Raw genomic sequence first — 72,089 nt, forward strand, 5'->3', positions numbered from 1 at the left:
TTTACCTAAACTTGATTATTTAAATATATTCTAAATATTCTTAAGAGTCTTAGTTGAGAAAAACTGTCCTGGACATTTTACCATTATTCCCATTATTTAGGAAAAAATGTATGGGATGAAGAAACTTCTATTGGCATTTATTTCAACATATAAAGCAAAAATTACAGAAGTTAAAAAAAGCAGGAAGCCATACAGTGAACTTCAGAAAAATATAAATTTGAATAAAATATTATTTTATTCTCACTCTGATCAATTTTTATCAAACTATATGTTAATGGTATATCATCATAATGTCAGTTTTTTAATTCAATATGCCTCATTATTTGAACTATCTTGTTTTTCCTATTGACATTTACACTATTTTTATTGACTTTTCTATTGATTCTCTAACTAGTTTAATGTCTTCTCAACAATGTATTAATAGAGAATCACAACTTATCTCATTCCTTTTTAATATGTATAAAACATTTTCTTTTAACTATCATACCATACCCAGCATAATTGTAGAAATGACCATGTTAGTTTGGTAGAATCTATTTTGTATAAGACTGTCCATGCCCTCTACTATTTTTGAGAAATGTATGTTATTTTTTCATCTATGGGACAAAGTGGGTGGGTTTTTTGTTTTGTTTTGTTGTTTTTTGTCTTGTTTTGTTTTTGTATTCTCATTCATATTATCTTTTAGTACTTTCTGGACCTACATACCAATCAAAAACAAAAGAATTCACATGTGTTTTGGGGTGTTGTTTTTTTTTTTTTTACTTCCCCTGCTTGATGCTCCCTATTTTCAAAACAGTCATGTAGCAGAGATCCGAGGCTGCAGAACAAGATGAATTGAGCAGAAGACGATCATTAGGAGGAACAATGTGGCACTCATCATTCTGTGCTGTCACAGCACCATCTGTGTTGCACCCGACCAGAGCAACTTTGACATGACAAATAAACCTCTTAGGGAAAATGGGGATTCTATTAATTGTCCCACTGTCTGGCCAAGCAATACTGATATACCCTCCCCTAAGGCAGCCCCATACACTATTGAATTAACAACAGCAATAAATTACAATTTTTAAAATAACATTTACTTTCTCTGGATAAAAAATAAGATTTAAAGTATTGCAGTCTCAACAGGATGGTATAAATATATTTATGTGGCTCAGCAATTATGTTTATGCCTCAGCTGGGGGACTGACTCCAATAAGATTATTTTTTCCATCCACTAATAAATACTGTTCAGTGAAACTACATCATGTGTCCTCACGGCCATCATTTCCCTCCACTGCAAAAAGTATTGTAGTGATTGGTTCAAATAACTTTTTTTAATACTCACCCAAGGATATGTTTTTAATGATTTTTTTTTTGAGAGAGAGAAACATCATAGTGAGATAAATATATATAAATTGCCTCCCGCCTATGCCCTGACCAGGGATTGAACCCACAACCTTTTGTTGTATAGGATGATATCCCGACCAACTGAGCCACCCAGGCAGGACAGTTTAAATGATTTTTGATCTGCCAGGACTGACCTTTTCCTGAACATTACTATTATTAACAACAATAATGACAGCTAACATCTGTTGAAGGATATGTGTCAGGTACCCTGCTAATTCTCTATGTGGATTATCTTATTTAGAGCTCCTAACAATATTATGAGCTACAGGCTTAATAAACCATATAATTTTCTAGATCTAAAGTTAGCCAACATTTTTGGTAAAAGGCCAGATATTAAATATTTCCAACTTTGCCAGCGTCATAATCTGCCATAGCTACTCAACTGCTATCGTGGTGCAAAATCTACATAGACAATACATAACTAAGTAAGAGTAACTGTATTCAATAACACTTTATTTACATAAAAATAAAATATCTTAAAAGAAGAAGAAGGAAAGGGCCAGTGCTGGAAGTGGGCCACTCTTTGCCTATTCTGTTCCAGATGATGAAATTGAGGTTTAGCAAGGTTAAATAACTCACCCAAGGTCACTAAGTAGTGAGGCCAACATTTGAAAATAGAAAAACTCCAGACCTGAGCTCCTAAGCACTATGTTACAGTGCCTCTGTTATTCTGTCATCTCTTATATTCTCAGTGACGAATAGAAATATTAAGAAAATGTGAAAATTGTAAGGTCTTAACGACTGGTGCTGGAATTTCTCTGAGAGAGAAATTATTTGTTCTAACGGATCAGGCAAATGGGGAAAGTTGAGAACTAAAGACAATTGTCAGCAGGCCTCAAGGTAAGAGAAAATATATGAACAGAAATTTTGAAGCACAGTACAATAAGTAGAGAGAACGATAATTACTGAATGTGTTCTTGGTAATTATATCCTGAATTACAGAACAAAAAGTTAACAGATATAAAAGATTTTTTTAAAGAGGGAATTAGGAATTTCTAACATTCTGTTACCTAGGTTACAAGTAATAGAAATGACCTCAACAGGCTTAAAAATTACAGAAAGACATTTTCTCACATAATCTAATTCAAAAAGTGGGATAGGCTACAGGAGTGGCAGATCCGAGGATCCAGCTCTGTTCCTCTGCTTCTACCTCAGCCCTCACCTCTTCTATGTGTCAATTCTTACTAAAAGGGATTTCTCCATTGGAACAAGAAGACTGTCTACAGCGACTGTGGCTGAGTGCTTCCTTGTTCATCTATTGTGAGAAAATTAGAAGAAGAAAAAATCCCCAACAATGAGGGAAATGTCCTTCCTTCCTATCTGATTAGGTTAAATCCCCTGAATTAAAAATTAGCACCCCAATGTCCCGAGTACTTCGGGTTTAATTTTGAACTCCCACACCATTCTCTGGAAAGGAGGATGGATTTCCTGACATTAGCCTACTAACCATCACATGACATGCAACTATAAATGTGACCATTTCACTCTGCAACAGATTAATTTATAACAACAAAAAATAAGCACACACACAAAAAAATCTTGGCTTTCCATTAACGTGAAGCTGATCTCTGTTTTAGATACTATCACTGTGCATTCTGAGTCAGCAAGCCCTGACGTCCACTTTATGCCAGGCAATGTGACAGACCTGGAGTTAGAGAAAAATTGACAGTCACGTGTTTGAGAGAGTACATGAATAAATATTTTGAAGCAATCTGCTAAGAGGTTTAACAGTGACACATCTGGATTGTGAGGACTGTGTACTCCAGACTGAGAGCACAAGAAAGGGCTTATAAAAGAGACAGTTTTGTCAGGGATTGAGCCTCAACTTCTGAACCAGGAGGTCACAGTTTGATTCCTGGTCAGGGCACATACCTGGGGTTCAGGGATGGATCCCCAGTGTGAGGCATGCAGGAGGCAGCCAATCAATGATTCTCTCTCATCAATGATGTTTCTATCTCTCCCTCTCCCTTCCTGTCTGAAATGAATAAAAAAAAATATTTTAAAAAATAAAAGTAAAACAGATGGTTCACTCTATTTCATTAATTTTATAAACAGAAATTAAGGCTATAGGACACATTATCATAATACATGTATATGGACACATCCAACAAAAAAATTGTTTTCCTTATGCGAGCATAGATATTGCTAGGTACTTCTCACAATATCACAACGTTCTTGAAAGGCACTATGTTAGGTACCAGTAAAGGTTAGAAGTGATATGTGCATACACTATGCTCAAATATACAAAAGTATGCCTATGGGTAACTAATATATTTATCATGCCAAGAGCATAAGTATTCACATTCACTTACATCCCCTTAAAAATCTAAAAATCAAGCCTAGGTATTCAGGATGAAACTATAGGGTTGACAGAGATATATAATTTTATTTTACAGAAGAAACATACTTGGAAAATTGCTCCAGCACCCTTTAATTGTGTAATTTATTTTTAAATGGGACCATATTTCATCAGGAGGGTATTCATTTCCTTAATAACTGATTCTGACATAGACAGCCTGCTCTTTCACTTAAGGGAAGCACTCATGGTAATAGGTAGTTGAACATTTTAGAAGGGAAATCACTTAATCTATCTAATTTAGAGCTTTAGAAGGAATACATTAATGTGTAAAGGAAAGAATCACCCAAAGTATACATGATTTTAAATTATCTTTTTCCTAGACAAAAATGTGTAGTACCATGGATTTCAAGGATACATTAAAAAATTCAATCATAGAGTATTTTTCTAAGAATTATTTTAAGACAGACTTCCTAAGCCACAGCACTATTGGTACTTTGGGCTGAGTAATCCTTCATCTTTGCAACTGTCCTGTGCACTGGGTGATGTGTAGTCTCTGACCTCTACCCATTTAATGCCAACAGCACTGCCTACTTGTGAAAATTTCAAAATATGTCTCCAGACATTGTGAAATATCTCCTGGGGGGCAAAATTGCCCCTGGTTGAGAACCACACCATCTTACAAAATAATTTATTGTCGATCTATAGTGTTATAATATTATATAACAGTTAAATTTTTATCTGGTATTAGTTTTAATACTATATAATAAAAGCCTAATATGCTAAGTGTCTGGTCATCTAGCTGGCCATTCAACCAATCAAAGCAATCGGGCCTAGCTGGCAGTCGAACACCCCCCAAGGGGTTCTGGACTGTGAGAGGGTACAGACCAAGCTGAGGGACACTTCCTCCCTCAAAGGAACCCCCCCAAGTGTATGAATTTCATGCACCAGGCCTCTAGTATATAAATAATCATTTGTGGAAAAATAATACGCAAGCTGTTTCCCAAGTTAAATTAGGAAATATCTTCAAGACCCGCATAAATTACTGAAACAGTTTAAGGGTCATGAGAATCATAAGGTCAAGAGAGATACAATCAATTTGCAGTGATTTCAAAATTCATTATCACATAGGAAAATATCATTTCTGATCTTGGACTTATGGTCGGCACAGAAAGTGGCCTACATTATCCAAGAAATTTGGTAAATCAATGATAAGGGAGACACACTCAACCAGGATAAGCAAGACAAAGTTTAGGTTTTCAGAGCAATTAGAAAGTGGTGGTAAGTAGAAGATTCAAATAAAGACTTAACACACAGAGGTTGGGAGAACCAGTGATTCTCAGGGAGTTGGGTGGTAAGTAGGAGCCAGAGCCATCCTCTCCTAATCCATGTTCTATGCATCACCTTAGGCACACAGACAACATCAAAAAGGTAGAAACTTGCCTCCTTGAAAAATCCTAGGAGACATAACCATCTTAAAAAGGAATATTAAGTAAATACGATTGAAATATTTTGATGTATTAATTAATGTATACATGTTTCTATACTTACTATATCATCTCCTTCAATATGACTCCCCATTTAAAATCTCTAACGTATTGCCTGACACATATTTTAATGAAGAATTGGGTATTTGATAAATGGCTTCTATTCTATAAAACCAACATTCCATAAAGAACACTTTTAGCAAGAAGACTTTCTTTGAGGAATCTTTATCTTTTTAATTTTTCACACTCCACTATGTGGAATACTCTCTGGAAGTAATTCAGATTCTAAAACCTTCAACTCTTCATGATGTCATAGTATCTACAATAGCACTTTTAATACACTGACACTCTCAAGTAACCTATGTTATATGTTATATAAGGAAAAATTAATTTTTATCTGGAGAGCTAAAATCAATGTGGTAGATAGGGAAAAATCAGAAGATATGATACAAAGCATTTACCCACAACATAAAAGAAAGGTTATACATTAATAAAATGTATTCAATAATTAAATAATTGTCGACCTATAGTGTTATAATATTATATAACAGTTAAATTTTTATCTGGTATTAGTTTTAATACTAATAATTAAGTCTTGAATAATTAGGTATCCATATACTCTTCTGGCAAGGTTACAAAAAAGTCCAAAACAGACTTTATATTTTAAATGCTGCACTGGAGTAAAATTTTGTTAAATCCTATTCATATTTTAAGACTTCATATGTTTGCATGGATACTGGATACTGCAGGAAGTCGAAGCTAGATACACCATCAAAAGGGCAAAAATATTCATTTTCCTGTTCCTTCAGTACATAAAGAGAGGTCAATAGTTTTCAACTCTGCCTGCATTTTAAAACCACCTGTAGAGCTTAGTATAGTACTTCTGTCTAGATACATCCTCAGAAATTCAGATTTAATTGGTCTGGGTTGGGAACAAAGCCTCAATATTTTTAAGACCTCCACAGGTAATTCTAATATGAAAAAACACTAATATTTATTTATTTTAGCTAAATAAAATTAAATTAATAATAAGCTTAATTTACTTAAAAGCCAAGTAAACAATATTAGGAAGAGAAACAGCAAATATTTCTAAAAAAATTGTCAACTAATATTTTATCATTTGTTAATACAGTTCATTAGATACATCATAGTCAAAAACTATAAGGCAACCTTTGTCACTATATATCAGTGTTTGCAACAGTAAAAATTCAGATGAGAACTTTGATTTCTGTATAGCAACTTGAATTACAAATATCTTGTCTTTCCTCTCACTAAACCTTTGTTAGCATTGTGAAAATTTTAAAGACATACTTTAATATTAAAAATACATTTTTATTGTAAAAACCAATATAGATTTTTTTTTTCCCATGAAAAAATTGCCCTTCACCAAAATTATTGGCACAAAAAATGTAAAGGGCCTGGCTAATGTCATTATAAATCAATAGTCAATGTAGACATCATATAAAATAAAAGGCTAATATGCAAATCGACCGAACGGTGGAATAGCCAGTCAGTATGACACACATTGACCACCAGGGGGAAGACACTCAACGCAGGAGCTTCTCTCTGGTGGTCAGTGCACTCCCACAGGGGGAGCGCAGATCAGCCAGAAGCCAGGTTCACAACTGGTGAGCACAGCAACAATGGTGGGAGCCTCTCCTGCCTCTGGACAATGCTAAGGATGACTGACTGCAGGCTTAGGCTAACTCCCGAGACTGTGCGAGGATGCAGGCCAGGCTTAGGGACACTCCAAAGGCACAAATTTTGTGCACTGGGCCTCTAGTCCTATATAATAATACCCCTGAGGATATTTGTTGTTTTTGCTACCAATAATCATTCTCCATCCCTTAGTGACTAGAACTTTGTGTTTCTAATTGAACTATAAATTATAGTGGTCAACCGTTCTAGCTAAAAAAGAGAATGTAGGATCCACAAATAACTACTTCATTCTCCTGGACAGGAGATTACCTACACTAGTCCAATAAGAGCCTTTCCTTAGTATTTTTCTAATAAATATGTTGGAGAAATTTCCCCTCTGTTCTCTGATCTTTGATCTGGAGGGTTTTTTTTTTTCTTCTTAAATATATAAAAGAATCTAGCAAACTGGAACTATTCTCAGAGACAGGTAGAAATAGGATTCTAAGAGAAAGAACCATGGCAATATTGAATCTCAGTTTCAGTGTCTGTGATCTGAATAATAGCTCTTCTTTGTTTTGTGAATTAGATCATTTAACTTTTCTAATCAGTCTTTTCTTTCCTTAATTTATATTCCTGCCCATTATTACTCAAAGAATATTGATGATTATAACATTCTATGGGCATAGTTTTTCATATCACACTAATTTGAGCATCATCAAGAAGAATCATCAGAGCACTTAAAAGAAGCCTAGGCTATGTTCCAGATACTGCCATCCGCAAATCCTTCAGTCTTTCTGGAAACTCTAATACTACATTCTGAGGCCTCCTATCACTGTAACTGAAATCACAGAACAAATTTCACAGAGATAAAAGCAACATTATGGTACCAACTGACCGCCACTCTCTTACTGGCCCAATTAATTAAAATAAAATACAGAATATCCTCTAAAGCCACATGCTCTTAAGTTTTCATTCCATTTCCTGAAAACCTCCATCAAGTTTTAACTCTGCATCAAGATCTGAAGTGTACATATTTCCCTGAATCTTTCCCAAATCATTTACTTTGAAAGGTGTTCCCTTTTGTCCCTTTCTCTTGCACACTAATACAAATGAAGATTTAGAAATATCTTCTTACTTCTATGCCACTTCCAAGCAAACTTTAAATAGTAGCAGAAAGTTGATATTTAATACAAAACATGTACATTGATTTTCTACTACCTTTTTGAATAGGGGGATGATGTTTGCTGAACATGAAATCTTATACTTTCCAGACACGCACAAATCCTTTCATCCATAGTTTGTGTAATGTCCTTCCCCAATCCTGCCTGTTGGTTAACCATTAAGCTATGGTCTCTTTCCAAGGCTCTGAATTATAGTTTTTGAAACAGAAGTGCTAGGTGGGAATTATATAGTAATGTAATTTTTTGAAACCAGAGAAGAGTTTCTACTACTTTTCTTCTCATTGTGGTTTGATGATTTTTCATGAGATTAAGTGAAAACATGGGAGGATGTGGTTTTAGAGGAGATACTGCATTTTATTTTAATTGCTTCAAATATCATCTCTATAACTCATCCTTAAATACTAATTTTAGTATTCTTGTTATAACTCTGGAGAGCATCTTTATCAGATATGGCTTTAACAGATAATGTAACCTGAATTATTCAAAATATATTTAATTTTCCTTTCATTTTAAACTAATGACAAATGTTTGTTTGTTTAGTAATAATAAACCCAGGTGGTCCAGTAAATCTGCTAGAATACAGAGTTTAAACTGAAGCCATACTTTTTAATTTAAAAATAAAAATAGTAAGTGATCAACCAGAGATCTTGTATGCATGCATATAAGCATAACCAATGGACACAGACACTATGGGGGTGTGGGCATGTGCCAGGGGCTGGGGGAGGCCAGGAGGAGGTCAATGGGGGGAAAAGGAGACATATATACTACTACTTGTAAAACTTTAAACAATAAAAAAAATAGAGTTACCATGGGAATTATAAATACTATACCAAAGACACTGTGTAATGCCTACTAATTTTGCTAGGTCACACGCATAAAAGTGAATATTTATCAAATTATATAATTTATTAACTGACCAATAAATGTAGCTAAATAGCTAGGAATATAAAATTCACTGATACTCAGTTCATCTTTTTTTCACACAACTGAAGTTCAAACAAACTGCCAGATGGAATCTGTTGAACCAAAAGCTGATCTTAGTCAAGTGTATTTTTTTACTTGTTTGTTTTGTTTGAGGGGTGTTGTGAAGGAATTTAACAAAGCAAAAATGTTAGGCCATCACAGTTCTGGAGGTTGTTCAAGATCAAGGCCTGACAGAGTCATTTTCTGGTGAAGACTCTCTTCCAAGTTTGCAGATGGCCACCTTCTTACTTTGCCCTCATAAGGTGGAACAGGAGAGAGAAAGAGAGCACTCCAATGTCTTTTCCTATAAGAATAGGAACAGGAATAGCCCTATGACCACATTTAACTTTACCTCCATAAAGGCCCAATCGCTAAATGCAATCACATGAATTGGGAAGGGGAAGAGACACCATAACTGTTGGTCCATAACAATAATATTCTATCCACCAAAGCCAAAGGCTCTCTGGAAAGCCGATTGGATATGACTTAACAGGCAGCTAAGAAATTATCTAGTGGTCAATGGTTTAACCAGAATGCTCTTGCACTACCCCTATAAGTCAAAAGGAAGTACAGATACTTGGGATTATGGGAGCTTTCCTGCCCTGCTTTGTGGAGATTGCAAAATTGTGCAGCACAGTCTCGAGAAAATCCTTCTATATAAAAACCTAATAAACACATGATAAATGTTGAACATTTCAGTATATCAATTTCTTCAGGCCATTCAGGCTCATGTTCCAGACTGGATTATCTTAGGTATAGGTTCAACAAAAGATACCCTCAAAAGAACCAAATCAAATAACAAATATTTTCTGATCCCCTATTATGTGAGACCATTATAGGAGAGCTCTTTCACAAGAGATATATGGCTATTTCCAATAGTTTGTAGCACCAATAAACACCATACATCCAAAGCTTTGTGTAATGACCACATTGTTGCACATGAGGTGTTTTTTTCACTGTGTCCTTTATTACCAACATAAAATGAAAGGGCTGTTGTTGCAAGGAAAGAAATGGATTAGGCCACAGTATACAAAGCATACAAAGGAAGTACAAGTTCTCCTTCCAAATATTTACTTAAAATGTCAATAATTTTATCTTCTCTGTTTCTCCTTCCCTGCAGTAAAAATGTACAAAAGCTAAGGGAAACATTTTGTACTATATATGTTCCCCCAGTTAGCTCCATGAGAAGAAAACATGATTGTACTTTACCTGGGTTCAAGAAAAGGTTCTCTAAAGAACAACTGTTTCTTTTCTTTCTTTTTTTTCCCTTCAGCTTTATTGAGGTATAATTGACAGACAAAAATTATATATATTTAAGGTATGCAATGTAGTTTTTATATCCATATGTATATCTATAAATCATTATTATAATCAAGTTCATTAACATATCCATCACCTTATATAGTTCCTTTTTTAAAAATTTCTTCATTGATTAAGGTACAGTATTACATATGAGAACACCTGTTTCTTAAGCCCTGATTCTCCCATTAGTTAATAATATGAACTCGTGTTTGTCATTTTTCAGTTCTTCCATATATACACTAGAGGCCCGGTGCATGGATTCATGCACATTGAAAGGAAATTAATTAGAAGAAATATTTTAGGGGCCGGGGAGGGACCACAGGAGATTCGTCAGCCAAGGAGGGACCATGGAGGAGCTCCAGGGTGTGTTTGGCCTATCTCACATAGTCCCAATTGACTGGACCCCAGCAGCAAGCTAACCTACCACTTCTCCTGGTGGTCAGTGCATGTCATAGCAACTGGTTGAATGTTCAAACACTTAGCATATTAGTCTTATTTTAAAGACTTTTTTAAAGATAATTTTAATCCACATTGGCTGAATTCATAGGTGTGGGGCCCTCAGATATGAAGGGACTGACCTTACTTGGAATAATTGTTGATTTATATAAATAGAAGCAAATAGTTTTGTAAGTCATCATTTATGTTCTTTTTAACATTTTTACAATTATTTCAATTGCATTCAATATTATTTTTGTTTTTATTTTTCAATAGTATTTTGTGTTCGTTTCAGGTGTACAGAATGTAGTTAGACAATCATATACTTTACAAAGTGCCCCCCCCCCAGAACCCAACTGGCACTATACATAGTTAATGCAATATTATTGAATATATTTTCTATGTTGTACTTTACATCCCCATGATTGTTTTGTAACTACCAATTTATATGGTAGTTTATATATATATATATATATATATATATATATATATATATATGACCAAAGCTATATATGACCAAAGATATATATATATAATGACCAAAGATACACATACATATATATATATATATATATATATATATATATATATATATATATATATATATATAGCTTTGAGTGACAAAATATCACCCATCTCTTTCAGTTGTGGAATGCTATCTTCTGGTTTGTAAATTTATTTGTAGTCCATGTAAGGTGTAATTTCTACCCTATACCATGGTCAAAAACTCATAACAATGTGTCAAAAGTTTAATACATGCTTGTAATTTTTTGTTTCTCCTAAGAGAAAAAAATAGAAGCACTCTATGGTAAGAGTTAAAGTTATTTTCCTTTCAGGCTGCATGTGAATAAGAATTAAGTTATTCAGTATCCCAGGTTCTCAATGTGCTGACATATCTCTAGGGAGAACCTGGACATTTTAATTGCCTCTGTTACACAAAGCCTGCGCAGTGTGTGTGTGTGTTGTCAGAAAGTGCTACAGTAGTTTTATTCAAATGTTTTTGAGGCCCCAGGGTTTCTTTATGCAAGTACTAGTGGAAATATAACTTGAAGACTGGGTTTGTGTCAAAGATCATATTTCCTTTCCCATACATATACATCTCTGAAAATGAACTTTTGTAAATGTTTATTTAAAAAAAAAAAACACCTTAAAAACTGGGAATGTGGTAATATATTAAGATTGTATTTCACACAACAAAATGTTTGTCCCCAAAGTTTCCAGACTTCTCATATGCCACATTTCTTAATCTTAGTATTTGCAATTTGCTTTTCACTTTCTGAATGTTACTTCTGGTAAGACATGGCATTTTGTCCTTGAGAAGTGAGTGCAAGTTACTATATTTTCCTTCTCAGCCATCTCATGAGACAGGCAGTAAAATGCCAAGAATAATGTAAACTATACAGGAAAATATCATGACGTACTACACCTAGAAATATCTCAGCTTAATAGGTGTTGTACCATTAAAGGTGAATTTTATGGAGGTAGAGAGATATAAATCTGTCATGTAGACAAAGATTTACAATAATACCCGCTTCAGTGGATGATTTTCATCACAGTTAGGTCTATCAGGCTACTTGAATGTTTTCTTAAGCCCTTTAAAGTTATGAAGGCCTTCTTGTATTAATCCAAGGTTGGCTCTGTGGCCTTCCTGGAGCCGATGCTGATGAAGTATTTTGTCACTCCTCTTTTCCATTATTACTGATGTGATTCAGTGGGTGGGATGGAATTTTAGTTAAATAAATTTGATTTAAAACTCTGGTTTAAGACAACTTAATTTAATAACAATTTTCTACAAACAATGCATTTTTAGTTTTGCTATAGTATTGATATATGTTCCTATAACTGATATTTAGACATAGACTTCATTTTCAAAATATACACAATATATCACTATGAGAAAAAAACTTGCCTTTGTATTTTTACACTGATTTCACAGATGAAACAGAAAACAGTGATAATTTTGTTAACTCTTATGAAGTCACTGAAAAGCAAACCATCTTATTCAGTAAGCTACTGACAAATTTGGAAGAAGCCACTGCATTAATAAAAGAACAATTAAAACAATAGCTCCAGACTTACTGTTAATGAAGTAAAATATTATTTTAACAGATAAAATACATATAACACTTTTTAGCTCTTTTGATTACAAATTTGAATTTTAACTAAAAATGCTCAATAAACATACGATTATATTTAAAACCCATACTCCACCCATCTCATTTTATGTATCTGGATACTACAAAAGACCTGAATAAGATAATATGTTATAACATATTTCTATAATATTTATTAAATACGTATGTTTAAATATTTTAAGTGAGCTTGCCAGGTTATTTATACCTTAAAGTTCTAACTTCATAAGTTTTCAAATGCTGCTTACTAGATAACATACAAAAGTTTAAGGTAAAACTACACAGATACATTTGACATGCTTATGTGTGTTGCAGAATATATAAGTGGTAGAAATGAAATAGGGAAAGGACAGTTTTAGGCACAGCTGCTGTCACTGGGTCTGGATGCTCACAGTCGGGCATAAGCCTTACCAGGGGCCAGGATTCTCAAGATTGCTCATAGACTGGTATTTTCCCAAGGGCAAGAACACGAGTGACTCTCTTCCTATTTAAAAAAAAAAGGGTGGGGGGGCGCCTAACTGTTTTGGTTCAGTGGATAGAGCATTGAGCATTGGCCTGCGGACTGAAGTGTCCTAGTTTTGATTCCGGTCAAGGGTACATAGCTTGATTGCAGGCTCCTGGCCCTGGTAGGAAGCATGCAGGAAGCAACCAATTGATCGATGTGTCTCTCTCATATCAATGCTTCTCTCTGTCTCTTCCTCTCCCATTCTCTCTAAAAATCAATGGAAAAAATATCCTCAGGTGAGGATTTAAACAACAAAACACACAAACAAAAACAATAACAATAACAACAACAACAAAAACATAGGTTTGAGCCTAGACTAAACTTAAGTAAAGCCAAAAATGAAGTAAAGCCAAAACTCTGCAGAAAAGGATGTTCTTAGATTTCCCTCCAATAAAGTGACAGTCCAATTTCCTACCAAATAAGGGCATGAATCCTAAAGAAAATGATGTAAAGATATTGATCTCATTGGTCTTCAAAGGGACATTGAACAGGAGACGAATTGTAGAAGGATGTAAACCAGACACCATCTCCCAGGACCCAAGACATGGGAGAAAGGGTCAGCCCCTATGTCATTCACTATCCAGGGTCATTAATTTTGTTTTTTAAACTAAATTTATTTATTATTTAGAAGATGTGATATGATGTGGATAAAACATGCTCCCTTGTGCAACATACTAAATAGCATTCTCTATAGAGGAAAGTTGGTTGAAATTTCCCAGGTATTAAACATATAATGCAAGCTAAGCAAATTGAGATATTCTAAAGGCTACCACCTGGTAGATGCATGACAGTCAGCATAAAGGATTCAGCATTTCCAGAGATTTTTGTAATGTGTTTTAAAATATTTAAGATCTTATTTAATTTTAATTATTGAATTTTTAAAAACCTAATTATAACTTTTTCACAGATAATAAAATGGTACATAGTTACTGAGGAAGAATTGGTATTAAAACATGAAATTAACACCTTAAATTTCCACTCCTCCTATTCAACCCAATCCATAGCAACAACCAATATGTTGTTCACACTTACATGTAGATCTTAGGTAGCAAACATTTAGAGATTTGGCCATAAGCATTTTGTTCCTGCCATATATAATTTTGGGGGAATATTAATGAGCAGGGATATGACTATTTCAGCTTATTACATTAATCAGCTTGATAATTTAGATTTATATTAAAACAAACTTACTCTTCTTGTATTATGTAGATATAGTTTTCATTTTCATCACTAATTATTTAACTTTCTATATATTCAGTAAAGAAATCGAATAAATATTCATGACATATGTAGGTATAAATTTTGTTTTGTATTTAAATTGAAAGAAAAGTAGTATAAAAGGATACAGGTTTGTTTAAAATCAACTCTGCTAGGAGAAGCAACAAAAAAAGAATTTTCTGTTTTAATGAAGGGATACAAAATGCAGCTAGTTAAACCTTATTTTAGAGATTCACAATACTGTATTTGCACTTTAAAATTTCCTAAAAATTATCCTGAAGAATAACAGATAAAATACATATAACACCTGTTTTACTAAGTCTAACCCAGGACACTGACAATTCATTTAACCATCAAACTCTTTTTAAAATCTATTCTCAAGACATTTTGAAGTGTTACTCTAATTAATGTTATTTAAAAGTGTTTTTTTAATAAATATGGGCTTTAAGAGAAAGTTTAATAGAGAAAAAATCATGCACATAATTTAAATATATAATAAACAATCCTAAATTTTTTATTGAATGTATTGATTCAGTTGAGATATTTCTCTTTTGACAAGATTCACATGTAAACCCTAGCTTAATTTCTTTATAATTTCAAGAAGCAAAAACATTCACCAACATCAATAAATGAAAAATGGATAAAGGAACCACTCTATATAAACCTTTCTTTGATCACTGTTCTTTCAAACCATCCACTTATCTAAAGCAGGAAGTAACACCACATAATTAGCTAGGCAACCAGAGTATTTTGCTTATTGTCAATAATTCCACTTCCAGTTATAATAAATGGAAAACCACTAATCACTATTCACATTTCTCCCATCACAACATACCCACAATATTCCATATATACATTAAGGAAATAATGTAATCTTCTATACAACAACATTCATAATTACAATTCATAATTTCATTACTGAAATGAAATTTTGAATTTGATTTTAACCAAAGAAGCTCGTTCAAACTTTAATAATTAACAGGAATCCTTAAAGCCTACTCTAAGGAGTCCAAGGATTGTCTTCAGAGGGTCTGTGCACCATCTGAGATATAATGCAATTGTACATATATGACATACCAACATTTTTATTATGACTAGGTTCATCATTTTAATAGTATTCAAGTTTTATAAGCCAAATAAGTTACACTGTTATTCCACATATAAGTTCATAAGTAACCAAGAGAATAACACAGGAGTCAGGTAGATGGACTGATAAAATTGTTTGGAGAATGGGCAGATTAGGAACTGCATGGGGATCAGAAGATTAGGCTTTAAGATTGTGCAAAATGTTGCTGATGAACTTGCACCCACTTAGTGTAAGAATGGCTGAAAAACACTTAATCTAACAATTATGAAAAAAGATAGGGAACTTACCTGTATTTAATTGGGTTCTGAACGGAAAAGACGATGATGATAGTGGTGGTGGTGATGGTGATGGTGATGATAAAAACACTACTAGTAAAGTCTCCCTTGGATATTTGCAATAATAAATCTATTCTTATTTTGAGATTCTTCAACACCACAGTTAGGAAAATCTAAAACTGAAAAATTAAAATGAACCCAGATTCTTTATATACCTGGTATCCATCAGAAAAGCAAAATCAAATTCTCTTTAGAAATAAATTTGTAATCCAGTACCTAAAAATTAAGTACAGTTTACAATAAATATTTAACAAATTAAAGAAAAAAGAAGCCACTCTGAGTAAAAGTCATTGAAAAAATTAAAACCAGCTTTGGATTCTCCAGCAACTTCTAATGATATTAATATAGGATACAGAAATTAAAATTACCAGTAAAATGTTTAAAGAAAACAAATCCACTCTGATTTCTCTGCTCTACTATGTCCAACATTTTGCCTAATAAAATTCACCAAAGAATACATCATGATTTGTAGGGATTGGAAAACTATCACCCATAGACTAAATCTGGCTGTGCCCATTTATTTACATAAATCTATAACTGCACGTGACAGATTTGAATAATCATAAACAAAGATGTATGGACTTCAAAACCTAAATACCAGTATCTGGCCTTTTACAGAAAAAAATTTACCAAATGCTAACCTAAACAAATAGTTAAAGTTAGTCATATAGGGGATCCAAAATGGCTCCCAATGGGACAGTAGGCTACAAGATAGTGTGTGAGTGAGAGAATGAAAGGAGAGTGTGTGGATGTGCAGCAAGTGTCTATATTTGTGAGGAGGGACAACTATATTCCAAGAAATTGTTAGGGACTTCCAGAAAATCTCCCCTGGCTGGGAAGCCAATACTGCCTCTAGAATCTCTCCCAGAGCAGCTGGCTCTGCAGCAGACACCACACCATCTTGAAGGAGACAGTGGTAGTGATCTGAAGCCAAGCCTTATCTTCAACCAGGGAGAATTTTAAGAGCTCCCAGGACCCTACAAGCACAACCCCCAGGGATGAGCTGCCTCAGCTGTGAACCCAGGCACACCAAGACTCCAGCCTGTTTGACTGTTGGCATCTAGAAAGACTGTCCAGGAGGAGACAAAGCAGTGCAAATATGAAGACAAACGCTGTGTCTTCTCACAGAGCAGATAGAAGGAACTGCTGAATCCATTATATCCATCTGGAATTGTCGAATTAAATACAGCTGGTAAGGAGGCAATCTGTGGATGGAAAGATCAGATTTAGCCTAAGGAAAGGACAGAGAGAGCTATGTAATCAGAGAGGAGCAATCATGGAGAGACAAAGAAGAATCACCAGAAAAAGAAGTAAAAAAAAATGGAAGCAAGAATATGTCAGAGAAAGAATTCAAAGCAATGGTCATAAGATCACTTGAAAGGATGAAATACAAATTCAACAACATGTGTAAGAAACAAAAGGAAATGAGGATGAACCAAGAAGTAATGAAAAATGGCATCACTGAAATAAAGAACTCAATAGAAAGCATCAATAGTAGACTACAAGAAGCAAAGGACCACATCGAAGGCTAGATGACAAGGTAGGAAAAAATACCAAAGCAAAGAAGCATCTAGAAAAAAGAAAATTAAAAACAGGAGGAAAACCTAAAAGAACTTTGGGACAACATGAAACAAAACAATATCCACATAAGAGGGGTGCCATAAGGAGAGGAAACTGAGCAAGGAATAGAAAAACTGTTTGAAAAAAGAATGACAGAAAACTTCCCTGATATCAGGAAGAAAATTCTCACATGAGTCCAAGAAGCACACAGAGTCCCAAACAAGATGAACCTCAAAAGACCAAAACCAAGGCACATTATAATTAAATTGGCAAACACCAACAACAAAGGAAGAAACTTAAAGGCTGCCAGAGAGAAACAGAAAGTTACCTACAAAGGATTCCCATCATACTAGCAACTGATTTCTCAATAGAAACACATCAGGCCAGAAAGGAATGGAATGAAATATACCAAGTCATGCAAAGGAAAGGTCTGACTCCAAGAATACTATATCCAGAAAGGCTATCAATCAAAAGTGAGGTGAAATCAGGGTCTTCACAGACAAAAAAGGAGTAAGGGAGTTTATTACCACCAAACCAGCAATGCAAGAAATTCTAAAGGGTCTGCTGTAAAAAGAAGAAATAGGAAGTGAAGAAGGAACACAGGCATAAAGAGTAAAATGGTGACAAACAATTACCTATCAATAACGACTTTAAATGTAAATGGATTAAATGCCCCAATCAAAAGACATAGAATAGCTGAATGGGTAAGAAAACATGACCCATATATATATGCTATCTACAGGAAACCCACCTCAGAACAAAAGACTCACACAGACTGATGATAAGGGATGGAAAAAGATTTTTCAGGAGAATGGAAATGAAAAAACAAACAAACAAACAAACAAACAAAAAACTTGGTGTAGCAATATTTATATCTGACAAATTATAACTCAAAGTGAAGGTCATAACAAAAGATAAGGAAGGCCACTTATAATACTAAAGGGAGCAATCCAATAAGAAGAAATAACTCTGATAAACATATATGCACACAATACAAGAACACTCAAATACATAAAAGAAAAAAAAAAGTTCTGGAATATATCAAGGAAGAGATTGAAGTTTAATACCACACTAAAGACACTGGTCAAATCCTCTAAACAAAAAATCAGCAAAGAAACATCAATCCTGAATGACTCATTGGATCAGAATTAATTGACATCTTCAGAAAATTTCACCCCAAAACCACAGAATATACATTTTTCTCAAGGGCACATGGGTCATTTTCAAAGATAGACCACATATTGGAACACAGCAAAGTCTCTTCAAATTCAAGAAGATAGAAATCATGCTTGATATCTATGTTATAAAATTATAAATCAATTACAATAAAACAATAAAAAAATAAAATACCTGGAGGCTAAATAGCATGCTATTAAACAATGATGGGATTACCAAAGAAATCAAAGAAGAAATAAAAAGTATTATGACAACAAATGACAATGAAAACACAACAATCCAAAATCTATAGGACACAATGAAAGCAGTCTTGAGAGGGAAGTTCATAGCTCAACAGTTCTATTTAAAAAAAGAAAAAGAAAAAGAAACAATGGTAATAAATTATCTAACCATACAACTCAAAAAGTTAGAAAGAGAGCAACAAGAAAGCCCGAGTGAGCAGAAATAAGAAAATAATAAAAATCAAAGCACAAATAAATGACATAGAAACCAAAAAAACAATACAAAAGATTAATAAAACCAAGAGCTGGTTCTTCGAAAAGATAAACAAGATTGATGAACCTCTAGCTAGGCTCATCAAGAAGCAAAGGGAAAGGACCCAAATAACAAAATCAGAAATGAAAGAGGTGAAGTAACAACCAATCCCACAGAAATACAAGTGATTATGAAATACAAATGATTTGATTATGAAAAAGTTCTCTGAACAACACTATTTCAACAAAATGGATAACCTAGATAAAATGGACATATTCTTAGAAAATTACAAGCTCTCAAAATTCAATCAGGAATAATAATTTTAAAAAAAAACACAAAAACCCTATATAGGCCAATAACTACCAAACAAATTGAAGCAGAGATAAAAAAAAAAATTCCACCAAACAAAAGCCCTGGTCCAGATGGCTTTACAGGGGAGGTCTACCAAGTATTTAAAGAAGAACTAAAACCTATTCTTTTCGTACTATTTCAAAAAATTAAAGAGGAAGGCACACTTCCAAACTTTTTCTATGAAGTCAGTATTACCATAATCCCAAAACCAGATAAAGTCACCACACACAAAAAAAGAGAACTACCTGTATAGGCCAATATTCTTGATGAACATAGATGCTACAATCCTCAACAAAATTCCAGTAAATCAGATTCAGCATTATATTATAAAGATCATACACCATGACCTAGTGAGATTTATTCCAGGGATGGAAGGATGGTACAATATTTGCAAATCAATAAATGTGATACATCATATAAATAAACTGAGAGAAAAAAATCACATAATCATATCAGTTGATGCAGAAAAAAATTTGACAAAAATCTAACACCCTTTCTTGATAAAAACTCTCAGAAAAATGGGAATAGAGGAATAATATCTCAACATAATAAAAGTCATATATAACAAACCCACAGCCAACATCATACTCAATGGACAAAAACTAAAACCATTTCCCCAAAGAACAAGAACAAAACAAGGATGCACACTCTCAAATGTTATTCTTCATCCCCCATTTCACACACACTGCGACCATTCCCAGGATGTTTTATCTCCATCATCCTGTTTTATTTTCTTCTAAAACATTTTATCACATTAACTTATTACATTTATTTTGTTTATTTCCACTCCCCTCACTAGAGTGTAATCACTATCCCAGCAAGAATGTGTTCTTGCTTGTTCACTGCTGAATCCTTTATGTCCAGATGCCTAGCATATAGTAGGTCGATCTTCAATGGCAAATGAAAAAATATTAGTAAGTACAGGATTTTTCTCTCACTAAAAATCACCCTTACTAATTCATTACTAACCTAATGAAAGCCAAAACTGGTTTCAGCCTTTGACTAGCCTTTATTTGGGCTGCATCTTTTTCTGCAGTGATGGGATACCCCCACACACACACCCCAGTGGTTTTATTTACCTTTCTACTGTTTCCACACTCTTACAGGAAGGCATAACTGAGCTACAATATTTTAAACTCCATCTTAAATAGGCCCTCTTCCTCCTCTTTCAAACATAGACTTGTTTCTGAATCTGCCTATTTTCTTTCCTTTTACTTTGATTCCTCATGCATATATTTATTTCCCTAACATATCTTTCTATTTTTTCCCCATGGGATAGTGAAGGCGGTAAAGCAAGTGAGTTCTAGATCTGCTACAATCATCTATTATTTGAGCAAATCTTGTTCATCTCATCCCCTCAGTGTAACAGTGGTTAACCGCATAAACCCTGGAGCCAGACTACTCCAATTCCAGTTCTGGCTCTATAATTTATTAACTGTATTGCCTTGAACAAGTTGCTTAACATTCCTTTGCCTCAACTTTCACAGTCATAAAATAAGTGATAAAGGTACATCTGTCATATAGGACTGTCTTAAGGATTAGATGACTATATATAATACTTGGAACAACACTTGGCACATAGCAGGCATTCTACAACAGGTAGCTATCCTCCTATATAATAAAAGCCTAATATGCAAGTTGTCCCCTCGGGTGGTTGTTCGGCCAGGAGTTTTACGCTTGCTATGACATTATGACATGCGCTGACCACCAGAGGGAGGCGTGGAATGTGGTGGGTGTCAGCGACACACTGCGACCCCTTGCCAGCTACCTAAGGGCAGGCGTGACTGAGCTGAGGTACGGTGAGAATTCGGGAGTGTCTGCCAAGCTCACTCTCACTCCCCCTGCTACCCTCCCCTGGGACACCAGGGCTCAGACATTGAGGATGTTCCCCTGGACTCAGGTACCCGGCACCAGCGAGAAACCTGCCCCACACCCGCAAGCTGGTTCAGGTGAGCCAGGCCACAGCCACCAGGACTGCAGGGGCTGGTCAGGGCTGGTCAGGCTCCTTGTGGGTTCGCATAGGAGCCTGTCTGCGAGGCCAACCAGGAGAGAGCACCCGAGTGGCTTCTGAGCAGCGCTGCTGGGAGGCCCAGAGGCCCAAGCTGCACCTGGCCTACAGCATCCAGCTGCACTCACCACATCTCCACATGGGGACTTGGGCACTGTGACAGGCAGAGGGGGGTGCACTAGGGCCCAGGGGCCCAGGTGCTGCCAAGCCCAGAAGTCAGCTGGGACATGCCCTCCCACACCAGATGCTTACACTTTCATCGCTTGCCAGGCTTGGGGACTGCACCTGTGTACAAATTTTGTGCACCAGGCCTCTAGTTTTTATCATAACCTCAAGAGGAGGTATTTATCCAACAAATATCTTACCCAGGCTTGGGCTCAATCTAATATGGTCCCACAATTCTCCCATTTGATCTCTTTGGTCATTGGTTCTCAAAGTGCACTCCCTTGGTCAAATAGCAGCTTCACCTGGAATTTGTTAGAAATGCAAGGCCACAGGCCCCAGCCCATACCTGCTGGTCAGAAACTGGGAGTGGAGCCAATCAATCTGGTTAAGTAGCCCTCCATGTGCTACTAAAGCACCCTCAAGTTTTTTAAACCACTGCCTTAGATTCCTAATTCACTCAAGTTTCTGACTATGTTCTCTCTGAAAAGTCAATGACCTTATAAATTTATCACATTGAAAATTGTGTAATTTTTTTCACTTTTATGCTTATCTTCCTGATCTTTTACTTTCAAATCTGTTCCAATTCTCTGGAAGCACTTGGTATGAAGGTTACAACCTTCTGTAAGGTAGTTCTCCCAATACTCATTCTGACCCTTGGGTCCCACTTTAGGGATTGCGATTTAATGGGCTTGAATGTATTCCCTTGGCCACAAGCCTTAAAGAGAGTTTTCAGTGCTAAATCAGGCTGATGGTTTATATACCTGCTTGGGCACACGTGTATTCTGAGTTTCCTTTTTTCTAAATCTTAATGTGAGAATACTGTTTCCCAGCCTGGAGATTAAAATTATGTAGATCACTGATAAAAGCAAAAATTCTAAATTTTCTTTCCAATACCAATAAATCAGAATTTTCAGGAAAGTCCCAGGAAGAGTTTTGTTGTTATATTGTTTTTAACAGGCACCCAAGGTGATTCTTCTCATTATGGAAATTTAGGGAAGAATTATACATCTAAAATAAGTAAATATGTATGATTCTTGCTACTTTTTGTTGAGTGACAAGAATATTGTCTAGAACAGTACATGAAACTGGAATTACACCTCTTAGCTTTCATATCTTTTTATCTTTTTACCCATTATAATGTTATAAACAAAACAGTTATTCTATTTAGATTATCAAGGGGGAGAAGTGATTTAGAATTATTTTTTAGGAAGAAAATAAAATTTCAGGGCACTTTTAGAAAGAATAAATCTAAATTGTTGCTGACCTTGAAACATTACTTGCTTACCCAGTTAGGAAGAATGACAAAGTTCACTCTCCCATGCATAAAAATTTCCACTATTACTTTGAAAAATATTTTAAATTAAAATGAGTATTTAATTTTAAGTGAAATAAATTTTATTTAAATACTATAACCTTACTGATTACATGGTAAATACTAATTAATTATTACAAAGCTAGCATTTGTGAGGTTAAGTAATTATTTGGCCAAGAAGTTTATAAAATCCAAATTAAAGCACCAAGAAATTTAATTTGTTAAAATTACCATAAAGCTTTCACAGTGTCTCTTAGAAATTAATGAGACAGAACTCTGTTAAGTAGTGAAATTAAAGAGTAACTTATGTATTTCTAATGCAATAAGTGTGCTTTTATCAATTAAATGCACAGCTTTTAGTATTTATTGAATAGTTTGTAATACTTACCTTGTTAAGTGCCAAAAAGTACATTTATTAGGTTGTGTGATTTAATTTATTATCATAAAATTTATTCTGCTTTAATGATGCTTAAAATAGCTGAATTCAAACTGCTTCATGAAAAGTCCAAAGTATAAATTACATAGACATGATATTTTTAACCAAAGGAGAAACAATACAGCTTAGCACTTTTTAATATTGGGCTGAAGGGCCCCTGGACTCATTATAAAATCTTCCCTGCTTACCTTCATATCCTTTCTATCCCCAACTTGTTCCCACCAAAATGCCTGAGCCTTCTCCACCATCTTCTCACCTGATGTCCCAACTATAGCCCACTCTCCCATCCAAAGATTGCTTTTCTGTGTCTTACTCATCTCTCTTTCTTCCTTCCTTCCTTCCTTCCTTCCTTCCTTCCTTCCTTCCTTCCTTCCTTCCTTCCTTCCTTTCTTTCTTTCTTTCTTTCTTTCTTTTTCTTTCTTTCTTTCTTTCTTTCTCTCTCTCTCTCTCTCTCTCTCTCTCTCTCTCTCTCTCTCTCTCTCTCTCTCTCTGTCTCCCTCCCTCTCTCTTAGAGTGACAGTTATTAGAGAAAAACCACAGGCTCAAAATGGTGTCACAGGTACCAAAGCCCAGGACATCAAACTTAGATTTAATGTCTGATCTAATTGCATTTTCAACCTCTCCCAGAAACATAATCTTAATCAACCACTCTGGAATTTTCTGGCCAAGCACCAGTAAGGTCATCTGTCACTCTGGTCACATCCACTTACCCACTGAAAGAAGCAAGCCACCAAAAACAAAACAAAACAAAACAAAACAAAACAAAACAAAACAAAACAAAACAAACAAACAAAAAAAAAAACCACTTTAGGTTCTCTTCCTCCAAAGAAAAGGTGTCCCGGACCCTTAAAGTGCCCTTCTTGTTGCTAGACAGGCTGCTGCCAATTCACTGAATAAAGCCAATTAGATTTACTCAATTAATTTTTTTTTTAACGCAGCTAACCTAACTGGACAGCTGTAACTAAATCCAATGTATTTGCTAAAGCAATGTTTCTCACACTCATGTATATGAACCACCTGGGGATCCTGTCAAAATGAAAATTCTCATTTAATAAGGGGGGTGGGGCCTGTGATCTTGCAGTTCTATCATGCTCATAGAGATATTGGAATCCAGCTAGGATCCTGCAGAAAGAAATTCAAAGAGCTTTTGTCCAAGTTAGAGCAGTGTCTTTCCAGTGTATTCCAAACACTCAGTGCTTCAGAGAAATGAAGATTGCTGGGCTTAACTCCAGTTCACTGAATCTGCAACTCTGAAGTGTAAACCCAGAAATTTTCCATTTTCACAATCTCCCCAGGTAATTCTGATACACCCCAACAGCTAAAAACACAGGCTCGCCTCTAATCCCATTCCTAAGTCTTTTATAGGTCACAGTCATAATTTAGAGAGCTGCCTCTACATACACTGCCCTAAGCCAAAGGAGCCAAGTAAGCAATACAGAGAGCAAATAAAATGATGGTTAGGTGAGAAACTATTTGGAAGAGTAGGGTTATCAGTGGGATGTCCTCCGCATCCTCTCCTGTTGCTGGTGGAAGAGGAGCTCTTAGGGTTCTGTGGGAACAAGAATTTCTGGAGACTACCCCCACCACCACCACCACCACCCTAAAGGAGGGTAAGGTATCATGAAAAGCTGTATTGGTGATATAACATTAAGGGACTTCCTTTCCAAGGTCCCATCTCCCTTTTCTCTGCCATGGAAAAAGTCCTGGCTTGTCTTCCATAGGGCTAGAATCAAAGCCACTGTCCAGAGTCTTCACTCCATATTAAAGTATCTGACTGGCTTAGCTTGTGTTCCCAGGTGCAGCCCATTGCATGTGGAGTCTGCACAGCCATGGGCAATATTGCTTGTTGGGCTACATGGCAGGCTAGCGTGTGTCATGGAGCAAGTGAGTTCAAGGAAGCAGGGTCAAAGCAAGAGGAACAAGAGAAAGTTTCTTAGTCTGGGGTTTTAACCAGGAGTTTAACAAATGAATCCTTCAGGACTTCGTGCACTTGCAGTGGCTCTACCATTCTAGCCAATCTATAGTTTCCCAGGTTAGACTGACAGGCAAGCATCTTCCCTACATCATCCTGACTTCTCTGGAATGTGCCCACCTTCTCCTTTGTTGGACCTCTTCCCGCAGTGATCTGCAGGGAATGGACTTCCCTGTGAGGAATGTGAAACTACAACTTTCTGGTGAAGCTGCCCAGATGACCATGCTTATAATGTCTAGCCTCCTCCTTGCTCTCTTCCTATTATCAATATTAACTAGCAAGTTGCAACAGTAACAGTAGGACAAACAAATCAATGAAGTCCTTGTTTTCATTCTAAACCAAAAAAAGAAGAAGGAGGAAAAGGAGGAAAGGGAGGAGGGGGAGGAAAGGAAGGAAGGGAGGAGGAAGAAAGAAAAAGCAGCCCTTTTAGGTATTTTGCTGATGTGAGCACCTTGTGGATTACATAAGAATTTATTATAAAGTTATTTTGTGAATCTAGCAATAGTGGAAGAGTTTGCCAGAGCATCTGAATCTCTGTTTTCTCTTACTTGGCTGTCTCTATTTTGCCAATTTTCTCTTATTGACATTGCTTCCATTTGTCATTACTTTGCACCATGAGACTGGTGCTAAGTCATCACCAGTAATTACATGCTTCAATAGAAACTTGGATTCTGAATGCTCAGGAGAGTGCAAAAGCTATCATGAAAATTTAAAAATAGACACTTGAGCATGTGGCCTCTCAAAAGATCTACATGCAGCTTTCAATAGCGACATTTCAGTAGAAGTGAACATGCTCCAAACTGAGCAGCTTTCTTCTAAAAATGTAAAGATTAAATGTGTCCAGGTTAGTATTTTATAGAAACACTTCCCCAAAAGAGCCATAAATGAAATAACTTTCTGAAAGTACAGCTGCTGAAAGTACCCCACACACTAGTGAAGATAGACCTTAAATAGCATTTACCCTCCATTCACACTGCCTCTTTTCCTCCACAGGGAAGAGGCTAACTAATATCAGTTTCATTCACTTCCCTGAGTTAGAAGTTTGCTGCTTTGCAGGCAGATATGTTGAACTTAGTGAGATATTTCTGAGAGAAAATGATATCTGAGTCATATTTCATACAGACTTATAGTGCTCTTCAAATGAGCTCAATTTTAAGCATGGTGTGTTTTGTTGCTCAAAGCAGAATCTGGAAGTAAGTCAAGATTTCACTAATGCATACAGAGGTATGCAATTTAAAACTCAGACATTTTCTGAAATGCGTAAGGATTCAAGTCCAATTTAGTTCATTCTAAATCACTCGTCTAACTTTAGGAAAAATCCAGTAGAAGAAGAATTCTTTAACACTATGAAAGAGAAAGAGTCTTTGCTGTGTCTACATGAAGACATATATAGCAAAAATGAAGGGAAAGAAGAAAAGGGGGGAAAGGTTAAAAGAGAAAATTGAATTTAACTAAAATAAAACTTCAGTAAATTAAAAAGTTGGGCATTAAACGTTCTTAGTATACAGTAGCTGATTCTAACTAAATAGCTCTACATGTCTACTCCTTTTTTTAACTCCCTACTTCATTTTAGAAATAGAATGCATTATTTTTTTCAATTTATTAATTTTAGAGAAACAGGAAAGGAGAGAGAGAGAGAGAGAGAGAGAGAGAGAGAGAGAGAGAGAGAGAGAGATCAATTTCACTTATTAATGTATTCATTGATTGATTCTTGTATGTGCCCTGTACAATGATCTAACCCACAAGCTTAGCATATCAAGACAATGCTCTAACCAACTGAGCTACCTGGACTGGGCCTGGAATACATTATTTTAATGTATGTCAATAAAAGAAAATTCAGTTCTGTTTCCACAAAAACAAAAGTAGAAAATCTAGTTATAAGATGCAAAATTAGGCTCAGTGAGAGATAGGATTCTATCTCATAAAAACCCAGCAACCATAATGGCAGAAGGACCAGAACAACTGCTCAACCAGTCACTCTGAGGTGCACTGACCACCTCTCGCTTTCTTTTCCTGACCAGCAGGCTGGAGTGGGTGATGGTGGGGGTGAGACTAGCGAGCAGGCAGAATTGCTGTCCTCTTGGTCCCTCCCCCAGTCCCGCAGGCTCCAATCGCTGATGGCAAATGGGAACTGGGATGGGTGTTGGAAGATGCGGCAGCACCAGGCCAAGGCCCCAACCTCACTGGTCACCCCACACATAGAGGGCAATCTATGGCGGGGGTGGGGCCAGCCAGCAGGCAGCAATGCAGACTTCTCAGTCCCTCCCCCATGTGCCAGGCTCCCATCGCCAGATGGCAAATGGGGATCTGGTGTGGGTGGTGGTGAGATGGCCCTGATCGCAGGCTAGGCTTAGGGACTATACCTGTGCACCCGGCCTCTACTTATAAATAAGAAACTATATTCTCAAGATGATCTGATCTTGTACTGGGGAGTAGAGAGAGGGTTGTTCTTTCCATGTTGCAATCTATAATATACAAGGTGGCAATTTGCTTCTTCAAGGCCAAACACAGGAACATCACTGCTGCTTCAAATGTCTTCAACTTCAGGAAGGGCCCAGATTCTTTTAATGGCTCCCAACCGTTAAAAGGTCAGGTCCACCCAGCAAAATGTCCTTCATGATTTATATAAAAGCCAACTGATTTCCAACTTTAAGTCCACCTGCAAAATCCTTTCACTGTTGTCATATAATATATCCCAATCACAGGAGTAAAATACATTTTATTCATAGGTCCCTTTCAAAACCTAGGAGAGGGATAATACAGAGCATACACTCCAGGAGAAAGGGACTTTGAGGACCATCTCAGAATCCTGCCTACCGCATCAAAAAAGAGAACACCCAAATTTAAATATTTTTCTTTACTTTCCCAAAGGGAGATTTGTGCACTATTCAATTAATATGTGGACTCCTATCAATAGATAAATAAATGGATAGATGGATAGACAGAGATAGACAGATAGATGATAGATAGATGATAGATAGATGATAGATAGATAATAGTTAATTTACATCTTTTATGGAAGTGCTTCACAGTCTTAAAACAAAATCTACAACAACAACTAAAAGAAAATGCATATTTACTGAAGAAAAGCAACACTGGTGACAATTGTTGGTCCCCTTCTCACCAAGAGTTAAGGAAGTGGTGTATTTGCAGAGAGACCTCATTAGTCTACATAGAGCAATCGTGGTCTTCAATAACACTGAGAAAAGATAACAGGAAAATGAAGGCAATTATTGCAGCTCTCTGTTACCCCTCTCCCTCCTTTGCTCCCTTTCTCCCTCCTGTCTCTGTTAGCTCTTTCCCTCTGTCTCTGTTACCACTCTCCCCTCCTGTCTTGGGTACTTTTTCTTTGGGTTGGAACTAACTGTAATCACCCTTTCTGAGGCAACAAAGGCCTTGTGCTGGACACGGCATGCACTCCCCATTCCCTAATGGGGGCAGTTCCTATAAGCACACTTGATTCTAGACTTTCTAAGCACAGGAAAGCAAGAACAGAGTGTTGAGGACTTTTTGCCATTTGGATTCTGATCTCTTTGTGAAATAAGTGGAGACAAACCAGGTGAGAGTTAGGCACCTTTTCATACTGCAAAGAAAATTACTTTTAAAACATTGATAGCACAAATTAATTCCCACTTACTTTATTCTTTCAGCATTGCCCAAAATTAAGCTATGAAAGACAGAGAGAGAGAGAGAGAGAGAGAGAGAGAGAGAGAGAGAGAGAGAGAGAGAGAGAGAGAGAACTCATGAACATGGACAAAAGTGCGGTGATTGTGACGTGGGGGTGGGAGAGAGGGGGGAAGGTGGAGGTATAATAGGGCATAGAGGGGATAAATGGTGATGGAAGAAATAAAACAAAATACACATGGGGAACAATATACAGATGATGTATTGTAGAATTGTATGACTGAAGCCTACATAATTTTTTTTAACCAATGTGACCCTGATAAAGTAAATACAATTAAAAAAAGCAGCAGGAGAATCCAAGATGGCTGCACAGGTAAACACCTAGCCGCAGCCGCACACAACAATTTCAATAAAATACAACTAAAATATAAAATGGACATTACCCAGAACTACAGGAAAGTCGACTGACTGGAAATTCTACAATGAGAAGCAAGGAGAAAACCAGAAGGAAGAGCAGAGGAGCTGTAAAAGCCTAAGGTACGGAGACACACGGAGCGCGGAGAGGACGGAGCCGGAGCCGGAGAGGAAGGGCGGGGCGGCTGAGTGCCTGGCTGGCATACCCTAGCAGGAAGGAGATAAAAGTTCCGACTGTGCTGGGCCCCAGTTCCAACTGCTCTGAACCCCAGTACTAGGCCAGACCCTGGGGACCCAGGCTCATCCATAGGGATCTGGGCTGTAAGGCAGAACCCCAAGGGAGCAGCAAAAGGAGGTCCTGGAGGCGTGCACATTGCATGCAGAGAAGGGACGGTTGACTGTGCAGCGGGATTGCCCTGGCAGGAAGGAGATAAAAGCTCCAGACTGCTCTGAACACCACCTCCAATCCCACTTCCAACTGAACTGAACCCCAGTTCTGGGCTCATTGGGGGAGAGCCTAGACTGTTTGGTAACAGGTGAAAACCAAGGGCACCTTTCTCTCAGAGGTGTTTGCAGTGAGTACTGAAGGACCCTAGGGATTACTGAGACTCAGGAATCGCATAGGGCAGGGCTGAAGGACGCCAAGGCTGTAGGCTCCACGCTGAAACCCCGCCCCATCAGGGAAGCTGCGAAAATGCGGAGACAGCGTATTAGATCACAAATGAAAGAAATGGAGGACAGAAAGTAACTGGATATAGAGTTCAAATCTATGCTTATAAGGTTTTTCAAGAATTTCCTAGAAAAGGTCGATAAGACATATGAGGATATGAAAAGGGATCAACTAGAATTAATAAGGAATCAACAAGAACTGATAAGGGATCAACAAGAAATAAAGAATACATTGTCTGAAATAAAAAATATTATACAGAGTCCTAAAAACAGAATGGAAGATCGCAAGAATCAAGTCGAAGATTTGGAACATAAAGAGCCAGAAGACACTTCTCCGCAGAAGCAAGAAGGCAAGAGAATCCAGAAAATTGAAGATAATGTAAGAAACCACTGAGACAACTTCAGGCGATCCAACATCAGAATTATGGGGGTCCCAGAAGATGAGAGAGAGCAAGATATCGAAAACATACTGAAAGAAATAGTGACAGAAAACTTCCCCATCTGGCGAAAGAATTAGACTTACAAGTCCAGGAAGTGCACAGAACTCAAAACAAAAGGAATCCAAAGAGGACCACACCAAGACAAATCATAATTAAAATTCCAAGAGCAAAAGACAAAGAGAGAATATTAAAAGCAGCAAGAGCAAAGCAGGTAGTTACCTATAAAGGAGCACCTATAAATTGTCAGCTGATTTCTCAACAGAAAATGCAGGCCAGACAGGAATGGCAAGAAATATTCAAGGTGATGAATAGTAAAACCTACAGCCAAAGATAATCTACCTGGCAAAGCTATCACTCAGAATCGAAGGCCAGATAAAGAGCTTCACTAATAAAAAATAAGCTAAAGAAGTTCATCACCACCAAACCAGAATTATATGAATTGCTGAAGGGGGTTCTTTCAGAAGAGAAAGTAAATAAAGATAAAAATTATGAACAACAAATATGTAACTATCAACAAGTGAATCTAAAAATCAAGGAAATTAAAAAAAAACACAAACTGATGAACAATATTAACTGTTGTATATAATAGAATCAGAGGTATGGAAGGGGAGTGAACTGATGATTCTTGGGGAAAAGGGGAGAGGGGGATGTGGGAAGAGACTGAACATAAACTGTGCACCTATGGATGAGGACAATGGGAGGTGGGGAAAGGGCAGAGGGTGGGGTGGAGGAGAGCAATGGAGGGGGGAAAAAGGAACATTTGTAATAATATAAACAATAAAAATTTATTAAAAAAAATAAAAATAAAAATAAATAAAAATAAAAAATCAATTGAAAAAAATAAAAAAAAGAAGAAGAAAAAGAAAAAGAAAATGTAGAGGAAAGAAAAGGGGAGGCATGAATAAAGAGAGAATAGGGAGGAACCTGAGAACAGACTCCACCTCTGGCCTATGTGACCAGGGAAGTGATCTTGGCCCAGGAGGATGCTCAGTGCACAGAGAGGAGGAACAGCACATCCCACCACCAGGACAGCAGTGCTTGTGAGCATTTTTGGAATCCAAGATCTTCCCACAGAGGGAGGGACAAAGCAGGCAGCAGACACCATGGATTCCCCTTCAGCCCCTGCCCACAGAGGACTTGTCCCCTGGCAGGGGCTCCTGCTGGCTGGTGAGAGGGGACAGCTACCTGGTGGTGGAAGGGAGGAGGACAGGCACAGGCTAGCTGGGGACTCCTGGGGAGCTCAGGGCTCTCAGACAAAAAAAAAAAAAAAAGGAAAAGAATATAATTGTTTGTATGTTGATCTTATGTGTCCATTTTGCTTTAATCTCTTATCCTAATAAATAGTATAAATCATCAAAAAACTATATAAGAAGAAATTTTTAAATCTATAATCATAAAAAGTGAAAAAAAATTTAAATGCCAGGATTGAGACACAATGAAAAAAAAAAAAAAAGCACGTATCTTGCATGTATGTGTACAGAAAATTGTAACACCTACCAAAAAGAGTACATAACACAGCATCTCTTAGAAATTGGCTGAGAGAGATGCTGTGTTATGAAAGGTAATTAGATTCTAAGACTCTCCAAACACAGTAGAATAGAGTGCCATAGTCAGTTAACAGTATTTTCCAGAGGTGTGGAAAGAGGATGGGAGTGGAAATGCAAATACAAATAAGATATGCAGATTGGGATAAAAGTAGATTCACAGATGTTCAAATGAAAAATAATACAATAATTAATAAATGATAACACAAAGATAAACTCTTTTTCACACACTCACAACTATAAACCTACTTTGGGCCCTCCCTGTATTTGCCACACATGATGTGTACCAAAAAAATAATAAATAAATAAAAAAAATAGATAAAAGAGGGAAGAACAAGAATAGCTACTAGTTATTGAATTCCCACACTTTTAAGACCAATATGGTGAATATTTTCTATACATTATCTCAGATCTTCACAATGCCCTTGCAAGGTAGATATTGGTATCACTTTTTAAAATCTTGCCATAGGAAGACACAGAAATGTAATCCAGGGACACAGAGGAGTGAGAGGCTGCAACACATCCCCAGGTTTAGCAGATTTAGTTGAGCCAGTGCAGTTTCTCCTGAGTCACACTGCCCCTGGTAGGAAGGAGACCCAGTGAGGGGCTGATGCCATACGTCTCCAGAGCACTGGGGTAGCACATGAGGTAACTTTAGGCTCTTCTGGTTGCTCAACCATTTTGTGGAGGCTTATTTTCCCAACACAACATAAATTGAATATGCCTTATTCCCTTGTATATGATAAGATTATGTCCTTTAACTGGTTTATTTTCATAATAGTTTTTAGTAACACAGGTTTCTAAAAAACTAAATACCTTATCCATAAAAAGGTTTTGTAGCAGAAATTTATGACTGAGTAAATTCTTGGACTGGCCATTTATTTTCCTCTGTTTTTTTGTTGTTGTTGTTGTTTTTTGTTTTGTTTTTAAGACACTAGTTAAACAATGCTTTAAATAAGTAATGCATAGTACCTCAGTTTCTTTCTTCCTATGTTCTAGTTTGTACAAATCTGCACCAGTCTTCTGGGGGAAAAAAGAAATCATTATTTGAGGGGAAAAGAGACACACTACCAGTCACTTACATGAGAGTATTGGGAGCAATTCTCCAGCCTTTGTGTTATTAGTGATATAATTGTTCTTTCAGCTAGCGTTTCACTGCTTTCCCTTTGAGAAGTCAACATAAGAGACTTCTGCCGATGTGTCAAGAGCCAGAAACTCATTATGATAGCAGCCCTGCAAGGCAGTGCTGGGAACCAAACTGTGGAATTGTGATTCCTTCCTCCAGTGGAGTGTGGGCGTGCTACGTGCTGCCTGTTTGCTAATGGGTTGAACCACATAGTCACAGCAAATGTTAGAAAACCCGGAAGGTTGATTTTGTGTATTTTATCAGTGTTCAAGAGAAAACTAATCAGAAAATAAAGTTTATTAAAATAAATATATCCTTGGGTAAGAGATATATCCTCTAGCATTTGCTTTTCATTGACATTTGACATATATTTTGACTGTTCTTTTAAACTTTTATTTCTCTAAATCGTTTTGACAGAATATGAAGGAAGAAAAAGGGTGAGCTTGTTAGCTGAATTTTGCAAAATTTTATAATAAATCAGGTCTTTAGCTTTTTTTTTTTATTGGATAAGTTTAGGGATCAAATAGCCAAAATAATCAACCTTTCCTTCTATTGTACTTAAATTTTATGCAAAAAAGATATATAAGAAAATAAGATAACTACTTTAAAAGCAATATAGTGTCATTACTTTTATTGAGCCTATAAATGTACAAAGGGAATTGTGACGCTCAAAAACTATTTGATGTAAGCTGCAAACCTGGATAATGTAGAGAATAAAATTTCAACTTGCAACTTCAAAGAAACTCATCTCAAACTATGATTGCTTAAAATAAATAAATTTATATAAATTTTCTCTATTGGTTTTCTTTATTCTCATTTCAAAGCAGGCAAACTTGCATGTAAATAGACTTATTACAGTGAGCAATAAGTCTATAATTTTACGTCAGACAATGGTATTTTGGTTTGGTACAGGGCATGAGATGTTAAAAAAGACTAGCATAACTCAAAGGAACATACATTAAATGCTCAGGTGCCATTTCCCCTTAAACATGAAGGGAAATGGAAAGAGAACTGCCACATAACTGAATCATTTCAGTCATTCTCTCCTAATTATTTTCCCCCTCTCTCTGCCATGTGTCTTTCTAGGTCAGAGTCTCTGTCAAAGATCCCTCCTGCTTTTCTTACTCCCTTGATCTTTTCTTGGGCTCTAGAACAGTGATAGAAAAGTTACTAGTGGTTGTTTGCCAAGTCATATGCCAAGGTAAAGAATGTAAAGTTTGGAGAGTGAAGTTGGAGAAAAATGGTTTTCTTAGAAGTCACTTCCACCTCCAAAAAAATGGGTGATGAGAGGTAATCAGGTAACTGTGAAGCTAACCTCATAACAATAGACAGATATTTGAGTTTAAGCCTCCCTCCAGCACCTGTGAATAGAAATATTCTGGGGGTATTGTCCACAGGTACTGCTGCTGAGTTAGGTGCAGGGAGGGGGTGTTGAATAGGACTGCTTTACCACTACGCCTCTGTACTCATTTACAATTCCTGAAATTTGGCCAAAGCTAGTTTTATAGGTAGTTTTTTATCCTCTGTAATGATACCCCATTAAAAAATAAATAACCTCAAAAATTGATAAATTTATCACAAATATTATTTAAAAGAAAAGTTATAGTACGTAACACAAGAGCTAACATTATTCATCTTTGAGAAACATTTTAAAACATCATTATTGCAAAAACAGAAATCAAACAAAAGGATTATTCAGGTTACATTTGTATACATATATGTGTGCACATATATATTATTAATTTATGTTATATCATAAATCTAAAGGGAAGATCTGAGAGAATCCAAGATGGCTGCCCGGGTAGGCAACTAGCCGCAGCCGCACACAACAATTTCAATAAAATACAACTAAAATATAAAATGGACATTACCCAGAACTACAGGAAAGTCGACTGATTGGAAATTCTACAACAAGAAGCAAGGAGAAAACCAGAAGGAAGCGCAGAGGAGCTGTAAAAGCCCAAGGTACGGAGACACGCTGTGCGCGGAGAGGACAGAGCCAGAGAGGAGGGAGGCCGAGTGCCTGACTGGCGGTCCCAAGCGGGAAGGAGATAAACACTCCGACTGTGCTGGGCCCCCAACTGCTCTGAACCCCCGTTCTAGGCCAGACCTCAGGGACCCAGGCTCATCCAAAGGGAGCCAGGCTGTAAGGCTGGACTCCGGGGAAGCGGCAAAAGGAGGTCCCAGAAACCGCACACTGTGCGCAGAGAAGGGCCGGCCGGCTGTGCAGCGGGATTGCCCTGACGGGAAGGAGACAGGGGCTCCAGACTGCTCTGAACGCCACCTCCAATCCCACTACCAACTGAACTGAACCCCAATACCGGACTCATTGGGGGAGAGCATAGACAGTTTGGCAGCAGGCGAAAATCAAGGGCACCTTTTTCTCAGAGGCGCTCGCAACAAGTACTGAAGGACCCTGAGTCTCAGGAGTCGCATAGGGCAGGGCTGACTGAAGCCAAGGCTGTAGGCTCCACCCTGAAACCCCGCCCCATCAGGAAAGCTGCCTGCGAAAATGCCTAAAACAAATAGATCACAAACGAAAGAAATGGAGGACAAAAAGCGACTGGATATAGAGTTCAAAACCACACTTATAAGGTTGTTCAAGAATCTCCTAGAAAAGGCCGATAAAATAAACAAGACCTATGAGGATATGAAAAGGGATCAACTAGAAATAATAAGGGGTCAACAAGAAATAAAGAATACATTGTCTGAAATAAATAATATTTTATGGAGTCCTAAAAACAGAATGGAAGATCTCAAGAATCAAGTCAAAGATTTGGAACATAAAGAGCCAGAAGACACTCCTCCGCAGACGCAAGAAGGCCAGAGAATCCAGAAAGTTGAAGATAATGTAAGAAACCTCTGGGACAACTTCAAGCGAACCAACATCAGAATTATGGGGGTCCCAGAAGATGAGAGAGAGCAAGATATCGAAAACATACTGAAAGAAATAGTGACAGAAAACTTCCCCCACCTGATGAAAGAATTAGACTTACAAGCCCAGGAAGTGCACAGAACTCAAAACAAAAGGAATCCAAAGAGGACCACACCAAGACAAATCATAATTAAAATTCCAAGAGCAAAAGACAAAGAGAGAATATTAAAAGAAGCAAGAGCAAAGAAGGTAGTTACCTATAAAGGAGCACCTATACGATTGTCAGCTGATTTCTCAACAGAAACCATGCAGGCCAGATGGGAATGGCAAGAAATATTCAAGGTGATGAATAGCAAGAACCTACAGCCAAAGATAATCTATCCAGCAAAGCTATCACTCAGATTCGAAGGTCAGATAAAGAGCTTCACTAATAAAAAAAAGCTAAAGGAGTTCATCACCACCAAACCAGAATTATCAATATATGAATTGCTGAAGGGGGTTCTTTCAGAAGAGAAAGTAAATAAAGATAAAAATTATGAACAACAAATACGTAACTATCAACAAGTGAATCTAAAAACCAAGGAAATTAAAAAAAAAATCTGATGAACAATATTAACTGTTGAACATAATAGAATCAGAGGTATGGAAGGGGAGTGAACTGTTTATTCTTGGGGAAAAGGGGAGAGGAGGATGTGGGAAGAGACTGAACATAAACTGTGCACCTATGGATGAGGACAATGGGGGGTGGGGAAAGGGCAGAGGGTGGGGTGAGAAGGGGGGGGAAAGGAACATTTGTAATAATATGAACATTAAAAATTTATTTAAAAAAATAAAATAAAATAAAAATATATTTAAAAAAAAAAGAATACTGTGGTGTAGTTAAATTCCTCTCTAGTGAAGCTTTTTAAAGCAAACTTATTAAATTTCATTTTTCAATACAGAAATTTACAGAGTCAATAAAAGTGACCTACAACACCATCAAAAATAAATAAATAAATAAATAAATAAATAAATAAATAAAGGGAAGATCTATTTTTAAATGGTGTGTCATAACTACTAAAGAATTTAGAGAATAAACTTAGATCATGCTTCACAATGTATAACATTATACTATACATAAACTTCTTATGCATAAAAGAGCTATGTAAAAAGATAGACTTATAATATGCAATATATATGTATAGTGATAATAATAATAATTTTATTTAAAAAAGAGGAAAAACAGTTTCAGATAAATATTTGCAGCAAATTTTACGTATTAATATATATATATATATATATATATATATATATATATATATATATATATAATCTACCCTACAATTACTCAACAACGAGTGAAGTCACAAACATGTGCTAGGGCCAAGATTGCTCAAATAACTCATGGGGACTGATGGATACTTTGCCACCTTTCAGAAGAACACGCTTTATGAGCTAAGTTGAATCATTGCAGCCCAGTCTGATGTTGTTGTGTTTATTGTTGCTGTGTTTAACATCAGGTTGGCTTAATGATTTGAAAACCAGCATATTATTAAAGAGTAAACCAGCTAGCTCCACCTAAGGTCAACAGTGTTCCAATATCATCTTAGGTCTCTACCTCTGCTCCTATAATGCCAGCCCACACACGCAGACTGTCCTGAAAGAAGGTATATTTCATCTTCTCCAATGCAGACAACAGAAACCCAGGCTATCACACCTCAGGAAGCAAACATGACCAGCTCACCATTGAACTCTGGCACAGCAGATGGGAATGGTATCATGGCACAGCTGCAGAAGGTGTTTGGCAGTGTCTTGAAACTCACACATGCCTGGAACAAAATCCATGGATGATCACCCATCAGGTGCTCTACATCGGAATCTCCATTACTGCCATGCGATTGCTCACAAAAAATATTTACACATGAGAAGAAAGGTTATAAAGATAAGCAAGGTGATCTAATAACTCTCAGACTGGACCTCACAAAACGCAGTCTGAGGGTGTGCTGCCTTCACAATGCAGTGTGTACCAAACAGATAACAAAATCTACTTCGAGAATAATCTTTACAACATGCATTGACATCCAGTGGCCCTATACATCTTGATGCCCTTGTCTACAGAAGTCAGTGATCAGACATGACCATGTCAGAGTCATTTAAGTTCCAAAATAGTTTTTTTGTCTTTTTCCCACAGTGTTTCAACATATAAGTTATATTGTGTTGTATCTCTAGCTCATGTGTATGTATAGTCAACCTAGCTGGCAATATAGCCCATTTATATACATATACACTGCATAAAAAGCTTATACAAATTTTAAAATACCACTAAAATATTTTAAAGGATACAAACAATTTGAATTAAAGTTAGCAAAGTAAGATATCTCTATTACAATGTTCAACTCTGCTATTATCAAAAGAACACATTGAAATAAGTAATGTCCCTTGTTAATCCAATAAAATGAATAAATTTGGTAATCAAACAAGCTCTTGTACATAATTTATAGAAGTAAATAAATTAATAAATTTATTTTAGAAAAATAATTTTTCAGTGTATTTTAAGACATATAAGATGTTTGTACTCTTTAACCTAATTATCTCACTTTTGGAGGGAAGATATTGTAGATAAAGAAGAAAAATAATGAGAAAAAAATGAGAAAAACTTAATATGCATGAGAATATTTATTATAATAAATATAAAGCCATTAACGTTATGAGGATACAAGAACATCATAGAAAAATACTTATTTTTAACACAAAATGAAAAGGAAACAATTGTGTCTGTCTACTAAATATAAAAACCATGCCTATATAAGAACTATGTGGGGAAGGAACAATATTTAAAAGAGTTGACCTGTTAATCTTTGAGTATGGGTCATTTTAATGCATGTGTTTTAATGCAATCAATGTTACACTTTTATTTATCTAGAAAAAATAATTTCTTTGAAGTAAAATTTCCTACCACAGAGTAACACAAATTCTAGTGGTCCCCAACTATCCATCTTATCATTTTCCATAAAAATTTTAGCTGGGCAAAAGGCCACTAGAATAAAGGCAACATGTCCCAGTCTACTCTGTAGTCATGAGTGGGCATGTGACTAAATCCTAGGCAATGTGCTATGAGTCAGAGTATTAGTGGTAGCTTCCTGAATCCTATCTTAACAGACAACTGTCACACATCTTTGCCCCCACTTAAATGTTCCTTCCTCCTTACTTCAGTAGTAGAAGCCAACCAGGACAGGGGTCACAATCTAGAGTTGACAAAGCAGTATGAACTAGGAACCTGAGTCTTCAACAATGCTGAGCAGAGTCAGACTCCCAACCCTGGTTTACTTATCTCTGGCCTTTGTCTACAGGAAAGAGAGTGAATAATGAAACATGCTGCATGAACCACTGTTAGTTTTCTCTTTTTTATTATTCACAGCAGAATCTCAAATTACTAAATGCAGACAGGTTACATCCCCCGAGGGGTCCCAGACTGCAAGAGGGCACAGGCTGAGGGGACACCCTCCCCACACACAGTGCATGAATTTTATGCACCATGCCTCTAGTTTATACATAACACACACACACACACACACACACACACACATACATGTATATATAATTATAACACAAAGTAGGGGGAAAGTTGGTTTACAGTTGTGGGCATGTGAAACAGAGTTTATTTTTGTATTATTTTACTTATTAATTATTGTATTATTTTTCCTTATGCAAATTATAAACCTACTTTTGCCCCACCCTGTATATATATCCACCAAAAAGGCCTGGAAACAATGACTAATCAAGTAACAAAGAATATTTCTGGTGACCAAATTGTGTCTTGAAATACTTTAAAACATAAGAGAAAAGGAGAAATGTCTGATTCTACATGAATGGCTGAAAATGTACAAAATGAGTTTGGAAACTTGTTGTACCAGGTAGCAAGGGAGCTTTCAGAGACTTTTTAGGATCATGTCAAAAGAAATTAGGTATTAACTTGAAGAGTTTCCCACTGGCTAAACATAAAACAATTTGAGTTTCAATAAGCATAAGAAGTACAATATGTTTAATTAATGGATTTATGATGATATAACAATTAATTATCTTTTGGGAGATGTAAGGGAATCCCAGTAAATATATATCTTTAGAAATGCTATATAAAGAGAAAAAAGGCTCTTATGTTGCTTTTAAAAAAAAATTATGTTACCATTTTCTGACCAAATGGTAGAAAGGGAAAGCATCTTTTTATAAAATTACTTTCGGTAATTAAAAAAGTAATAGAATTAGAGTATCAGCATTTCACACAAGAAACTGTGTTCCAGAGTGAATTACTTTTACCCACAATATGAAGTGACTGATAGTGTCTCTCACGAAATCTTGTCAAACTATACTCTATGTGTGCATGTGTGAAATATATAAATATTTTTATAAAACTGAAATAACACTGTAATATTCTTAAAATATATGAAATAATAAAATGTATTATATTCAAGTATAAAACTGTAATAAATAGTTTGCTCTTAAATAAATTTAATGTATCATAAACATGTTCCCTCTTTTAAGAATACTATACAACAGAGAAAAAAACAAGATGGCAGCCTAGTTAAGTGCCTAAACTACTGCCTCACACAACAATCTCCTGTAAGTCTATTTCTTTCACTAGGTGGGGGAAATTTTTGGTCATTATTTCTTCAAATAGGTTTTCAGTATCTTGCTCTCTCTCTCTCCTTCTAGCACCCCAATAATTCAGATATTAACACACTTAAAGTCCTAGAGGCTTCTTACATTATCTTCAACATTTTGGATTCTTTTTTCTTTTTGCTTTTCCAGTTGAGTGTTTTTTGCTTCTTTGTATTTCAAATCTTTGACTTGCTTCTTGCATTCCTCTAGTCTGCTATTGGGTCTCTGTATAATATTTTTTATTTCTGTCGGTGTATGTTTAATTTCTAGTTGGTCCTTTTTCATATTTTCGAGGGTCTCATTAAATCTTTCAGTCTTTTCTAGGAAATCCTTGAAAAACCTTATAATCATGGTTTTTAATTCTATATCCAGTAGTCTGTTCTCCTCCATTTCTTTCATTTGTGGCCTGCCTCTTTGTCTTCACATTTTCACTGCTTCCCTGAATTGGTAGGGTTTCGTTGTGTACTAGATTCCCTAATGGCACAGTGGGTCAGCTTCCCCAGTAACCTGAGGTAGACACTCTCGGTGCTCCTTTTTTGGACTGCAAGTACAGCCTTGTTGTAGTTAAGTCTTGATAGTTGTTGGTATCACTGTGAGGAATTGACCTCCAGACCAATTGGCTGTGAGGATCAGCTGTACCAATTGGCTGTGGGATTCAGTGCAGTTGGGGGCTTCCTTTCCCCTCCCGCCAGCCAGGCACTCGGCCGCCCTTCCTCTCTGCGCACGCGTCTCGCTACCTCAGAGTTTTGCAGCTTCCCTGATCCATGAGCCTCTCTCCTTCTTTCTGGTTGTAGATTTCCCATTCAGCCAGCTTTCCTATGGTTTTTGATGATGTCCATTCCGTCTTTTAGTTGTTTTGAGATTGTTGTGTGAGGTGAACAATTTCAAAACAACAAATAAAAGACAGAACAGACATCATCCAAAACCACAGGAAATCTGGCTGAGTGGAAATTATACACCTAGAAGGAAAGAAAAACTCACGGATCAGAGGCGTCACGAAGTGCTGAGGTAGGGAGAGGTGTGCACAGAGAGGAAGGGCGTCCGAGTGCCTGGCTGGCGGGAGGGGAAAGGAAGCCCCCAACTGCACTGAACCCCAGTTCTGACTGCACTGAACCCCAGCTCCAGATGAAACCCTGTGGACCCAGGCTCATACGGGGGAGTCTGGACTATAGAGAAAGGTATACAGAGACACGGAAACTTGGGGGAGCCACAATAGGCAAGGTTCAGGAGGCGCGTGTGCCCGTGAGTGAACACAGAGAGGTCTGACTATGGAGGTTGCCACAGCCTTTCCATAGTGGAAGGAGTGGGAAGCTCCTAAATGCACTGAATCCCAGTCCGACTGCACTGAGCACTGAAACCCAGTTCCAGGCGAACCCCTGAGGCACCCATGCTCTTATAAGGGAATCTGGACTATCAGGTCCAGAAACTTGGGGGATCTTTGGAAGGCAGAGGTCTGAGGCGTGAGCACAAGGGTAGGGCTGAGGGAAAGCCAAGACTGGCGGCTCAGCCCTAAGACTCTGCCCCATCCAAGCTGAGCTCAGGCTTTTGCAATTTTGCAAGTCTGATCCCATAAGACTGTCTTCCAATACAGAAGGTATCCCGGTGTAGACACAACTGATACATCCAATTGGCCTGGAGGTCAATTCCTCACAGTGATACCAACAACAATCAAGACTTAACTACAACAAAGCTGTACATACAGTCCACAAAGGGGAGCACCAAGAGTGTCCACCTCAGGTAACTGAGGAGGCTAACCCACCGGGCCATATAGGACACCAAGTACACAAAGCCACCCTACCACCTCAGGGAAGCAGTGAAAATGCAGAGACAAGGAAAGAGATCTCAAATGAAAGAAATGGAGGAGAACAAAAGACTGGATATAGAGTTCAAAACCACTGTTATAAGGTTTTTCAAGAATTTCCTAGAAAAGGCCAATACATTTAATGAGACCCTCGAGGATATGAAAAAGGACCAACTAGAAATTAAATGTGCACTGACTAAAATAAAAAATATTATACAGAGACCCAACAGCAGGCTAGAGAAATGCAAGAATTAAGTCAAAGATTTGGAATACAAAGAGCAAAGAATACTCTTTCAAAGAAGCAAGAAGAGAAGAGAATTCAGAAAGTTAAAGATAGTGTAAGGAGCCTCTGGGAAAACTTCAAGTGTACCAATATCCAAATTATGGGGGTACCAGAAGAAGAGAGAGAGCAAGATACTGAAAACCTATTTGAAGAAATAATGATCGAAAACTTCCCCCACCTGGTGAAAGAAATAGACTTACAAGCCCAGGAAGCACACAGAACCCTAAACAAAAGGAATCGAAATAGGACCACATCAATAGACATCATAATTAAAATGCCAAGGGCAAAAGACAAAGAGAATCATACAAGCAATAAGAGAAAAACAGTTATCAATAAGGGAGCACCCATATGATTGTCAGCTGATTTTTCAACAGAAACTATGCAGGCCAGATGAGAATGGCAAGAAATGTTCAAAGTGATGAATAGCAAGAACCTACAACCAAGATTACTCTACCCAGCAAAGTTATCATTCAGAATTGACGGGCAGATAAAGAGCTTAACAGATAAGAGAAAGCTAAAGGAGTTCATCACCACCAAACCAGTATTATATGAAATGCTGAAAGCTATCCTTTAAGAAGAGGAAGAAGAAAAAAAGTAAAGATAAAAATTATGATCAACAAGAGAATCTAAAAATCAAGTGAAGTAAAAATCTGAAGAACAGAATAAATTGATGAATATAATAGAATCAGGGGCAAAGAAAGGGAGTGGATTGATAATTATCAGGGGGAAAGGGCTGTGGGGAGTACAGGAAGAGATCGGACTAAAATTATACACCTATGAATGAGGACAATGGGGAGAGAGGTAAGGCTAGAGGGTGGGGTGGGAACCAGGTGGAAGAGAACTATGCGGGGGGGAAAAAGGAGAAACAATTATATTAATCTGATCAATATTTATTAAATTAAAAAAAAAGAATACTATACAACATTTATAATGATGGCAAAATAGTCTAGTATTTGGGTGTATAACACCAGATTTATCATTTAAGTAATATTTTATCAGATATTTATTTTATCTTATTTGTGTATTTGTATTCCTATGTGATAAAGAAAGAATATGCAAATTGACTATAACTGTGACAAACATGACGGCACCAACAGCCAATAAGGAGGAAATATGCAAATTGACGCAACAAGGCAAGAGACGGAAGGCAGCTCCAGCCAGAGCTAAGACAGAAAGACAGTTCAGTGCCAGAACGAAAGTGGAAAGGTGGCTCTGGGCGATAACGAAGGAGCTTCTGGGAGCCAGGGGAAGGAAGGCCTATTCTTGCACGAATCTTCGTGTATTGGACCTCTAGTATGAACATAATTTCAAGAAACCCTTTTATAGTAGAACTAGAGGTCCGGTGCATGAAATTAGTGTGTATGTGTGTGTGTGTGGGGGGGGGGGGGGGCGGTGTCCCTCAACCCAGCCTGCACCCTCTCCAATTCTGGACCCCTTCCAGGCTAGGCCTGATTCCACAGGGATAGGGCCTAAACCGGCAGTCGGTATCCCTCTCACAATCTGGGATCGCTGACTCCTAACTACTCGCCTGCCTGTCTGCCCGATTGCCCCTAACCCCTTCTGCCTGCCAGCCTGATTGCCCAAAACTTCCCTCCCCTGCTAGCCTGATCATCCACAACTGCCCTCCTTTGCCTCGACCTGCCTCCTTTGCGCAAGATGGCAGAGATGCCAGGACCAGCCTCCTCCACACCACGCAGAGCCACAGGACCTTCAGGCCTCACCATGCAGAGCGACCACTGGGCCCTTCCTCCACTGTGTGTGCAGCCATCTTGTGGTAGCCATCTTGTGACAGCCATCTTGTGGTGGCTATCTTGTGGCTGCCATCTTGTGATGACACCGCACGAGGGCATTGTGCAAGGTCAAGACACCACCTAAGATTTTTAATATATGGTGTTTTCTATAGCTATGATTATTTTCTTAAGAAAGTGAAATTAGCCGAAACCGGTTTGGCTCAATGGATAGAGCGTCGGCTTGGGGACTGAAAGGTCCCGGGATCGATTCCGGTCAAGGGCATGTACCTTGGTTGCGGGCATATCCCCAGCAGGGGGTGTGCAAGAGGCAGCTGATCGATGACTCTCTCTCATTGATGTTTCTAACTCTGTATCCTTCTCTCTTCCTCTCTGTACAAAATCAATAAAATATATTTTTTAAAAAAGAAGAAAAGAAAGTGAAATTATTAGTCAAATTTATTTTTTAATGATTTTAATACAAATTGTTAAATTGTCCTCTAGAAAGGTTTAATAGGATACCTGTCCACCAGCAGAGTGCAGTCCTTCCAGCCTTGCCTTATCCCTTTAAATATATGTTTCTAAAAGTTTGCAGCAGGAGAAAGGATAAATCATGTTAAATTTATTGTTAGGGGAAAAAGAATTTAAAGACATTCAATTAATCAGCAAGTTTTACATAATGTATTTATTCTCTTTTTAATCTAAAGTGTTTATTTTTATATGCCTCTAAATTAAATCCTGAATGAGTCTTTTCACTATTTAAAATACTACCCAAGATGGTAAAACAATTTTTTTTAAATATGGAGTTATTAAAATAAAGTATTTTATCTAGCCTTAATTCTTAGCTAAATCTAATATATCAGTCACTAAGGCCAATCAGCTATTTCAAGTTTTTCTATAAATGGAAAAGGTACTGTATTTAGTAAAAATTGTGAGTTTAACCAGTAATGCATTTATTTATTATTTGTTAACTATTCTGATGAGCAAGTGCGAGTAGTCTTTTTTTATTTTTTATTTTTTTAATCTACTTCAGCAGTTAAGAATTAGAAACCAAGGAAAAATCCAGCCTTGGTTTAACCTATTTTTGTAAATAACTGAGCATGTTAGAGAATAGATGATAGATTCTCCCACTCCACCCCCTCGTATTCATCTTTGACATACTTCAAAGTGAGTTTTGACAACTGCTGTGACACAAGAGATTTCTAAAATGCAGGCCATGATCTCGAGGTCTCGTATAGCTAATGATGGTACTGGAATTGGTCAACCATCCATCTTCCTGGCAGAGATTCATTTAAGGATTCCTAAGTACCTCAGTGTTGAATTTAGTCCACTCTCTTTAGAATGAAAGTATCTCTGTGAAGAACCTAGACCTGTGTATTTATTTTTAAAAAGAATTACAGGCTAATTTTTAATGGTTGCAGGGCTCTCATAATCTCTTTTTTTAAAATATATTTTATTGGTTTTTAGAACAGAAGGGAGAGGGAGAGAGAGATAGAAACATCAATGATGAGAGAGACCCCTTGATTGGCTGGGAATCGAGCCTGCAACCCAGGCATGTGCCCTTGGCCAGAATCAAACCTGGGATCCTTCAGTCCGCAGGCCAATGATCTATCCATTGAGCCAAACCAGCTAGGACTCTCATAATCTCTTGTTAATATTTGCAGGATATTTCCCACTAGAAGATCTCAGTTTTTGCCTAACATTTTTCTTGAAACAACATTGTTTTAAGAAAATGTTGCTATTCCAATCTGTCACTCCCTGGAGCAAAATAACATGGCTGAGCATCCAAGGTTATATTTCCTGTCTCTTGACATTTATCTGAAGCCTCTCTCCAATAAAGTACTTAGAATTTAAAACACTCTTCTTGACATGTATGCAAGACTAATAATTCCTCATCTTGTCGCTTTCCCTCCTTTAATCCACCTTAATATACAAGTCCACCTTTGTATATTAACAGAGTTAATTACTTAACAGGTATTTCAGAACTATATTAGAATATATAGTTAGGAAGGTACCTTAGAGGTGTCTTCAGCACCTACTTTGTATAACAGAAGAAAAGAACTAAAACCAGGGAAGTTATGATTACAGTGTTCACAAAGCAAGTTCACATCTATAATTCTATGTAGGATGTGGGCTAATTTACATTGTAATTCATTTAACAACAATGAAAAATATTCCCTAACTTATTATTGGCTCTAAAGAGCTTGAGTTACCAATATTAATTCTCTAACTTATATCTGGAAAAGTACATATTACTGTTTGTATAACTGTATTTTTAGAATCATGGCTACGATACCAAATAAATAGAAGCATGTAAATAGTGTTGTATTTGTTCTATAACAAATTCATGTTTACTTGGGATTACCAATACTCTGTGATATTTTAGAAAAATGGGGGGAAACAGATTATTTCAGTTTATCAGAGAGCTTTAATTATAGTAGTAGTGTAGTAATAGTGTTTGATTACCAAAATTGATTCCAGCCTCAATGAAGTAGCATCCATTTTCCTGAACCTTGGTAGGCTTGTCATGGTAACTTTTACTTGTAAAGGCAGTTTCCTTGTCTTGGTGGCATGTGCTACTTCCTGTGCAACCTTTTGTTCTAATTTACTACTTCCTGTAAAAAAACAAACAAACAAACAAACAAAAAAAAACACACAAAGCAATAGCAAGGTGGCGTGGAGCCATTTCCTCGAAAAACCATTATGCCTTAACAAAAACACTGCTAGCCAGTAGAAGCATTGGCAGCCTTTGAGCACTAACTAAGGTATGCTTTAGTTAGGTTAGTACAGGGGTCTGCAACCTTTAAGACATAAAGAGCCACTTGGACCCGTTTCCGAAGGAAAAAAAACCTGGGAGCAGCAAAATCATTGCGACATTTAAAACAAATATAACACTGCATATATTGTTTCTTACCTTAATGCTATATACCGGATCGTGCAGTTAGCTGTCAATCTGAAGAAAAAAAGGACTTTTTCACTTAACAATGTAAAATATATTTTTGCAAATTAATGGCTAATTAAAATATTTAATTTACCTGGTTAATGGGCTTTTTGCTCCTGAACCTCAGTGCACAGTGTCAGCACATCAGGCTGTAAGACGTTACCTTCATTTTCACAAAGGCTTGCCAGTTGTCGGGGCCGCAGTAAAGCTTCAAAAGAGCCGCATGTGGCTCTGGAGCCGTAGGTTGCCGACACCTGGGTTAGTATAACATATGTTGCAGAGTAACTTACAAAGACTTTCAGAGGTGGAGAGACCAACAGTTCACTCTAGCAATGTTCTGGAAAGAGTCAATAAAGAGATAACTTAGGATTGAAAGGGAGAAATGAAAAATTGAGGACAGATGAGAGAACACTTCAGACATACAATCTACAAGTGATTTTCCCACACACACTTCCTGTGCAACCTTTTGTTCTATTTTACTACTCTCTCTTAAAATTAGCAATCTTCAAGTTTCTTTCCTTAATTATTTTTATTTCTACCCCCACCATCTTTGTTTTTTCAGATATTTTTATGGTTTCAATAATCTTCTCTGCATATATGATTTCTAGTACTCTACTTTCAGCCTTTCTGTAACTACTAATCAACCTACTACTGCCTGTTAAGTAGGTTCATTTTTATATTTGCTGGCATTTCAAGTTTAATATGTGCACATCTGAACTCATTACCTTCTTAACATACAAACCAACTTATCCTTCTTATTCTCCTCTTTCTGTTAATGTCACATTCTTCTACAGTTATTCAGCCTCAAAGCCTAGGAATACTTTCTCTTTAACATATAACTTTCCCTCATCTTTGGCATTCAAAGTGTATTCAACACTTGTAGATTGTTTGTATGAAGTGTTCTCTCATCTGTCCTCAATTTTGCATTTCTCCCTTTCAATCCTAAGTCATCTCTCTATTAACTCTTTCCAGAACATTGCTAGAGTGAACTGTTGGTCTCTCTACCTCTGAAAGTCTTTGTAAGTTACCCTGCAACATACGTTATTCTAACCTAACTAAAGCATACCTTAGTTGGTGCTCAAAGGCTGCCAATGGTCCCACTGGCTATCAGTGTTTCTGTTAAGGCATAATGGTTTTTCGAGGAAATGGCTCCATGCCACCTTGCTATTGCTTTGTGTTTTTTTTGTTTTGTTTTGTTTTGTTTTTCACTTTGGTATGGGCTCCCTATCCAAAGGCTTCTTAAATTTAAAGAACATACAAACCAGAGGTAGGTCATACACTGTTCTCAGAAAATAGTATGTTCTGTCCTGTGGTCTTCATTTGTGCAGCAACTTGTTCTCCCATCACCCTCTATTATAATCCTGTTCCTCCTGCAGAGTACACCTCAAAAGCCAAACTATGAATGAGAACTTATTCGAATGAATTTTATTGTCCTTCTCTTAAATTCTCAAATACCTGTATATACAGGACGGTTTACAGTTGTGAGTATGCAAAACACAAAGTTTATTCTTGCATTATTATTTATTAACTAGAGGTCTGGTGCATGAATTCATGCACATGCACAGTGGAGTCCCTCCAGGTGGCCTGCAGGATCAGGCCCCAGCTCACACCCCCAGCCTCGCAAACCCCGCAGCCCCGCCTGGCACCCCTCCATGTCTTGGTGCTGCTTCCTCGCATGCTCCACCAAACCTCCTGCAGGGTGATTGATCAAGGCCAGGCTCCCCGGCCCACCTCCCTCAGTGCCTGGGAGCCAGGTGGCAGCCCCGCCCCCACCACCTCACTGGTCTCTGCAGGGTGATCAGCAGGACAATTCAGGCCCCCACTCATCTGCTCCACAATCCCAATGCAGTCCCGCTCTAGTTGGAGACCATCAGGGCCAGGAGTGCCTCCACTGCTGCCGCTGCTAGTGCCACATCACTGACATCCATTGCCCCTGGTGGTCAGCGCACATCATAGCAAGCGGTAGAACTCCTTGTATTCCAGTTGAACAACTGCCCAAGGGGACAAGTTGCATATTAGGCTTTTATTATATGGGATTTGTATGTTTCCATTTGAACCAATCTAAGTCTCCTTTTTCCCATCCCTGTACATATTGTTCATAACACTTAGAATACAAAAACCTAGGATAGTATTCTTGCAGAAGATTTCATATACAGTATGTGCTTAGTAACTATTGTTTAAATGGAATTATTCTACACAAGAGGCCCGGTGCACAAATTTATGCACATTGCAAGGAAATTAGTTAGAAGAAATATTTTAATTTTGCTATTCACCTTTTCTCTATAATAGAAGTGTCAGAGGTTAAAGAAAAGTAGTAAAATGTATATGATAATAATATATAATTTATTAATAAATAAATAATAACAACATGATATAATAGTAACAAAGACATGATATAAAAACAATAAAAACATGATATAAAAACAGCATTGATATAAACAATGACTGATAAATTAATTAAACTTATTTTAATATCTCTCAGTATGCCACATTTAGAGTAAAAACACTTTCAGAGTGCTTGACTAATTTCCCTTGTGATGAAGTATTTACAACTTTAATGTCACACATTCTCCAAACTCAAGAGAAAGCAACATATAACTGACCATGTCTGAAAATGGGTTTAGGTAGGAATATTCCTACTCTGTCTAGCGTTTGTTCTTGTGATTTATTAATTGTCATTGCAAAAGCTGGCATCATGGGAAACTGTCTTCGAATAAATTTAAATGGGAGGCCAGTGTCAGACAAGGACAGATAAATTCTTGGAATCAGAACAACCTCTCATTCTGCAGATCCTATCAATACTTCAGCTTCAATTACATTGAATAATAAATTTAGTAACATTACAAATATATAATAAATCTAGTAACATTACAAATGCCCCATATACCATTAAGATATCTCAGTAGCATGATGATTACACCTACTTTCAATTTTAATTTATGACATGACATTCCCAAAGGTGTAATATTATTAAGAAATTCGATGAGGCCCTAACCGGTTTGGAGCAGTGAACAGAGTGTCAACCAGTGGACTCAAGGGTCCCAGGTTTGATTCCAGTCAAGGGTATGTACCTTGGTTGCAGGCACATATCCAGTAGGGAGTGTGCAGGAGGCAGCTGATCCATGTGTCTTACTCCCTATCCCTCTCCCTCTCTGTAAAAAAATCAATAAAATATATATATTTTTTAAAACAAATAAATTCTATGGGAAAATTTTTCTTTGAGGCATCATCCATTGAATCAATGGAATCATCATTCAAATAGGTGTGGAAATTTCCATTGAGTATGTTCAAAATTTTTTCATTTAATTTTTGAACATCATGATTTTTAGGACAAAGAATTGCACGTTAGATATATTTTTAATATTATCTATAGATATACTATTTCCAAAGGTAGTTTCAATAATAGATCTGTTACAAATAATTTCATGGGGGATTTCAATAATATCCATTCCTAAATAAAAACTGCTATCAAGTTTTCCATCTCCAAGTTTTACATCATTCATTATAAGCAGAATCCTCTGATCTCATATTTGTTTTAAGAGGAAAATTTCTGAAACATCCCCAAATACTAAAGTACTTGTTTTTACTACTGCTAATTGCATAGCATTGGACACAACACTGAGACATTGTTGAAAATCCCCTCCGAGGAGAACTTTCTTGCCAAATGCAACATTCAAATTCACAATCTTTCTTAGTAATCTATCTATGATGTTTATAGCATGATTGGATGCCATGGTGCATTCATCAATAATAAGAAGTTGAGCCTTTTTAATGGTTTTAGTAATTTCACTCTTTATATAAAGTCTAGAAATTGAAGTTTCATTTAATAAAATTGGTAATTTATATTGGGAATGAGAGGTTCTTCCACCAACAAGTAAATTTGCAGCAATTCCTGCAGATGCTGTGGGTAAAACAGTACCACCACGATCTCTAATATAATGTATTAAAACTTTATAAAGATATGTTTTTCTACTACCACCTGGATCATCTAAGAAAAAGCATATGGGGTGTACAGATTGATCTTTGATGGTGGAAGTTAAAGTCTGAAAGGCTGCCAACTGTTCATAGTTCAGAGAATTTATCAAAACCTCTGCCTGTTGTCACTCATAGGATTCATTAATAAAGGGTAGTCTGGAAGTTTGAAATGCGAACATTTCATTCCATGCAATATGAATACTTCTTGAATTTTGTTAAGGGCATGCATTTCACTGTTCACATGGCCCCTTCTCTTCAGTGTAATTTCCAACAGAAATCTTCAATAAAATGAGTTTTATTCTTATCCCATAATTTGTTTGCATCAGAAGGACATGCAAACATGCAAATATATGCAAAAAGTTGCCAGAGTTGCTTGGGCATATTAAGGATGATCACATTGTTGATTGTATCTTTCCAGATAGTGTCGTCAATTAATAATTCTCTATGTTTAGCAGCTTCACTAAATGTATCATAAATTACACTTCCTACAGTTCACAGATCAGCAAAACTTATTGCACCTTTTACATGCAGAAGCAAAAGTCTAAGGTAATATCGTTCTGGTTCTCTATAGCTCACAGTGAACAGTCTACCTAAAACTTTATTCCCATCCTTTTGATGTTTTCTCCACGAAGAATTATTAAACACATACTGTTGTGGAATCTTCCAATAATAATAATTACGTGCGTTGGAATCTTCTCTATTCAATAAGAACCAAGCCATCGAAGTTGAATTATGCCTTTTAGCCTATCTGTAACTTCAGTAAAATCATAGATATGAAACCACAAATTCTCATTATTTGGCAAATGAATAGTTAATCTTGTGATTGCGTGAGATTGGTCATGCTTTTGCATTGCAAAAAGTCTCCAAACAGCCTCAGGAGCACTCACATGTCTAGAGTCAATGAAGTCCTGTACTTCGTCATGATTGATAATATTTTTTGGAAACTTGAATATTTGCACAATTGGGCCTTTGATAGATGTATTTAAATAAATATTTGACACTCTTAATCTATGTGCAGATTTTAACATTTGTTTGACAGTTATATTTAAGGCACAAATAAGGATTAGAAGGGACAATCCAAGTGTTATTGACAACTTTATTTCCAATAGACATGGTGCTACCGGATCTTCATTTGTATTTGGGATATCCATCAATACTTACAATGGTCTCATTTTGAAATTCTTTCGGATATCCCTTTGAACACTTTTCATTTTCCATACATGGACTATTTGGATTTTGTATTCCACATGGTCCATGTACCATATTTGATTTTACAATTTGAAAAAGTTGAGGACACTGGTCTTTATCTGGAATTTCTGCTTTAACTATATGATCAATGTCATCTACCATTCATAATTTGGACTCACTATCTAATATCAATAATATGTGAGCTTGAGGCAGTCCATGTTTCTGAAATTTAATGACATGAATTTTAGCTATAACTTTGCCAAATAAAAAGAATTTACATATCTCATTTAAAAGAGCGTTCAGGCTGGGACCAGTTTGGCTCAGTGGATAGAGCTTCGGCCTGCAGACTGAAAGGTCCCAGGTTCGATTCTGGGCAAGGGCATGTATCTTGGTTGCGAGCACATCCCCTGTGGGGTGTGTGCAAGAGGCAGTTGATTGATGATTCTCTCTCATTGATGTTTCTAACTCTATTCCTCGCTCTACCCCTCTGTGAAAAATCAATAAAATATATTAAATAAGTAAGTAAATAAATAAATAAATAAATAAACAAATAAAAGAGAGTCCAGGTTAATATTAAAAACACTGGTTACCAAGTCAGGTCTGTTTTCAACATTTTTCCAGCATTGTAAATTGTTTGTAATATTTGCCCATTTTGGGTTGGATGTCATGGTTATGAATAAATTGGGCTTGCCAACAGCAAGCTGACCAAGGGTAGATTCTGTGTGAAATAGGGCTCCCACCTCCCTGCTATCAGAGTCCAGGGTGCAGGCGAACAAGATTTGGGGCTGTCAGAGTGTGGACAGCAAGCTGACCAACAGCCAGTTCCATGAGGAATGGGGCTCCCGCTTCCCTGCTGTCAAGGTCATGGGTGCAGGTAAAAGGGATTCGGGGCTGTCAGAGTGTGGACAGCAAGGTCTGGGTCAGAGCTCATCATAGCTACCAGCTGGTCATCTGGTCATTGGTCATTCTAGTCATTACACCGTTACAGTTTCTGGGCTTTTATTATATAGCATGGTTGAGCCACATTGGTAGAATAACCACTAATAAACACATGAGTTTATAATTAATGTTTGTGATATTTCCTGTAAACTGGAAAAGCTTAGATTTGTTTTAGCTGTGGCCTTTTGAGAAAAATTTATATGAACTCCAAAATCAAACTGTGTCCTATTCTTAAAACAAAATCATATTTCTAGTCAACTTGATGTTCAAAATAAAAAAAGGAAAATGCTAAGTATAATAAATATGAATAGGTTAAACACCTTTTTTTTTTTTTTTTTTGAAGGAGAACCAAAATTGGTACAAATAAGTAGAAATGGGATGTTCCTTTGACTGAACTGGAGTCTTTTACCAAGTTGTTCAACATATTCTTTGAGAAATGCTGTATGTTCTCAGGGTTTATCTTAGTTTGTGCAATGTATCGTCTTTGCTTGTCTTAGATGTTCTTTTCTTTCTTTGGGTTTTAATTTTTTTTAACTTTTAATCTTTCATTTTTGTTAAAACATTATTTGCTGTGTTTATTGCCCCTTCTAATATGATTTTTCTTTTATGTCTAATTTTTGAGTTCTATCACCTTATTTTTTACTTTTTCTAATCCCGATATATAATATGTCATTCATTTATATCTTACTAGAGGCCCGGTGCACAAATTCATGCACAGGTGGAGTCCGGCCAGCCCTCCCTGATTGGGACCAATCGGGTCAGGCCAGTGGTGGGGAGGGGATGGAGGAGGTTGGCTGGCCAGCCCCACCATCAATCAGGGTAGGGGGACCAATTGGGGGAGGGGCCAGCTGTGGGGAGGAGCCACAGGTTAATATTAAATTTGGTGGTTGGCTAGCTAGCCCACCCCCAATTGGGGTAGGGAGGGCTGATCAGGGTGGGGCCAGTTGGGGGGGAGGGGCCTCAGGCCATTGGTGAGATGACCCTGCCCCCAATCAAGGTTTGGGAGCGGGGTTCAATAAATTCCACTTTTGAGTGAGATCATATGATACTTGTCTTTTTTTTACTAACTTACCGTATTTTCTGGTGTATAAGATGACTTTTGAAACGAAAAAAAGTCAACCGAAAATTGGGGGCAAAAGACCAAAATTGCACAAAAATTACCTGCAGATCTTGACGGCAAAGTAAGTCTTTTCTTTGAAGGGGGGGGGGGGGGGGGGGTAGTCTTATACAGCGAATATAGGCCTAAACCTATGTTTTAACTGTAAAATTAGGGGGTCGTCTTACACGCCGGAAAATATGGTATTTCACTTAGTATGATACTCTCCAGGTCCCTCCATGCTATCTCAAAGGGTAAGAGATCCTTTTTTATTTTTCTGCTGCGTAGTATTCCATGGTGTAAGTGTACCACAGCTTTTTTATTCACTCATTTACTGATGGGCACTTGGGCTGTTTCCAGGTCTTAGCTATTGTAACTTGTACTGCTATGAACATAGGGGTGCATATATTCTTTATGACTTGTGTTTCAGGTTCCTTAGGATATAGTCCTAGATTAAGTAGATCACTGGGTCAAATGGGAGTTCCATTTTTAATTTTTTGAAGAAACTCCATACTATTTTCCATAATGGCTGCATCAGTCTGCACTGCCACCAGCAGTGTATTAGGGTTCCCTTTTCTCCACATCCTCACCAGCACTTGTCGTTGGTAGCCATTCTGACAGGTGTGAGGTGATAACTCATTGTCATTTTAATTTTCATCTCTCTGATGATTAGTGGCTTTGAGCATTTTTTTCATGGCCTTCTGGGAGTCCCCTTTGGTGTCTATTTAAGTCCTTTGCTTTAAAGTTACTTTTTAAATGGTTCCAATGTTTATAAATAAAATGTACTCATATATAATTCTGAAGGTTATAGATGAAGACAACCTCAATCAATTGCCAAATAAATACTAAAAATATTACAAATTAAAACCATTTTATAAAATGGATTTAATTTATCCATTAGTTTCTGACAGCTGGCTTTGAAATAAGACATAATCATACCATGTAAAAACTAAAAATAATAATGTGTACAATTGTATAGTCATTCACAATGTTAGTGGACTAAATGGGTCTGTTTGCCTGTGCACATAAAGCCCAATACGACACAAACAGAAGTTCACAGTAAAGACAGTAAGGAAGTGGCCCATGCTCAGACATCTGGCTCCCCAGCAGCTTCCAAGGGCTGGGTTATACAGGGGAAAATCAATAATCCCATTGATTAAGGAAGTTCGTATTGCAGTTCACATTCGATATTAACAAAAATGAAGGGAACAAACAGGACCAGCTCCATGCTTTTCAATCACCCCAGGAAGTAACTGGCACTGTTCCACCAGATAAGGGGGTGGGAGGGATAAAACCTGATGGGAAGTGTCTCTCACTGAGAGCATGCACAGTTGAAGACAGGATGGCATGAGGGACAAGCATATGTGGCATATGACTAAGGAGAACTATGCAACATGTGCAGTGAAAGCTAAAATGGCAATCATAAAGAAGAAGGGTGAAGAAGGGTTTTAGCCTGTGAAAATATGGGTAAAAAGACTAGATAGGCCCGGACAGTGTGGTTGAATGTCAACCTTTGAACCAGGAAGTCATTGTTCAATTCACAGTCAGGGCACATATCCCAATTATGCCCCAATTGACTAATTATCTGTCTAGACTTAGAGGGACATACGCAGGTAACCAGGGGTCAGCAATAACAGTACTACAAAGTCTAGACAGCTGAGCCAAACCTGAATACATGACACACAAGACAGAATTTATATGCAATCACACAGAGCTTATTCACCTATTCCTAGTGGGTCCTAGGCTCCAGCAAAGGCCACCCGGTGATGCACAATGAAGGACAGACGATGAAAACAGAGACAGACAGGCGGCTGCAGTTGCTTCAGGCTCACACAGCAGAGCAGTTAGGGGCTCGTCTCTCAGAACAACATGGAGTCCTCCTCTATCAGGCAGGAGACATCGAATGAAGAAGGTCCAGTGCTTATATAGCCATAGTAAACAACTTGTGTCTTACCAGTGTGGGCCGGACTGTGTGCTTTCTGCTAGGAGCAGGGCATTTACATCAAGATAGAGGGGCTTTCATTATGTTTATAACATTTTGGAAGTTACAGAGTATTGGGGTCTCCACACAACAAACATGTCACACAATAATCATTTCACAGATTAGAGGGGTTTTCTTATGACCATACATTATAACAGCACATGCCTGGATTGAGGCTTGATCCCCAGTTTGGGGTGTGCAGGAGGAAGCCAATTGATGATTATCTCTCATCATTGATGTTTCTATCTCCCTCTCCATCTCCTTTCATCTCTGAAATCAATATATGTTAAAAAAAATAAAAAAAGATTGGATAGGATAAGAGCATGGAATCCTGAAAAATCAGAGCTGCAGAAGGTACATTTTCATAGAATAAGGGAGCTGCATGAGGCCAGTTTGAATCAAAAGGAAAGAAAGGAGAAAAGATCATAGTAAAGAGATGAAGTTTCTATGCAGTTGCAATAATACTTTTATATACATAATAGAGGACTGGTGCACAAAATTCGTGCACTGTGTGTGTGTGGGGGGGGGGGGGGGGGGAGGTTGTCCCTCAGTCCAGACTGCACCCTCTCCAATCTGGGGGCCCTCAGACATCCCTCTTACAATCTGGGACTGCTGGCTCCCTGGACTGCTCTCCTGCCTGCCAGCCTAATCACCTCCTAATCACTCCTCTGCCAGGCTGATTGATGCCTAACTACTCTTCTGCCAGCCTGATTGCCCCAAAACTGCCCTCTGTGCAGACCTGGCCTTCCTAATTGCCCTCCCCTGCCAACCATCTTGTGGTCACCATATCTGACCACATAGGGGTGGCTATCTTGGAACCCATGGTGGTGGTCATCTTGTGTGAAGGTCAATTTGCATATTACTTATTTATTATATAGGATTTTATTTTATTTTTAATTCTATATTCTATATAATGATTATTTTCTGAGAGTCTCTCATGTGTCAGGCACTAAGATAGGAACAGGGGGTACAATGAAGGACAAGAGGCTTTAACAACCCAATGTGACAGGAGCATCATCACTCTTTAAAACATAAATAAATTGTGTCAGAAAGATTAAGCAATTTGCCCACATCACTGAAAGATAAAATGATAACTGAGCTAGAATTAGTATTTACTCTTTGAGACTATGATTTCATACCAATTACAAATATTCCTATTGGATCATTTGCTCTAATAATCTGACTATATATCTGTCAATTTAAGAAACATCCAGACCTATAAAGAATTTCTATAAGCTTACTTGAGCCAAACTGATGCTGTATGCCAGGGAACAAGATTTCAAATTCTCAGTTTTTGCTGTTTCTTTTATGCATCTAAGATTAAGGAGGGGACATAAGGAAGATTACAGGAAGGTGGAACAAAGAAAGATTAGGATTGGATTACAAAATAGTTAAGATTATGTACTCCCTTTCAAGGAAGGGTCTAGAAAGGCAGTTCATGCATTGGAAGGAGGGGTCTGAAAAGAGCCATTTCATAGGTGTGTTCACCTGGATGCACAAAAACAATGGTCAGGGTGTGCTTAAGGCAAACATGAGCCTTTTACTAACTAAGTTATATGCCTGGGGTGAAACTACCCACCTGGACCCCCAGTTAAGAATTTTGATCAGATTATCCTGGGAGGTTACTTTCCACAGAGCCCCCTTTTTTATCCACATATTTATATTTTTCTCAACCACAACAAAATCAAAAGTAACACTGCTGATGGCAAAAAAAAAAAAAAAAAAGTGCTTTTACCTGAAACCAAATTTTTATGCAGATTTGTGCCTCTAGTATAAACACATTTTTTATACACAATCTCATGAACACAAATTCTCAATTCTAAATTGGCAAGCTTTGGTCTAGGCCATGTTTGGGTACTTTGGGGAAAAGGTAATTGAAGGAAGAGAGACTTTAATCCCTGAACTGGATTTGTTAATCCAAAACTATTCTGGCGTTCATTACCTTTTCAGTGATTCACCAGCCTATCGGTCTACTGTAGAAATGAAAACTGCATTTATTTTTCTTTCTCTAATCTCTCCTTTTTAATTGCCATATTGAAAAAAAAAAAAAAAAAAAGGAAAATAAGAAAGAAACAGTTGTTTGCTGTCCAAATTCTCCGGAGCAGTAGCCAAATTAATCCTTTTGTTTGTGTTTCTCCAGTTCCAGAAACAAGTAGCATGCAAAGTAGCAAGAGACTCCCTTAAGAGGCAACAAAAAGAAGATGCCTAGACATTAACCTTGACTGGGAGAGCCTGCAGTCATTTGCATGTTACTTTGGAAATAGCCCCTGAGGTTGTGAGGAAAGGGGAGTGTGTGTGTTGGGGGATGAGGAGGGGAGAGGTAAAAACTAGGGCTGGGTTAAGAAGTAAGCCTGCTTGGCGGTTCCCTCGGTGTCAGTCTGTAAGAGAAAGCTGGTAAACACTGTTAATCTTTTCTTTTTAGACCATGTCGCCTTCTTTCTTGATCTGTTATCAAGAAAGACAATACCTCTGGTCTGAGTGATGAATCAGGATCTGTGTAAACTAATCTTGATGTCTCATGTTTTTTGAAAGATATTTTCATTTTCAGCCTCCCTTGCAGCTACCAGTAACTATTGGACCCAATTCTGTAAAACACTGTGAGAAAAATAAAATGTTAGAGCAGTGCTGCCTGGTGCTATTACCGGAAAAGTCAGTGAGTACAATTTCCCCGACCTTATTGGAAGTGGAGTTTTTGTGATATCTTTAGAAAGTGAATTTTCGAAGACTGGCACAGGAGAGTGAATGGGTTTTATTTGTGTTGAATTATATCCCTTGGTGTATGAAGTCCCATTGTCTACAAACCAGTCCTGGAAAATGTATAGCTGGGGAGGCTCAGTAGAGCTGAAAGCAGGACCATTGTCCGGTGACTCTGTTTCACGGTGAAGTTGAGTCCATTGTAACATCAGGCTGGATTCAGTCCATCAGTCCATTGTGGGGGTCCCACATGGCTGTGAGCCACATGGGCAAGTGCAAGGGAGGGTGCCCCCTCCAACGGGGGTTCCAGGAGTACAGGCAAGCAGGAGAGGCACAAGAGCAAGAGAGAGAACTCCCTTTGTTCAAATCTTCCCACATTTGCAGTGGCCACACCTATTGTATATTTTTGGCCACTGACTTGTTCCCAATGTGACTGACAGCTATGCATCTTCTTGCATCACCCAGACTTCACTGGGCTTGTATCTATTGTCCAGTTCCTCACCCCAATGATCTGCAGGGACAGACAGCTTTCTGGCAAAGCCATATAAATGGCATGTCTATATTACTTAGTCTTCCCTTTATTTATTTCCTGTCATTTAATAACCAAGTTATAACAGTATCAGTACCAGTTTTTCTTCTTTCTCACTTATGAAATTGTGGTGATGTTGTACCCACACCAGAGGTGAGGAAAAAAGCATTCCAGAAGAGAAGAGACAAAAATGTTAGGTAGAAACTATCAGAGTGAAGAGGTAGGGAGTAGGGGTCCAGGCAGAAAGAATACTCTACAAAAATGCCCAGAGGCAAGAAACAGCATGGGAGCTTAAAGAAAATATAAGAAACTTAGTATGATCAAATTATAAAGCACAATGCTGGGAATAGTTAAAACTAAATTGGAGCGCTAGAAAATGATCAGATCATGAAGGGCCCTGTAAGCCACATTAAGGAGTTTATATTTTCAAAAGAAAAAAATCAATTGGAGTTTCTGAAAGCTTTTAATTAAGAGTAGTGATAGTGTTACAGAAAACCGAAGAACCAAGCAATACTTAGAGAGATGGAGTTACATTTATTAAGTGAAGGTCCAGAGGAAAATGTCTCTCAAATTCTGGGCCCCACCATGGAGGAATTTCCCCTATTTATATGATTTTACCTTCTTTGTCTCCCAAATATGGGCTGTTTCTGGTCCCCTTTGCAAGTTCTTAAAGAGCCCCTATGTGCTGGGGCCTTAAGACCTCAACCAAAGGCCTGGCCTGGTGCCAGCACTGATAATTTTGTCCTGGGAAGTTTAATGACCTCTCTGAAGTGGGAGTAGTCTCCTTTTCCATATTATTTAAGCAAGCAAGCATTTACAGAAGCCAAGTAGCAGAGTTACAATTTCAAACAGCAGTTTTTATATAAGATGGATGCTTCAATAGGATTAGATTAACACCTGAGGGAGGGGGTGATATATGGGACATTGTTAGAGTCTGGGGAAACATTCAAATTGCTATTATAATAATTTTGATCAATGATGATGTAGAAGACTGAATAAACCCAAGCGACACTTAGAGAAATGAAGTTACACAGCTTTATTACACCAGCGGTCTCAGAGGAGTTTCCTCCAAAGTCTGAGAAAACCAATATGGTGGAAGCTCTTTTTTATCCCCTTTGGTTTCTTTGTTCCCCAAATATGGATGTGGACTTCTAGACCTTTCGTGGGCTTTGCAAGAAGCCCCATGGGTAGGGATAGGGGTCTTGAGATCATCTCTAAGGGTGGCACCAGTGCTGACAACCCCACTCCAGGGGTTGTGCATGGCCTCTGTAAAATGTGAGCAATTAGGTAACAGATCTTACAACACCAGAATGTGGAGGAAAGGGGCAGTCACTTAATTATAGGGTATCAAGAATGCACATTAGGTTATTGGCACAGATTCAGATTGCTAGCACCCCCCTCACACACACCCCAAACATCAGGGTTACATTGAAATTAGCCTTTTAGCCTTTTTAAAAACAGTAGTAATGGAGAGAATTGGATGGAATGTACAAATAGTTAGAAAGCAAAATAAATAGAAGTCTGACAGTGAATAAATACAGGAAAAAAGACAAAAATTAGGATTACCTCCCAGTTGCTTCTTCTGGCAACTGTGTAGATATAAGTGATGTCAATCCCTGTAAGACCAGGTTCAAGGGGAATTTGAAGTTTTGTGAGCCCTCAAAGGAGAAATAGAAGTCTGAGACTCTGGAGTGAGAATGGAATGGACACAAGCATGGAGGCCAGGATAGGTTCAATGAATTTTTGGACGATAGGGAGAATTTTGGTGTGACTAAAGCAGAAATGTGAAACAACCCATGATTTAAAGTAACAGGTCTCTTTACTGTGTGTGAAACGCATTCAGAGAAACAAGGTAGATTCTTGGACTTCACCATTAGAAGATTGCTCCTTTGGATGCCAAGACTAGGATAAAAAAATTTGCATATTTAATAGGAATTCTATTCTAATTATTATTAAGCATGCAAATGAACTAAGAATTATACTTGGAGAAATACTGACTTAAGAGGAAGACAAAGACATGGGAAAACTTAGAGAGATAGAAAGTTAATCAAAATAGTGTTGATGTAAGGAAAGGGTAGGGGCATTTTAGAAATTGTAGTCAATCAGCTGTACTAAAATTATAACAGTGCTGTGTTGAATTTTGTTTTAGTAATCTAAGCAAGATTGAAAACACTGTCAAATGCAAGGGGAGAAGCCCCAAATAAAAGAAGGAAGAGTTGAACATTTTCTTGTATGTCTTTCTGACATTTAGTTGCCACTCATTTTAAATAAAGTCCATTTTTTTCCAAATATCCTATTATTTTTTTTTCTCATAAACAGTTTTTAAATTTTACTGAAGATACTTCAAATTTTTCCCTTTAATTATAAAATTAAGAATCACAAATATCAAAACTGAAAGGGATTAAGAGTGGCAGAATATGCCACCCTAAAATATGCCTCTTTGAAATTGAATTATTTTGAGCTGATTATTTTGAGAAATGGCAGACATAGGAGGAACTCTAAAAATAAAGTAGAAGTTACTAATTTGTAAGGAAAATTTACATTGGTAAAGGAAGCCTGTTTGTAAGTGTGTGTGTGTGTGTGTGTGTGTGTGTGTGTGTGTGTTACATACTGTTGAATTGACTCTGTCTCCTGGTGACCCTATGAATGAGTGATGTTCACAATGTTCTGTCAACAGCCCGGCTCATCCCCTGCAGACTTGTGCCTGTGGCTTTTATGAAGTCAATCTATCTCATATTTGGTCTTCCTCTTCTCCTGTGCCTTCTATTTTTCCCAGTATCATTGTCTTTTCCAAAGAATCCTGCCTTCTCATAAGTTCCCAAAGTAGGATATCTTCAATATTGTCCAAGAAGAAAAGCATGATTCACTAGAAACTCTTACCAATTGAAAAAGCACCCATTTAAATCTATATAACAAAGCTTACACTGTTTACCTTTTCCTGGTCATCTCCCTATAACTTGCCTCCCTCATACCCTTCCCCCTTTTGTCTTTAATTAAACATGGTATTTAAACCTGAATCCTAAACCACATCTGAGAGTCACTCATTTTTCCCTGGGTTATTGCCCATTTATACAGGTGATACCTGTCAATAATCATTTGTTTTCTCTTGTTAGTCTGTCTTTTATTACAAGGACACTTGGCCAAAAACTTAGGAAAATTATTTTTCCTTTCCCTATAGAATGCAAGATTGATATTACAGATAAATAACAGAAAATTATATATTCTATTACTGAGAAAAGGGTATATAATTGGCATAGGGCAGTGTTTCCCAAAGTGTGGTACGTGTACCCCTAGGGGTACGGGAAGAGTTTGGTGGGGGTATGCGTTGCACCAGAGTTTGGTGGGGATATGCACTGCACTGTGCTTAGCTGCGCCTAATTCTACATTCTCATGAATACGAGGGGTACTCAGCGTTACGAAAATTATAGAAGGGGTACACATATGTCAAAAGTTTGGGAAACACTGGCATAGGGCATGCAAACTGATTATTTGATGAATTTTTATAAAAAAGTGATGTACTTTAAATTTGGCCTCTGATTATAAAACAAAAAGATTGTGTTTATGGGAGAAAAGAATCCAAGGACATATAAAAATAACAAAATCAAAATATAGTCTCAATAGACTCATTCATGAAGTAAAGTCTATAAACTAAGGCATTAATATAATAAGATATATCATATGAGGAAAAAAAGAAGTTATAAAGGAAATTATGAGACTTTCTACTTGGAAATAAATTAAGAAAGTACACAGAAAGTCAAACATTTAAAAAGCAAATCTTTTTACTTATGAAACAAAACAGCTAATAATGATGCATTATAAACAGTGATAGGAAGTGGGGGAGTGACAGAAAGGAGTTGTAAAATACAGTCCATTGGTATTAGAGATTAATTAATTTAAATTAAGTATATATAGATGCTAAATTCTGATACATGAAAGATAAAAGTAAAATTATACAAGTTTCCTTTGTGCAAGTGAGCCCAGTAATAATACCCCTAGCGTCTTCTCACTTTAGGAAGGAAAAAAGAAAAGAAGGACAGAAGGAGTAAGAAAGGAAGGATATTCTTCTAAGGTTGTCATGTTGTCTGGAAGCTCTGCAACTTATTTTTCACCACAAAAATTCAATTTCTAAATTTACAAACATAATTTTCGTTGCAAGATGCAGTCAATTGCTTTTAATTTGTTTTGTTATTTTAAATTTTTAATATTGGTACTATTGTAGATGTTTTCCTCCTATATGCCCATCTCCACCCACATCCACCTCCACCTCCTTTGTCCTCTGCCATACTTGTAGCCAGGCCAATTTAGTGCACACAAGTGTTCATCATTATTTTACCATGCTACCCAAGTTCTAGTAAGAAATATACTTTTAATGTCATTCAGTTTTATGATTAACTTGAGTACATTTTATACTCTACTTCCAATTATTATAATGTATGGTTGTTCCTGGGCCTGTCTTAGAACAAACACTTTCCCTTTTGGAAACTTTCTTTAAATGCCAATCTACTAGAAGCTTCCATTATTTGGCTGACAAAAAGTGGCAGGCTACCATGAGTTGACACCCCTTGTTTCATGACTCTAACACAACAGGGTCATTCACATTGGAATGATATTACAACAGCAATTGTCCTGGTCTCTCTCTTGTTATAGTCATTATCTTTGGTCATTTTATTTAAATGCATCATTTAGTTTGACAGCAAATTATACGACAGAATAAAAGGGACCTTGGAGGGTGGGGGTATGTGAAAAAACATTCCCAAGTAAAACTGATTTAACATCAAATAACTTCAAGGTTAACTCAGCACAATGAGTTGCTAACTTTACCAAGAAGAATGCTGGCATATCTAAATTGGGCCATTTAACCTTGTGGGTTAAAGAAAGAAAGGTCTAGGCTGCTGCAGCCTTTAGGACCTGTGTATAGGAAAAGCAAAAATTATTTAGAAAAGAAAAAAAAAAAAAACAACTAGGTGATTTACAAAAATGTATTTCAAACATGGAAAATAGGGTCAAGTAGTGGTTAGGATTTTTAACTTATTCTCAATTTAAGAAAATAGGCTTTGAAGCTAGCATTAATTTTTACCTATTTCCATTTTCTTCCCTTAAAATCAGAGAAATGTAAATTTTTAAAACAAAGAAATAAAAATATCACACATAACATAATCATGTATTCCTCACAAACTGACCTATTATGTTGACACAAATCCACAGTTTGAATTCTAAAAGCACATAACCAAAATTGCCTGGGAACTTATTCCTGGACATTACCAAGCTACTCTTTCCAAAACATGTGGGAGACTTGTCCTGGCTGGTGTGGCTCAGTTGGGCACCTGCCTATGCATCAAAGATTACTGGTTCAATTCCTGACCAGGCCACATGCCCATGTTGCAGGCTCAATACCCAGTAGAGGGTGTGCAGGAGGCAGCCAATTGATGTTGCACTCTTACATCAATGTTTCTCTCTTCCTCTCTCTCTAAAAATCAATAAACTATTTTTTTAAATATATATATATATATATAAGATTTAAGATATTCCTAACTATCACTACATTCATATTTCAGTGTAAATGAATGAGGTGTTTCCACAGTCTTATGGACCAAAAGGAAGGAAAACTGGGAGGAAATGACACGACATCAATAAAACAGCCTTAGTGAGATTGATACCTTAGCAAGATGGAAATAGGGCTGCCAACAGACTTGGAAGTATTATCTACACTAATAAAAGAGAAATATGCAAATTGATCATACCTCCATGACACCCATCAGCCAATCAAGAGTAAGCATGCAAATTAACCCAACAAATATGGTGAGTTAATCTGCATATGTGGGGGTAGAATGGGTGGGGAGCGGGGGGAGGAAGAGATGTCTGCTATGAGCGGGAGTGTGAGGGTGGAAGGATACAGGAGTGGTGCTCCAGCCAGGACTGAGGACTTGCAGGCTCCTGGGCAGCCGGGAGCAAAGCCAGAGGAAGGAAGGTCTATTCTTGCACAAATTTTTCACAGGCCTCTAGTGAAAGAATAAAAAATAAAACAAAACAGATATTTTATAGTTTTGACTAGAGGTCTCATAAACTTGGGTTCTAATAACTTCTTTATGTGTTTGATACTTGTACAGTCAAAGGTGTGAGTAAATCTGCACTGAGTCTGTTGAGGGTCTAGAAATCACCATGTGTCTGAGATATACCTGAGAATGCCCCATTGAGCCATTTAAGAACATGTGACAGAATTGGCATAGAGCCGAGACAGGTTTGGCTCAATGGATAGAGCGTCGGCTTGGGGATTGAAGGGTCCCGGGTTCGATTCCGGTCAAGGGCATGTACCTTGGTTGCGGGCATATCCCCAGTAGGGGGTGTGCAAGAGGCAGCTGATCGATGACTTTCTCTCATCAATGTTTCTAACTCTCTATCTCTCTCCCTTCCTCTCTGTACAAAATCAATAAAATATATTTTTTAATAAAAGAAAAGAATTGGCATAGACTGTAATTCTTTACTAATCCTAATTTTTATCTAATCTAATTATATTTTGTGAATTGAAAAATTCAGCAATCTCTTTCAGGTTATACCCCAGTTTTTCAGACTCCTTTCTTTCTCTTTAGGCTAGTTGCTAAAATGGCATATTGTAAGAGTATGCAAATTTTATCTGTAAATGGCTGGACAGTTTATTTTAGGTTTTATTTGCCATACAGTCTCTATTGCAACTACTCAGCTCTGTCACTGTAGCAAGAAAGCAACCATAGACAAGATGTAAATAAATGAGTATGGCTGCATTCTAACCTAGATACTTTATATAAAATTTGATTTTCATATCATATTCAAGGATTACAAAATATTCTGATTTTTTTCAACCACTCTTACAGAAAATGCAATAGGCAATATTGGCCCATGGGCTACAATTTGCTGACCACTGGTATATTGCAGCTTAGATGACATTGAGTACTTGGGAAGGTGGTTTTCTGGCCTCAATCTCACCATTGGATGTATCAGCTGATGCTCACTCACCCAGTGTTAGCCTGTTCTATGGCTCTAGACTTGTGATCTTACATTTTTCAGCTTGTTACTGCCACATCTTTCATCTTAACAGTAGGATCATTTGTTGTCCCATACTCTGTCACCATAAACTCTGCAGCTAAAGCAGCATGCACATGTCAGCAAGAACTTCTCTCCATCAGACTGCACCATCACCATATTGACTGTGCTGAGCTGCTGCCTGTTGGCCAGAGGAGCCCTGAAACATCAGTGTTCTAGTAGAGTACCAAAAGCTAAGCAAGCTACAGCCCTCGACCCTTAGTATTGCTATTTCCATGTGCAGTGAACTTCTTCCCCATTCTGGGGCTTTGAAGCATTGGGAGATATATTTCAAATTCCATTATCTTTTTCCCTAACTTCAAACTCTCCTCTTAGAGAGATCATTGTCCTTCTTTTTCCTTCCTTGATGCCATAATGGTGAACATAAAAAAAATCAATTTATTCATAAAAAAATAATTCAGCAAAAGTACTAAAAATATCACTCCCTTAATATGTAGATATTCCATGGATAGAAATGAGGATGTTGAAAATTCTAGTTTAAAAAACAACTAGAAAATTCTAGTTTAAAAAACAAAACATTCTCGTTTAAAAAACAAATAGCATAAACAAAGAACAAAGCAAACAGAAGTTTGCCTACAAAGCACAGCTTTTATTCAAAAGCATAATGCTTATTTTATTATTTGGTCCAGAAACCATTCTAGGATAAAGAGGAGGGAAAAAAAAATCTTTATGTTAATTAGTAGTAGTGTTTTTCCTGATCGGATTATACTCAGAAAGCATATTTTATCATATACAAACTTGAATTACAGAAGCATTTTTAACACTGGGTTTTGTAATGAAATAGAACAAAATCCATGTATAGAAATTTTGTTAGTGGCATGGTTTTATTTCAAGTGGCCATAAATGAATGAAACTAAAAGGAATCTGGTAATAATTTAGTAAATACTCATTTATTTACTAAATTATCTCTCAAAAAATATTTATGGAGTACTTACCATATGCCAAGCACTACTGTAGGGCCAAACATCATGTGGTGAGCAAACACTGTCAAGCAGAAGACAAACAATAAACAAGATAAATAAATAGAATATATGTGAATAAATGATGTTTTCTAATAATTTTATAATACAGAGAAAAGCCCTAAGGAATATGAAGGTTGGCACTGAAATTTTAGAAATGGCAATAAAAGTTTTACTAAAAATATGACTTTCAAAGAAAATTCTGAAGGAAATGAGGGAGCTATCTATCAATATATATATATAAAAGGGTAAGCAACTGTCTGACCTTTTGACTGACACACACTGACCATCAGGGGGCAGACGCTTTATGCCTTTTGCTTTTCTCCCAGAACCAAAGAGGAGGGAGCTTGGTTCCAGGGTGGGTCACCTGAGAATCACCTCTTGCAATCCAGACCCCTCAAGGGAATGTCAGAGACCCAGTTTCCACCCAATCCCTGTAGGCCTTAGCTATTTTCCCCTTTACTAAAAATAAAAGAGCAGAGTAACAGAAAATTAAACTAGATTAAAGTAGCTAATATACTCTGAAAATCTATTTGGTTTATAAAAAAATGTCTTCTAAAGAGGTCATATCAATCTTTTATTTTCTATGTCTGGAAATTATTCAATTCTAAGATTATGAAATTTGAAAAAAATTTATTCCAATTAATCTGAACATTTTCTTTTATTTAGTCCTAGAAATCCATATAATGTTATTTATTAGCTATCAACAGCTTTAATGCCAGCTTATTAGAGGACCTGACTCTGTGCCTGCTGATAGTTATTGTGAAGGCTGAAAGGTTAACAAGAACGGGCTGCTACCAACCGCCTTGCCAGGTGTTTTTCCCTGCAGTTAATGGACTTGAGCCAATTGAAATTATCACTCTAGAAACCAGTCACAGACACTCTTAATCTTTGCATGGAAACAGTGGTAGAAAAAAATAGCTGGGGTTTGTATTGTTTCTTTTCACCATCATCACTTTTGGAACAATCAAAATACAGCAGAGTTAATCTTCTATTTTAAAATGAAGGCTTGCCAAATACAAAAAGAAAGAAACTTTTGAAAATAATATGAACACATAACATGTTCTGTTAAATTAATGATAGTCCCTTCAATGAAACAATGTCTTATAAAATCTCACACACTGTTTTTGGAGGCGAGTGATTACGGGCTAACATGTCTAAGTTTATTTAATTGCTGGGTTTATAAATCTGAACAATTGTAATGAAATAATCAGAACCAACCATATGGAATCAGAGACAGTCACCACAGGTATGTGACACATACATGCTGTGTGGGGGGATTGAATATGTATTTAACCAATCTAAAACAGAACAGATGGCAAAGCAAACAGGTAAGCCCTTGCTTTATCTTCCAGATATTGTGGTTCACTGAAGATCTCTATTTATTTTGGGAGCTTCAGAACATCTGTAAAAATCAAATGAAAGACAAACAGAGGTGACTAAGACTTGAATGAAGTATGAAACTTTAGAGCTCTCGTGCTGTCAGATAAAGAGAGAGGGATTTTCATTCTCTGCCAATTCTCAGGAATAAAATAGAATTTTAGGTAGCAGTATTTGAAATTAAAGACTTAGCTGAAGAAAACACAAAGAATGGAAATAATCTAGTTGTATAAAATCCAAAATTAAACAAGTTCTGGTAGGAACATGAGTAAGAAGAATAGAAGAGGACTGTATGTAATGGAAGGAAAAACTGCTCATGCCCACCCTAATATCAATGTGATCATCTAGTACCAAGATCTTAGTTTCCAAATACCATTCTCTACAGAAAAGAAATAGAGTTCCTTGGAGAAATGGCTGAGGCAAGTAAAATCAGTGATGAGAATAAATGTTCTTGTAGTGTCAGAAAGCAAGAAACACTCAATGAGGATGTAACAAAACATACAGTGGCAAGTATAAAAGACCCAACAGGCCAAATTTGAGACAATTAGAATATTTTTTCTAGAGAAAATAAAAGTTTATTATATTTTTTAAAGATACAATAAAAGGTATGGAAGGTGGAAGGGAGGAAAAGTTCTTTGAAACAAAAGAATGCTAGTTATTGTGTGTAGAAGAAATGATAAAATTGGGAAATCACCATTTTGCAAACAATGTAAAAATTTATTTAAGCAAGCATCACCAAATGTTGCTAAAAAACATAGGGTACAAGGATTCTCACACTCTCAAAGTTTCACCCACAAGTTATTGATTATGAAGAGAAATAACATAATTAAGAGAACAAGATCAAAATTAGCATCACCAGCTATAGGATTCATAAGAACTATGCATCTTCATATAGGAACACCCACAACTATGATGTATTCCTACAAAAATATTTAACCTGAAACTAGTCATGAGAAAACAAGTCCAAATTGTAGGATTTTTACAAAAAATGTTAACCTGGATTTGACAAACTTGTCCAGTTATATAAAAGGTCCAAAAAGGGCAAGGAGGTGAGGAGAAAGCAAAAACAAAGAGATAAGTAACAGATTAAAAAGACACTAACTCCTGGCTGGTGTGGCTGAGTGGTTGGGTGTCCATCCATGAATCACGAGTTCACCTGTTAGATTTCTGGTCAGGTCACATGGCCGGGTTCTGGGCTCAGTTCCCAGCAGAAGGCCTGTAGGAATCAGCTGATCAATGATTCTCTGTCATCATTGATGTTACTCTCTAAAAATCAATTTTAAAATCATATTTAAAAAGAAAATTACATTTTTTTTAAAGAAAGGACACTTAGAAGACCTGACACCTAAAATTGGGATTCTTGATTAGAAACTAACTAAATAAATAAAATCCATATTTACACAACGATAAGTAACATATGTAGCACTACTCGAGAAATTTGAATAAGGTTAGATAATAGATAATATTACTCTGATGCTCTTCAACTCTTAGCTATGCAACTGATATTGTGTTCATTTAAAAAGATATCCTTATTCTTATGATTATTGAAATATTTAGAGTAAAAGATCATTATGTTCATAACTTAATTTCAAATATTTCAGCAAAAAGTGGTATAAATGAAAAAGGCATGTATTGATAGAGATTTTAAAGTAAGTGCAACAAACTGATAAAGATTAGAACATTTGAGGGAAATATATATGTACATTCCTTATATTATTCTTTTAACATTTGTAGGATTTAATTTATTCTTTAATTTTGAAAAACTAATGCTCATCTCTCAGTAGCTTCATTAAGTTCTCCAGGAAACACTCTGCTCTGAAATCCCAAACAGATAAAAAGTCCCCTGGCTGTTATATCAGCATGTCTTCTGCAAGTTCCCACGGGTACATCATGCTACTTGGTCATCACAGGCCACCGCCAATGGGCAGAATGAAACACAGTGTAAATAATATCAAATCAGAGATTTTCATTACAAGTCAAGTCACATTTAGCTTTCTTTGAAGCCATGGCAGTAGGTGACTCTATAATCCTTATTGGGTACAAGAAACTATATAAAACTTCTTAATATTTGATGGTGGTCAATTGGTTAAAATTGATGGTAGATTTCCCTAACATACACAGTAATTTCTAAATAGAACAACATTAAAACACACACACACACACACACACACACACACACACACACACACACAAAGACAACAAACAAAAAACCTTGTTTAAACCAAACCATGAAGCTGTGAAATACAAATAGATCCCCATACAACTCTAAACTTCCTAAGTAATAAGTTGTCTTCTCCTTCAGCCTGGAGAGTTAAAGTTGAGATTAGTTGATGGTTTACAAAATCATTCATTCATTCATTCAAGAAATACTAGTAGAGCATTCTTCCAGGTGCCATAACAAAAAATGCAGTATAATGCCAATGCCATGGAGAAAGAAAGAAAAAAGGAAAGCAGTGTCAAGAAGAAAAAAGAGAAGTGCAAGGGGATAGAACATGATGAAGAATGATATTTTTTGTTAGGTGAGTAGGGCTTAATCACAAGGAACAACAACAGCCTGTAATTATTGGAATCAAGCAAATCCCTGAGCAGAGACCTGAATGACGTGAACAAGAGAGCCAATGCACATTTTCATCAGGAGCCCCTCTGATGAACTATTTGCATGGACAGTGGCAGAATCTGCAAGATAAAATTCATGGCTGAAGAGAAGTCAGCAAGAAAAGAATAATGGGACTAGGGAAAGTTTAACATAGGTAATGCCTTAGTTATATTT

General features: G+C 37.0%; 1 long non-coding RNA gene across 1 annotated transcript; it reads right to left on the reverse strand.

Moving 5' to 3' along the window:
* Window positions 1-31,498: 31,498 nt before the first annotated feature.
* Window positions 31,499-52,486, reverse strand: LOC118724684. Its single transcript, XR_004989676.1, has 3 exons — window positions 52,476-52,486; window positions 44,509-44,515; window positions 31,499-31,733 (listed from the first exon to the last, which is right to left on the reverse strand). It is a non-coding gene; the product is annotated as an uncharacterized LOC118724684 (long non-coding RNA).
* Between the last annotated feature and the right edge of the window lie 19,603 nt (window positions 52,487-72,089).

Source organism: Pipistrellus kuhlii, unplaced genomic scaffold (genome assembly GCF_014108245.1).
Source record: "Pipistrellus kuhlii isolate mPipKuh1 unplaced genomic scaffold, mPipKuh1.p scaffold_m20_p_2, whole genome shotgun sequence".
Classification (NCBI taxonomy): Eukaryota; Metazoa; Chordata; class Mammalia; order Chiroptera; family Vespertilionidae; genus Pipistrellus; species Pipistrellus kuhlii.